General features: G+C 38.5%; 1 protein-coding gene across 3 annotated transcripts; it reads left to right on the plus strand.

The window, feature by feature from the left end:
• Window positions 1-30,103: 30,103 nt before the first annotated feature.
• Window positions 30,104-59,313, plus strand: LOC120527820 (membrane-spanning 4-domains subfamily A member 4D-like). 3 transcript variants are annotated; one of them, XM_039751669.1, is made up of 7 exons: window positions 30,104-30,203; window positions 34,310-34,515; window positions 36,785-36,892; window positions 51,552-51,608; window positions 54,216-54,339; window positions 57,899-58,053; window positions 58,210-59,313. In XM_039751669.1, the coding sequence occupies exons 2-7, from the start codon at window positions 34,333-34,335 to the stop codon at window positions 58,348-58,350; spliced, it is 768 nt and encodes a 255-aa protein (XP_039607603.1). In that variant the 5' UTR covers window positions 30,104-30,203; window positions 34,310-34,332; the 3' UTR covers window positions 58,351-59,313. The 3 variants fall into 3 exon arrangements, with proteins under 3 accessions (XP_039607603.1, XP_039607622.1, XP_039607613.1); XM_039751688.1 differs by having other exon boundaries at window positions 57,941-58,053; XM_039751679.1 differs by lacking the exon at window positions 30,104-30,203 and adding an exon at window positions 30,950-31,034 and having other exon boundaries at window positions 54,216-54,338; window positions 57,898-58,053.
• The last annotated feature ends 12,776 nt before the right edge of the window (window positions 59,314-72,089 follow it).

The following is a 72,089-nucleotide window of genomic DNA, read 5'->3' on the forward strand; positions in this document are numbered from 1 at the left end:
TGCAGCAGGGGGAGGGTATCTGTTGATATTTTAAAATCTACATTAACCATCTTCTCGGATACTTTCAATGTTTCCAGTGAAGCACTTCTAGCAGTGCTGCCACTGGAAGGACTTCATTTCCCAGCAGCCACGAAGGGTATTGCACTCATTGGATGTCTGAAACAGGTGCAAGGGATGCTGGGGACAAGAAGGGCCATCGGTAAACTTGAATGGGGGCTGGTGAATTAGCATGAAGGAGATCTGTGTTTCCGTGTACCCATGTGAATTTATTTATACCATGGATCATTTCTCATAAGGATGGATAGACTGTCTAGTGCCTGCCTGCCATGTGAATAGTGGTGGATTAGTCATCATGCGTCTTCAGATGGAGTGCTCCCACAAATCTCACCCCTCTCTGACTCAGGACTACCAGTCGGACTGTTTAATTAATTTCTTACGAAAACTGTTCCCGGGATCATCATTGTCATCTTTACTCCATATCATTATATTTGATTTTACACTCAATATATTATTCACTCATTTGTTTGAGTCGTGTCTCTTTCTGTTAGTGTGTGCAGATTGTGCCAAAGCTGGGTGTGTTCCTGGAATACCCCTCCCCCTCAAAAAAAATCACCATCCTGTCTACAGTATGAATCTGAGCTGCACTGGACTGCTACACACTGATGACCTCCCCAGCATGACACACATACTGTATATAGACTGGGCATGCAACATGGAATTTATGGGCTTTAATAAACTAAGAATTTTTAAGGAATTTTCAAAATGATGCTTCCACAACTGTACTAGAAGCCCTGCTGTTGATGCAAATATCCATTGCAGCCCCACTGTCTTCAGAAACTTCAGGCAAAATGTACAGGATAACCTCCTGATTCTCACCAAGGCTTTGTGTTACATCACAGTGACTTGTCCACCAGATTTCCAGTAACCTTTTAAGTGAGGGGCTATTATAATTCTGGACTACATAAGAATGAAGTGATCCAGAGAGACCAAAGAAGTTTCTTGCACATAGCTTCCCCTGAACTGCATGAATCACTGCTAAGTACAGTTGATGGTTATAGTAGTGCACATATGGAATGTGCCTACCAAGCTTCTGTTGCAACAATGCCTGCTCTCCACCCTTGTCCCCACTCATGACTGAGGCCCCATTATAACATTGGCTGATTATATTATTGGGACTAACCCTCAGTGGACATGTGCTCGATTATTTCTGTTGTTATATATTAAGAATATATACAGGTGAGTCAAGTCCAGCAAACCAATCAAAATCCGTATCACTATTGATAGATAATCTGTGTCATCTGTCTCAAGTCCCATCACATTTGATACAGAATCCAGGAATGTCTGCCTTTTCAAACTGGTAAGAGTGTCAATGATGTCATTTTGTATGTTTCTTTGATGTATACTGTGTGTTTTGAGGAATGCCTTTTGCTGTTTCAGTAAGTTTGGAATCCTTGGACAGTGTATATTCAAATAAATTAATGAAATGACCGGCAGAGATGTCTACATCATTACTTGTGCCAGACTGGATCGATTCAGTGCTTCCACAAAAAGAAAGCTCATTCACACGGAGAATCTGCACTACTTCGTCTATGCTTTTAACATAGTGTCAATTTTGTTCAACCTGTGTTTCTCCCTTTAAGCACAATACAGTTTCTCCGTTTTTTTCTCTGTATTTAATTTCTGCCCATTTCTTTGCCTATTTTAAATGTATTGACTAAATGTGTGCTTTTGGAATATCCTTTCCTTTCCCCATGGGCATTCCAAATAGTATACCCTGTCTTGGTGAACACCACGGCTCTTGTTCAAAAAGCGGACGCCACTTGGTTGTTTCACAATAATTGAGATTAGGTATATAAGTAGATTTCATGTTTCTATTATCATTTTAGCCCTAAAATAGTGACTTAACATCAGGGACCTATTTTATTGACCTTAAGGTTAGTGTTTGGGCGAGGGGAAGGCCATCTCAAGTGGCGTCTGCTTTCTGAACAAGACCCTTACAGTCATGACCAAAATTATCGGCACCCCTAGAATTTTCCCAGAAAATGCACCATTTCTCCCAGAAAATTGTTGCAATTACAAATGTTTTGGTATACACGTTTATTTCCTTTATGTGCATTGGAACAACACAAAAAACAGAGAAAAAAAGCCAAATTTGACATCATTTCACACAAAACTCAAAAACCAGCCTTGACAAAATTATTGGCACCCTCAACTTAATATTTGGTTGCACGCCCTTTGGAAAAAATAGCTGAAATAAAGCTCTTCCTATAACCATCAACAAGCTTGTTATACCTCTCAACTGGAATTTCCGACCACTCTTCTTTTGCAAACTGCTCAAGGTCTCTCAGATTTGAAGGGCGCCTTCTCCCAACAGCAATTTTGAGATCTCTCCATAAGTTTTCAATCGGATTTAGATACAGACTCATTGCTGGCCACTTCAGAACTCCCCATTGCTTTGTCCTCAACCATTTCTGGGTGCTTTTAGAGGTATGTTTGGGGTCATTGTCCTGCTGGAACACCCATGACCTCTGACGCAGACCCAGCTTTCTGACACTGGGCCCTACATTGCGCCCCAATATCTTTTGGTAGCCTTCAGACTTCATGATGCCTTGCACACAGTCAAGGCATCCAGTGCCAGAGACAGCAAAACATCCTCAAAACATCTTAGAACTGTGGTAATGTGCCTTACTGGCATTACCAATAATTAAGTAAAATTAGTTAAGTGTCCTCTGCATGGTGTTGAAAGAGGCATTTGTTTGAGAAAAAAAGTTTAAAAAGGATAACGAAAGGAAACTTGCCTTTTTCCTTTTTATATAATGCAGACAGATATCTTCACTGACTATATCAGCATATTTTGGGAAGTGTCGTGGTGGGTCTCGTGTAGACTGAAGAGACAGCCTTGCCATTGACCGGCCGGGATGGCATGGTCGGTCCTCCACTCCTGCGTGTACCTCCCGCGACCTCATAACACTTAAGGAGTAAAAGAAAGTGTGAAGCGCATTAATATTACTTGACCGTGGTTTAGAAAAGGGATCCTGTGTTTGTAGTTGTCTGAGCTGTAGCTCAGGGAAGGAGGAATTAATTAAAAAATGTTTACTTTCACTTTTGGGAGAAGCACAGTTAGCGTCTCAAAAGCCGGCATAGTTATGCGCGTGCGCGCTGACTACTTGAACTTATTTTTGCAGGGCAGGAGACACCACTTCTCGTAGACGCGTTCACGTCATTGCGTGCTTGCAGAGGGATGACATAGGACAGTTTAATTGGTCGGTGCGACAGCGCCGAATACAAAAGGGAATTACGGCCTCTAGATTGGGTTCTTCTGACTAGATCTTCTTAGAGAAAGGTACTTGGTAGAACAGCGTTTTGAGATTACCAAGCAATACGGCTTGTGCCTTGCTTATTTGTAAATATTGTTTTTCTTGTATATTTAGGGTTGTGGTTATTGGTGCACTGTTTATTTTTGTACTTTTTCTGTATTTTGAATATTTTTGTTTTGGTTAATCCTGTATACACTGTTTGAAGGAGCAGCTTCCTGACTTGGAGCACTGTGCAGGAAGACAGCTTCATTTTGGTTTGTGTATACAGTAATCCCTCCCTATAACGCGCTTCGACTTTTGCGGCTTCACTCTATCGCGGATTTTAAATGTAAGCATATCTAAATATATATCACGGATTTTTCGCTGGTTCGCGGATTTCTGCGGACAATGGATCTTTTAATTTATGGTACTTGCTTCCTCAGTTTGTTTGCCCAGTTGATTTTATACAAGGGACGCTATTGGCGGATGGCTTAGAAGCTACCCAATCAGAGCATGTATTACATATTAACTAAAAATCCTCAATGCTATAAGATATATTTGCATTCTTTTAATTGTGAGAAAGAACTGTCATCTCTGTCTTGTCATGGAGCACAGTTTAAACTTTTGACTAAAATGTGTTATTTCATGTCTAGAGGGCTCTAATAATGTTAACAGTGTGGGAGAGTTTCTAAGGGCTTAAAATATATAAAAATAACCATACAAACATATGGTTTCTACTTCGCGGATTTTCATCTATCGCGGAGGGTTCTGGAACGCAACCCCCGCGATCGAGGAGGGATTACTGTATATGGTTTTCACTAATTTGGGTGTATTTTACTTTTCCATTTAGGACTTTCAGGCAGCACTGTAAATACTGTATATAGTCATTTTTGGGCTCCATTTGAGTACTGTTTTTGTGTGTCCTTTGCGGTATTGAACTATGTATCTATACTAATAAAAGGCAAAGCCCTCACTCACTCACTAACTGACTCACTCACTGACTCACTGACTCATCACTAATTCTCCAACTTCCCGTGTAGGTAGAAGGCTGAAATTTGGCAGGCTTATTCCTTACAGCTTACTTACAAAAGTTGGGCAGGTTTCATTTCGAAATTCTACGCATAAGGGTCATAACTGGAAGCTATTTTTCCCCATATAATGTAATGGAGTCTTGAGTTGAGATGGCCGTGGGGGGTGGAGTTTCGTGTGACATCATCACGCCTCCTACGTAAGTACGTAGAGAACAAGGAAGAACTCCAAACAGCGATGAGCACAAAACGCCATTTCACAATTGAGAAGGCAGAAAAACGTTATGAAGCAAATGATGCATGCAAGCATATTCATAAGTACAGCTACTGCGGAAACAAAGCACAGCGTGAACCGTAAGTTTATATTAAATTAAGTTCATAGACAGGCTGCCACTAGCGTTTGTAATTTAGTGCCTGCCCATATAAGGCCATCCATCAGCGGCAATCCAATACAAACACTGCCGTAAATGTTCACGGGTGAAGGACTGTGCTTATGCAGAGGAAGATGAGATGGTCAGGGTGGTGTTTGGCACAAACTCATTGAAACTGCGAGAGAAACTTTTAAGTGCCGGGTCTTAGCTGACATTACACGAGATGGCACCAGTACAGCTGGGAACCTTCGATGCAAGAACACCAAGCTGCTCACGTGAACTGACGCAATGCGCAGACAAAAGCAACAGTTCCAAAGAGTGCTGAACAAAAACCGAATTACACAATTGAGAAGGCAGCAAAAAAATATGAAGCGTCTTATACATACAATCATATTCATAAGTGCAGCTACTGTGGAAACAAAGCACACAGTGGAAAAAGTGAATGTCCTGCTAAAGGAAGACAGCGTAAAAAAAAAAAAAAACATGCATGCAGTTTGTCACGTCTCAGATAAAGAGGAAGACGAGCTGTTTATTGATGCAGTAAGAAACTAATTGATGAATGAAACCTCTTATCTTTACAACGATTGACAAACATGGAATGTAACTTGAACACATCCTACAAATACGAGCCTGATTGAAAGAAATAATGATAATCAAATCCTTGATGACAGCAACATTCAATAACACTCACAAAACAATTACTGTATATTGACAATCATGTTACGTTATTTTTAAAATGTTCCCTTTTCTTTTTCATAACTTCTACTTCTCCACTGCGGTACACGGGTATATATATATAAATGTATATATATACCCCGATCTACAATACATACTTTAGCATAGACAAGCCACACGCTGTGGCGCAATTGTAGAGTCTTTGCCTCTAACGCCGACATTCGAGGTTCGATTCCCGAGAGGGGGTGTACTGACTATGTAGCGCTACCTGATTCATTTTACCTTCGCATCTCCTTGGTTTGGGACGTATGAAAAAATATTAGGTTAACGCAGAATCATGTTACGTTATTTTTAAAATTTTCCCTTTCTTAGCACAAGCACAGCTGAGAAGCTTCGATGCATGTACTCCATAACGCTGTTAAAAAATAACGATTTAATCACACTTTCAATTCCAAGCAAACGGAACTTTTGTCAATGCATGATTTCCTGGTACATCCATTACACTGATGCACACATCACAGCTACAAAAATGTTAGAGTCGGAATAAAGCGCGTTCCTACGACTGATCATTTCGACTACCCGAAAGCCTTGATAAAAGCATGGTTTTGTGCACACTGAAAAGCAAGCAAAATTAGATGCATTACAGAAAGCGGACTTTGTGGCTCTTACTGGGGATCATTGGACTTCCGTGACCGTTAGTAATTCTAAATACATCTAATTACAAAATGTTCAATGATCACACTGTTTTAGCCTAATGTACAAAATAATTTTGGCTAATGTTACTCAGAGTTTAAAGAGTAAGCTGGTCAAATTACCTTTTATGTTTCTGACTTATTTTTTTAAGAAGAAAACTGCACTTTATGTTGAAATTTTGGTTATTATTATTTAAAGACAATACTATTCTGAAAATGTACTTAAAGTACTTAAACTACCACTTTATTTTTAAGTCTGCCCAATTTTAACCAGGGATGATATTTTTGTTTCTGTTTTGAATTCAAATGCAGTTTAAAAGCTTTTTTCAGAAATTAAAACAGCTTCAGTTTACAATATTCATGTCCATGTCTATTATTTGATTCTGTCGCCCACTAAAACCGCTTTTAAATTAAAAAAAAACATTTGCATTTGGGGCAAATTTACGTGCGATTACATACGATTAATCAAGATTAATTCTTACACAGCCTCTAATTAATTGGATTAATTTTTTTAATCGAGTCCCACCCCTAATATATATATGTAGATATATATATGTAGATTTGTATATATATGTGTATATACAGTATATATGTAGATATGTATATGTTGTTTATACAGTATGTATATATGTGTGTGTGTATATATATACAGTATGTGTATATATGTATATGTATATATATGTATGTGTGTATATGTATATATGTATAACTGTATATATGTATGTGTATAGATGTGTATATATATATATATATATATATATATATATATATATATATATATATATATATGCCAGCAACACTCATGACAATGACAAAACAATTACATTAACAATCATCTTACGTTATTTTTAAAATGTTTGCTTTTCTTTTTCATAACTTCTTTAACACACTACTTCTCCGCAAGCTGGTATTCTGCTAGTCGATATATAAATTCCGCAGGACATTATTTTTGTTTTTTTTTTAAGTGCACCTGTAAATAAAACCTCATTTTATTTTTCAAAAAACCCAACCCTTTTTGTGTTCGTGTCTCCCTGTCTCACACCATCATCCTGGTCACGCTCGGTCCCACATACTAGACACCTAGAGTGTAGGCTGGTGATCCTAATTCCCACTACACAGGGGGTCACAAGAACCTCCACCATGTTTGACTGTAGGTACTGTGTTCTTTTCTTTGTAGGCCTCATGCTGTTTTCTGTAAACAGTAGAATGATGAGCTTTACCAAAAAGCTCTACCTTGGTCTCATTTGTCCACAAGATGTTCACCCAGAAGGATTTTGGCCTCCTCAAGTACATTTTGGCAAACTCCAGTCTGGCTTTTTTATGTTTCTGTGTCAGCAGTGGGGTCCTCCTGGCTCTCCTGCCATAGCGTTTCATTTCGTCCAGATATCAACGGATAGTTTGAGCTGACACTGTTGCACCCTGACTCTTCAGAACAGCTTGTATATGTTTTGAAGTTGTTTGGGGCTGTTTATCCACCATTTGGACTATCTTTCATTGCAGTCTTTTATCAATTTTTCTCTTCTGTCCATGTATTTAATGGGGGTATTTAAGTATGCCCCAGTTCTGCAGATTGTTCAGGAGTGATTCTTCTTCATTCTTCTTGGCAGGATTTCCAAAGATCCTCTATGTTGGTGTGATGGCACCTCTGACCAGCGATTTTCAAATAGTGCCACAGATTCTCAACAAGTTTAAGATCAGGGCTTTGGCTTGGCCATTCCAAAACATTCACCTTTCTGTTTTTGAGTCATCCCATTGTTACTTTGGCATAATGCTTAGGATCATGTCATGTTAAAGCTTTAGATTCATAGAAGACTGGAAAAAGTTCTCCTGCAATATTGTGCGGTTTTTGTGACCATCCATTTTCCCTTCAACTCTGACAAGATTCTCAGTCCCAGCACATGAAAAACATCCCCAGAGTATGATGCTGCCACCAACATATTTCACCGTAGGTATGGTGTTTCTTGAGGCATGGGCAGTGTTCGTTTTACGCCACACACACCTCTTTGAAGTCTGAAAAGAAAGTTCTATTTTTGGTCTCATCTGACCATAAAACCTTCTCCCACATCTTAACTGTGTCTTTCTCATGGTTTGTGGCAAATGTCACACATGCTTTGATGTAGACCGTCTTAAGGAATGGCTTCTTTTCTGCTACCCTGTTGCAGAGGCCTCTTTTTTGGAGAACACTTGAAATCGTGGACCTTGTACCTTCACTCCAGTCTCAGCCAAAGAGCATTGCAGATGTCTGAGAGCAACGGTTGAATTTCTAGTCACCTCTCTGACCTGTTGACATCTCCCTCTGATGTTTAGTTTTGAGGGATGGCCTGTTATAGTAAGAGTATGGGTGCTGTGATGAACCTTTCACTTTCTGATGATGGATCCAACAGTGCGCAATGGGACATTCAAACTCTTTGTTATTTTTATAGTCATTTCCAGCTAATTTCTGCATTTCAATAACTTTGTTCATCACATCAGAATGCTCCTGTAAAAAAGGTTCATGTGTCTTTAAGGCGCTGAGGCACAGTCACATGAAAGCTGGCAGAGTGTGCAGTGAGCATCTGAGTTTGAGAGACGTACCACGTGAGAGCCAGAACTACTGCAGATGCTAAAGAAAGTTCAAGTTTGTGCATTTGTTGAGCAAATGTAAGATCTTATGTATCTGTTTAGAAGTAAAGTGTTAAATGTTAGAGAGGAAACGGTTCTGAATCAATGTCATGTTAATATTTTACATCACTTAATGTTTATTATTACCATAAATACCTTCAATATCATTCAATAAAATAGAGTATGTTTATACTCATCCTGTAAATTTTTGAGATATTGTTTTAAATCTTTAAGAGATGTTCTGTATTGATATGGATATAAACCTGTTACATTGCCACATTGAGTTTGTAATTGCAAATACCTTACGTTTATATAGTGTTTAGCATTTAGCAGTGACTGTCCTACAAAGACTACGGCTTTTACAAAGGGGACTTTTTATATCCAGAAAAATCCAGAAGCACTCACAAGAGCACCTCATTATGTTTAATTGTGACTGTCAAATGACTGTCACCTTTGTAATTTATTTGTCATTGGTGTAAACCTGGAGCTTCCAAAGTACAGAGATTTAAATACTTATGTCAACACTAAGTTTGGAGTTTTTCTTCTTCAGTTAAATGTCTACAGAAAATGGTTTATTTTGATTTTTTAAATGTTTTGTTACTGCATAAGAAAAAATAATGAATAAATATGCGTATAACTCTTTTATCTTGCAGAAAATTATGATGACTTTCAAAGGGATTGAATATTTTTGCATGCCACTGTATGTTTGTGAAAGGTCTTGGTAGTAATTATTTTTAACATCTGAAATGATCACGGGACGCATTCAGCTGGCTTTTTATTCACTCCTAGCTACATATATACTTGCAATCAGCTACTTATTCACAAACCCAGCCTCTTCTTCTCTGCTAATAGCAAGGCAAAATATTCTACAGTGCGTACACTAGTTGGAAAACTGATTCATTATTTGAAAAAAATAAATATTCCTGATTTTGGACTTGCACGGGTTGAAAGTTAAACTTGACTTTAACAAAGGAATTTGTCCTGGACAAGTTTATCTTTTGCCAATTAATATAAATGTTGCATATGTACAAGCATTGTGGTGTGCTGTTTAAAACTTTGTACTTTTAAACCCTGAGTTCGTGGGTTCAAGACCTGATACTGACACTGTGCTACCATAAGCGATTACATCATCAGTCTGTGTGGGGCAGGGGGCACTGGACAAAAGAAACGTAACCAGTAGTATCTAAATGTTGTATGTTGGATAAAGGTGTCAGTCATAAATGCAGAATATTTTGCCTTTAGAATAAGTAACTAGTTTAAAAAGTTGTGTGTAAAAGTACAGTGGCTGGTTGCAAGCAAACTTGGACCTAGAAGCAAATAAGAAGATGGCCAAATATGAACCCAACTTCAGCCTTATGTTCATTACAAACTCAAGGGTAGATTCTGTTAAATAGTAATAATTACCACCAAGTTCTTTCACAACTGTACTATTGTGCAAAAAAAGACAATACTGCAGTGTTTTAATGCAGATCTGTCCCCTTCTCTTCACGCTCCACCATATACCGGTTCTTGAGTTCCTGTCTTGTTCTTGTTGACTGAACAGAATAAATAAGGGTGCTGCCTTGATCCTTCCATGTCATTTTGCATAGCATGAGTGAGGTGCCTGTTCTTAATATTTCTTAATATTTTTTTTTTTTTTGTTAAAAGTTCTGTTATTGTTGCTGTGGATTGTTTTATTGTTGAGTTGAATAAGAATGTTCACTTTAAGTTTTAAAGTTATTGTTAGCTTTCTAGCTCACAAAGGATACTAATTAACATTTAAGTATTTAAAATAATACATTTACAAAAGTTGCTATTAGTGCTCAGTTTAAAGAAAATAGCCTATGCTGGCTGTCTCTAAAAAAGCCGTAAACACCATGCAGTGATTTTTGTTTCCCAAACCAAAGCTTGTTACCAGCAATTTAGGCACTGCTGCTGTTAGCTCTAATACCCAGGATTTAGGACTGATGCCTTCAGATCAAGCGGGCAGTTCAAGCCCCAAAAGAACGAAGGCTGTTATTGCAGTAAAAAGGGTTCTCAACAAAGTATGAATGTGTTGAGCTTGAATACTTAATACAAACACTCACTTTGGAGTTTTTCTTTAATTAAGTACTTACAGAAAAGGGTTTATTTGGACTTTGGAAATGTATTGCTACAGCACAAGAGTTCAAATTAAAAAGAGTGAATGGATAAATATGTGGACATATCTTTTATGCAGAAAATTAGCATGACTTTTAAAGGGATTGAACACTTTTGCACGTCACTTTATGTTTATGAAAGGGCTTGGTGGTAATAATTTTACCAGTATTTTCCCTTAATTCTGAAATAATAATGGGGCTGAAGTTATGTACACATTTGGCTGGCTTTTTATTCACTCCTAGCTACATGCTTGCAGCCAGCTACTTATTCACACAACATTTGCAAACCAGCTTCTTATTCTGTTATAACAGCAAGGTAAAATATTCTACAGTGTGCACATTAATCAGCATCATTACAAACTAATCATTATTTGAAAAAATAGACATTTGAAATTTTGGTCCTGCACGGGTCAAAAATGTTAAACTCAACTTTAATTTAACAGAGGAATCTGTCTTGGCACAAAACAAAAATGAAGGTGGTACAAAGTGATTTAACCCTTTACAGTGCCCATTAAATATCACAGTAAATCCCTATACCAGATATTGGAGTGGGAATACTTTGTCAGTTTCACCCAGGTACCCTCACTGGGCAGGGCAAAACTCGGCTGCATCTTAAAAAACGTATCTACCTTGTCACAAAACTGTTAAAGCTATGGTGGCCCAATATGATGTAACTAACCCATGCAGGTCCTAAATATGGAATATTTAGCTTTCAAAGAATGGATGTGTTTATATTGTGTCAAATAATATACATGATGTAGATGTGCAAGTATCGATGCATTGTGGTTAAGACTTTACACTTTCAACTCTGCATTTGTGGGTTTAAGTCCTGATACTGACACTGTGTGACCATGAGCAAGAGACCCCACCTGTCAATGCGGGTTAGTGCGGGGTCACTGGGCATAAGAAATGTAATCAATAGTACTTAAATGTTGTATGTTGGATAAAGGCATCAGTTGTAAATGTAAAATATTTTGCCTTTAGAATAAGTAACTTACGAGAGTGAGATGCTGAAATAATAGAATTTTGACGAGTTCATTAGCTTATGGTGACCCTGATGACAAAATTGGTAAATAACATTTGTAAAAGCTTAGTATATTCTTCATAATGTTAGCGCTGTAATGAAATCCAAAGTTACCACTGTTATAAAAAGTGTAATTTTCTGTAAATTTCTTTCAATATTAGGTATACATGGGTAGATTAATCATTTTATACCTTAAATGCCAGACATCTGGACCTTGTGTTAAGAAATCTAAGACAGCAATACATCATATGTTTAACATGGTTTGCTTTAATACTAAGTTGTAGAATTTAAAAGCTAGATATCACATAAAAACATTTCATGTTCATTGTACATATTCTTTAAAATTGTTTTAACATAAAATGGTATAAAGGTTCAAAAGCCAAAATAGACTGATTTACTTGATTTGAAAGAGGCAGATGTAGCAAACATATATCATATGAAAGGATTTCTTCCAGCTTAACAATGCAGCTATTAACATATACAGTACTGCTATTAAAATGTGCTGTTATGATACAGTGGCAATACTGTAATTCAAATAACAAAAGACATTGTACTGCTTATTCACTGAGAAAGTAACAGTCATCACAATGCAATTGTTCTTAATAAAGAGTTACAAATAAAGAGTAAGTCTTATAACAAACACTGAAACAGTTTTGATGGGAACAGTCCATTCAGCCCTACAAGCTTGCCAGTCATTTACACTTGAATTCTCCAAAATAATATTAAGTTGAGTTTGGAAGGCCACAAAATAGCCTGCTCTCTATCCTCTACTTGGTCTCTTATTCTATGTGTTGTTCTTTGTGTGAACATTTGTGCAAAATCTGCACTTACTGGTTTTCCTTCCTTCTTCATTTCTTGAAGAATCCACTATACTAATTCTTTTCACAATTAAATAGAGATCGTCAATCATATGATACTCTCCTTCTGTCTTTCCTCATAGGTCATAGCCTCTACCTGGAATCGGCTAGTCAATCTTCTTTGATGGTCCTATTAGCATTGCTATGTGTTTTTCTTATCTTAGATTCCAAAACTGTACACAGAACTTAAGAAGAGGTACATAGCTTATGTATAACCACTGCCTTCTTTATGACTTTTTCATAATGTCTGGATATAGATAATAGGGAGGTTTGAACATTCAAACTTAATTTATTCTACATCAAACTTAATTCAAACTTTTTTTTATGTCAGATAACTTTTCACTTATAATTTGTCTTAAGATGTTGCTTTTACATTATCAAAAACATTCTTAAAATCAACTTAAATTTTGTTGTATGCATCTCCCTGATCATTTGCTTTTGTTGCTTCCTGATGGAATTCAAGAATATTACGGAAACTCAGCCTTCCCCATCTAATCCCATATTTGCTGTTCACTAAAATTCTTGTTTTTGTCATGTGATGCTCAATCCTTTCCTTAATAAATCCTTCCATTAATTTACTCATGCTGCATATTAGTTTGTTTGTCTCAGTTTCGGTCCCCAATCCTTAATGCTTTCTCATCAAATACAAACAAATTCATTGAGTAGTGGCTCACCATCTACTTGATGACAAGTTCCAGATAGACAAATAGATAGACAGACAGTGTCACTCACTTGCACGTGGGAGGCAGTCTAAGTGCTTGACTGAGAGTAAGATGCAGAGCCAGGGTTGATGAAGTGCACTATCATCTTTTCTCCTTCTCCTACAGACCACCAGAAGGAAAGCCAAGATAAAAGAACACCAGCTCACATGTCTCCTCCATAACCACACCTCCAACTGTCATCTTAGAGTGACTGCTATTGTTAAGGATGGTCTGTACCTTCTTTCCAATACACCTTTCCACCAGCATTCCCAGTGAGTCCACAGTTCTATCTAGCACTGAGCTAGCAATCTTCACCACTCCAGTGTGGCAGATCGCTGGGGTTTTTACCTGGCCGGTATGCCTGGATGGACCGGAAAGGAACTTAAACAGCATCCGGGTCATGAGGGGGCAGCCGCCCTGGACTAGGAGAGGACCGCGGGGGAAGAGTAAAGGGGATTTAACTCATTGGGACCCATGGCCTCCGCTAGTGGGTGCCTCAAGCATCGTCAGACCGGGAGAATTGTCACTTCCACTACACTAGGCAAGATGGCGGATGAACCCGCCAGGGACGCCCAGAGTGCTTCCGGTGCAAAGGGCAGCACTTCTGTCACACCAGGATGGACGTCATCAGCCACCTGGAGCACATCTGGGCAGGAATAAAAGGAGCCGCCTTCCAGCAATCGGGGAGCCAGAGTCGAGAATGTGGGAGTAAGACAAAGCTCCCTGAAGGAGAGAGGCGGCCAAAGACTGAGAGAAAATGACTTTATTGGGGAGATTAATTGCTGTGGGCATTGTGTGGTGTTTGAGACTGTTTATTTATGTTTAATAAACATGTGACTTTGGTAAAGATGTGGTTTCCGACTGGTGGTGTACGGGCAAGTCTCACACCAGCCTGTTCATTTTCTTATCTTTCATACACCCTCTCCAATACATGGCAGCAAAGAAGAGGACACTGGCAAAAACTGTCTTATAGAAAAAAGACAACATTTCACTACATATGCTAAATGATCTGAGGAAAAAGCCTGCTCTGCACCTCCCTGTAGAGGACATATGTGTTCACAGACTAGTCCTGTCTGTCATCAATGGTGACAACTAGATATTTATAAGTCTTCACCACCTCAATGACCTCCCTTCAGATGTTAACAGGTTAAAGGGGGAACTTAGACCTGCAGAAATCCACAATCACCTCCTTGGTCTTTGTTGTGTTCAAACCCAGGCAGTTCTTATTGCTCCAGTCACTGAAAGCTGCAATCAGATCCCTGTATTCCTCTTCCTGTCCATTCCTTATGCATGCTACAATAGCTGTATCACCAGAGTTTTTCTGAATGTGACAAAAGTCCAACTTATATTTAAAGTCTGCTGTGTATAATTTGAACAGGAATGGGGCCAGAACAGTCCCTTGTGGGGCCCCAATGTTGCTCACTACCATCCCTAAGACACGGTTCCCCAGTTTGACAAACTGCAGTCATCTACTCTGGTGGATATGAATCCAGGAGGGGAGGGTGGAATCCACAACCATCCTCTCCTGTTTTTTCTTTAAGATTTCTTTAAGAGTGAATGCACTCAAAAAAAATCCTCACATAACCACCCAGTTCTTTCAAAAAGCAGTGGGTCTGGTGTAGAATGTAGAGGACTGCATCCTCAACATCAATGTGATTCCACCACTGTTCATCCCTTTATGTGAAATTCTAAATCTGGCCTTGTCCTAACCTTCCTGTATCCCAATCCATGACTAACTTACTCATATCTTCCTTCAATATATTGATACACCTTCTGTTCAAATGTAAGCCATCATAGCAGAGAAGGTGCTGTCTTTTCCAGAAAGACTCACAATGTCTCATAAACCTATATCTTTCTATCCTACTTCAAGGTTTGAACCATGTGTTAAATGTTTTAATGTGTTCAGTCTTACCTGGATGGCTGTGCAGCACAGGACAACCTTTGTAGAAGTTTACCTTGTCAGTTCTAAACCTTAGCTTGGCACATCTATATATAAAAAATTCTTTTCGCGTTTGAAACAGAAATTACATATGAGCACGCGAAACGGAATTATGTATGACCAGAGAACATATTATAATACAGGAACTAATCACTTCGTTTGTGGACATTTTTATATCATCTTTACGAATTGTTATTATTTGTGTGAGAGTTATTTTACTCATATAGAAAAGAAGTAAACACAAACAAGCCAATCTATCCCATAGAAGTCCGCCCCGCGTCGCCCTCTCCCAGGCCTTCTCTCTGGACTCCAGCGATGAGCCGTCCGCAGCCACGCACGTTCTGAAAGAGAAGTTTTATTTATTCGTCCACATGACTGTCGTGGAAACTGCCACATTATAAGTTTTTTTTTAATTGGCAGTACTTGATAGTAGAAGAGGTAAGGAAAACAGCTTTGCGTCTTTCTACTTTTTAACTGCGCCGAGCTGTAAACAATGTGAAGAGGACACCGCCTTCAGTGACGAGGGGTTGTGAGAACAAAGTGGATGCTCAGAGGTTCTGAATGTCGGGCTGCTCTGCCGGGTCAAGAGTTTTGCAGTTTCATGCAGCGTCCTCTCTTCTCGGACTGTTTGTGACACTTTGAGTGCCCCGTCGGATCCTGGGAGAGTGGAAATCTTTGCAAATGAGTGTAATTGGCACCATCGAAGCAAGACTCTCTTTGTAAATTCCGCTGCACGACTACTTACTGTCCTTAAGGTGAGTTCAGGTCACTAAAACCCCGTAACATTCAAGGTTGCTTTTGTGATTAATTCTTTTAAGAATATGGAGGGTTTTGTGATGATGCGGGTTTGTTCAATGCTCCCAACCGTCTTCATGTGAGCCTTTGTACCCTACACCGTTGGTAATGTTACCAATGAGCTTAGCAGTGAGACACAACAAAGTAAGGGGATGGTGAAAAAGTGTTAAGTGCTTTTATTTAAAAGCAACAACAAAAATAAAGTGTTCAAAATAAGTGCAGTGCATTCAAAAGTCATTAAATAAATAATCAATTAAAATGAGTGTTATTGTTAAGGTTAAAATTAAATAGAACAAATCTAAAAACAACAAGGTTAAAATAATGCAGGAAGCAATCCTTTAAAACAACAAAGCCCTGTGTCTTCTTTCCTACGGCAACTCCCCTACTCCTCCCATCTGGGCTTCTCAACAGGGGAGTCACCCTATCTGCTGCTGGCCCTCTGTCCACTCTCCTGCTATTTGGTCACCTTACCGATCCCTGACTTTGGTAGGCTCTACGAACAGTGACTTGGGATTCCCAAATGACCAAAGCTCTTACGCTGGGGACACCACGTCCCAAGTCCTGACTCCCGCCGCCTTCCATGGCCTTACGCGGAGATTCATCTGCCTTCCGGTAACTCCTGTCCTTCATAAAACAAACTCTGTGGGAGTGACCACAACTACTATGCCCCGGGTGTCACCCAAACACCCAGGCTGCCTGCACAGCTGCATGCGAGCCTTCACTCACTCGCTCTCCCGCACCGGCTTTCTCAATCTCTCCCTCTCTCTACTGGAAACACTGGACACCCTCGATCTTCGTAGTTCTCCAGTTTAAACAACCTGGGTTACAAAAACTTTGGAACTCTAGGGAGTTCTCTGTCAACCAGGTTGCTCCCCAAGTAATAACACTGCATATTTATAGCCCCAAGAGACTGGTGCAGCATTTATTCTGCTGGCAGCTAAAATAATAATAATTATACAATGTTGTGATAGTGTTAAATATGCCTAATATACATAGTATTAAATATCTAATTCAATGTCAAGGTTGTAAACTGCATGGATGCCAGTTCAGTAATTGGGCAGAAATCTGGCATTGGATAATTTTTGTTCCTCATCTTGTGCAGTTAAATATTGTGAGAATTAACAACAGGCACAGATTCAATCTTTCTAAAATCACTAGTAAAATGCTATTCTCACAAAAGAACCAAAAAAATGTATTCAAAATCTACAACCAAATATTGGTATAAGGATAGAAAATAAAGGGCAAACTCCAAGAAAGGAAAACAAAAGAGAAACAAAAGTAGTACTGCACACTTGCTCCTGAAGAAGATAAAGAAAACATGGACATTCAGTTTGAAGGGCTCATGTAGGTTGTCAGACATTAAAGGCACATAAAAACGATGTATCAGAGTTAACAGGAGTTGGACAGTTGTATTACAATTCAATTTATTTTTGTATAGCCCAAAATCACACAAGAAGTGCCACAATGGGCTTTAACAGGCCCTGCCCCATGACAGTCCCCCAGCCTTGAATCTCTAAGGAGACATGAAAAAAAACCCAAAAAAAACTCTAGTAGGGAAATAAATGAAAGAAACCTTGGAAAAGGCAGTTCAAAGAGAGACCCCTTTCCAGACAGGTTGGGCATACAGTGGATATCAAAGAGAAGGGGTCAATACAATACAATACAATACAATACAATACAATACAATACAATACACAGAACAGAACAGAAGTAATCCTCAATGTACTGTAGTATAACAGTAAAATAAAAATATTACAAATACAGAGCAAAATTTAAAAGTGGATGATATCACATATGATTTGGATTTGTTTAGAGTCCTGGAGACCTCAGCCATCAAGCTGCCTACCCCAACTGGCCATTCCACAGCTGAGAAAGCACTGGGCCAGCCAATCTGATGAAAGGACCCCTCTACCCCGTGATTCCCATGATCTTCCATCAGAGATGATTTCTCCTTAGGCAGGCAAAACCACTTGGTTTTTTTGAGTACTGAGAAGAGAAACAGAATAGGTGAGAGTTAGTAACAAATTATAACTATCTTATTGCTTATGTTTTAGTGATAATGACTTATAACAGAGATGCAGTCTGTACAGTTAATCAGCAGCTCTAGTCAGGATATGCTAAACTGAAGTAGTGAGTATTCAGCCGGGATCTGAAAGCTGAGACCGAAGGGGCATCTCTTATAGTAGCAGGCAGACCATTCCACAGATTAGGGGCCCTGTAAATAAAAGAACAACCCTCCACTAAAATAAAGGGATTGTGTTAAAAAAAATACTTTAGTTTCCTCACATTTTTATGCAATCTTTTTGTTCGACCCACTGAATTAATGCTGAAAGTCTGCACTTCAACTGCATCAGAGATGTTTCATTTAAAATTCATTATGGTAATGTACAGAACCAAAATTAGAAAAAAGTTGTCTCTGTGCAAATATTTATGGACCTAAATGTAGCTATTCCTGCTTCATCTGTTGCTGTGGAACATATTTTCAGTAATGCTGGCAAGATATTTAGGCCTGAGAGATGCAATCTTACTGATCCCAAAGTTTGGGAAACGATGATTATTCAATGCAATAAAAAGTGAATGTACAGTATGTAAATGAAATACACGAATGAACAATTATCATTATTTTGTTATTTGAGACATATCATGTGGTAGCATTTATCACATCGAACTGGTAATCATATACTGGTATTAATAGTATTTTCAAATACTTAGGGCCAGTGTCATTCAACATTTATCAATTGTTAATGTAAAGTTCTCAGTTTTATTTACTTACATTTCATCAACTATTTTTCATATATTACTTGGTATTTGTAAGGTACCAAAAATAAAGGTCACATATATGTCCCTACGTGTAATCCCAAATAAATGCTCAGAAACAGCAATAAATGGAATTCGGCAGAATTTCACTGAATTCAATTCCATTTCCTGATGCTCCAGTTCAGTTTCATGTAGTTGTTGAATTCCAATTCCAGTTCCTTCTCCATGTTTCTATTTTAAAGATAATACATAATGCATATTTAAGATTACTGCCAAATAAAAAATGCACTACATTTCACAGATCCAGTTCTTCAATATTATAACAATCAGTAGCTTTTATTATAACTCTCTCAATTGCAGAATATGTAGAATGCATAAATACAATTTCTGAAAAATACATGCTAAACATTTCAAATGGTTTGGGTTTTGAAAGCAAAGCTATGAAGCTGATAAAAGGGATTGGCTGACTAAAATTTAACTCTGCCTGTCTCAATCAAGAGAAAAACAGTGAATAATAATGGTTAGCAAGTAACTCTTTCTGATGAAACTTATTTAAGACTTAAAATACTTATTATATAATTGATTAATAGAAGCGAAGAACTGTGATATGGTTTGTGTATTTGTAGCTGGAAATCCACAAGGGGAGTCACGTATCTTTATTAAAAAATTATTATTTTTTATTCCTAAGCTATCAGGAGACAACATCAGAGGAATCCGAGTCAGGAATCCAAGTCAATATAGAGTAAATAAGGAGGAGAGCATAGATGGGTGTTTTTCTTGGGGGGATGTGTGTGTTTGGGGAGAGGCTGGGTATTAGCATTAGTCCCATTTAAACATAAGTCTGGTTGAACTTGTATGTGCATAAATCATAGATCGTGGGTCCTTCCTTCTTACAGAGCTACAATCTTCTTGAAAATGATTTGTGCTCTCTGCACTGTATTGACAACCAAAAGTGCAAATCTGATTGAATATCATATATGTATAAGCAGATCCGAAGGGTCCAATTTCTCAAATGTCTATCGTCAGTCAGATTACTCCATTAAGAAGACTCTGCGAGGATCTCCCCAGGTTTCTGAAAATGGGGGACACCCATGAATGTATGCGACAATTGGTATAAGCTCTCACTGGCTCACTGGTTAGTATGATAGAACCTACATCTTATCATCACATGGAAAACTGCTGTTGTATTCTTCACCGTCTGGGTAACGCACAAAAATATTCTTAAACTGAAAGACACACACAGAAGTGAATGAAATGCAAAAGAAATATTTAAAATATATTTACTAACTAAGCAAGGAGGCAATAGTATTGTAATGAGAACCAAGATGAAATGACCAACACACACATCGAGTCAAACCAAATAATGGGTTTGTTTATTTAATGATGCATGATTCATAGAAGGACTTCTAGCAGAATCATCATTTGCTCTCACAGTGTTCCCAATCATTGTCCAGCACTGTACGTAATGTCCCTTTCCATTCTTCCCATTATCATCAGCGAGGCTATATTTATAATGCCCTAGGAGTCTCCATCTTTCAGGGATTCCTGGAAAGCAGAGCTCAGAACAACTGCGAACATCCCCGTGTCAATCACCTGCCCACCCCCAGTCTATCTCCAGGGTAATAGCGCTGGTTAGTACAGTATTTTTAATAGAAAATTGATGCCCTAACCTTCACCAAAAAGATAACAAAAGCGGCAGTGATTCCTGACCCCATTCATTTTACAATATCATGGAAGATAGTATTGAGTAGACCTAATTCCTCAGTAACTACTTAGTTTCCAGTGTCTGCAGAGCACTGATATCTAAAGCATCATAGTGCAGAATCAGGTTGTAAACTGTTGCTTTAAATAATTTATGCAGTAATTGCATATCTGCAAGCTTGGTTGGTGGTGTAAGGTTGCATGTATTTACCATAACCATGGTGGCTTCTGTATTGTGATTAGTTCTTTGATGGATAGAGCAGAAAAGGTGAGATGGAAAATGATTTTTTTTTTACTTTCTGCTGTAATGTGAACATGCAATGGCAAAGATAAAGTGCTGAGGTGAGATGACATTCTCCTCTGTTTCTGTGCCTCTAGCCTGTATCAAACAGATACATCCTTTTATAAAACAAAATAGCATGGCTATTGGTAAAAAAATGTTTATGTGCACAGTGACATAGTGTTAAATAAATACTTTTATGTATTGTACTGTGGTCCATGGCTGGCCATTCATCCCGGCCAATACCCCCAGGCCGCAAGATGGAGCCCTCCCTGCGACATGGAGATGCCCCAAATTCCAGCAGGGTATCATGGACTATGGACTTTTCCTGTACAGCCCTGCTGGATAATGTCAGGACCACCAGGGGAAGCTGCAGGGAGACCCAGGGACTATTATTTGCCCTACACCCGGAAGTACGTCTGAGTCACATGGACAAGGGGAATGACGTGCTTCCGGGGTGAAGAAAAGGACTTTTTATCTGACCCTGAAGTGATAAGGAATCATAGACTGAAGGATTGGAAACATTTCTGGGTCAGGGACTATAAAAGGCTTTAAGGAGCACCAGAGCATCGAGCTGAGCTGGGTGGAGGGTGGCAACGCGTCTGGGAGTGGTGGAGAGTTTATTGATTATTGTATTGGTTTATTTAATGAGTATTGTGGAGAGGGAGGTGTTTTGTACACACTCGTAATGGCCGTCGTTCGGGAGGAGCTACGGAGCAGCTACACAAGTCAGGAGAAGCCTCCAGGAAACAAACGATCGCTCTGAGGTACGTGCCGGGAATTTAATCAACAATCCGTTTAAAATAACTCACTTTGTCCTGTGCATGTACCTCAGAGAAGATCACCTGGAGGCTCTGTGGGAGAAAGATGACATTCCCGAAGACAGTGGCATGCTCTAGTTCGAGCCGATGAGAACTAAAGGGGACTTACGCATGTCGGCTGCCAGCGAAGGAAACGTGACCCCGCTGTCTTCTGGGAAGAAGAAGGTCCGCGTCTTGCTGTTTGCGCCATCGTCTATAAAGAACCAGACTTGGACTTTCCGATCCGCTGACAAATTGACACAGGCGGATCGCAGTCAGCCAAAGATGGAGGCCCAGTCCTCCCAAGAAAACTCAAAATCCCAGAAGGCTCCGCGAAGCCCGTCAGAGCACATGCCGACAGCAGACATGCTCATTGGCTCCCGTCCGGCAGGTAAGGAGAACGAGGAAGTGAACCTGCCTCTAGCCGAATTAATTAACTCTTTTGACGTGCGGGATCTCATAAAGTTAATTGAGCCCGTGCAGAGTATTTTGTAGATACTGGCGGCGATAAAGAAGATCGTCGGGGAATTGGGAGAGACGGCTGAAGCACCCATCCAGAAGGTAGATGAGTACCTGCAGCGTTTAGGCCGGGAGCCTCCCGTATTATATGATTTGGCAGTACAGGTGAGTAATACCGGCAACCGTATATAATGAAATAGGGACGCAGTGTGATCTGGGCCCGCGATTTATTAGTAGCGGGTGCCAAGTCACTGTGAGTCCTACAAGGGAGTCGCAAACCATGACTGAGGGAGCAGGGGAAGCATCGATCAAGCCAGAACAGCTGACTAGTGCTGCCTCCCGGAGCGATGCAGTGCTGAAGACGCCGCCCCAGGTTATTTATAAGTCAAAAGGGGAGCAGACAGTAAAGGGTCTCTCTATCTCATAGAGAGACTCAGACTGTGGGAAAGCCCCAGAGTAAAAACGGAGATCCCAAACGAGACAAAGGGGTCTCCTGATAAGATAAAACAGGGAACTGAAAGCTGAACACTCCTCAGCGGGGAAAAGGGAGGAGCCAGTAGTTCCGAAGTGTTTTCAGTCTCGCCAAGGGATACGAACAGGGGGAATGCGGCTGTGCAACGAATGCCATAGGCCGGGCCACCTATGGCAAAATTGTCCTTGGATGACAGGGGATAGGATGGCTTATTTATTTAATGTTGCCCCTAGGTTCTCCCGGGAATATTCAGAACGTTGCTGAGGCCCGACCAATGAAACCTCCTGGAGGAAGACATCCATCATGGGGCTGGCTGCTTCAAACCATGGTTCTTTGCTGGAGGGGGAGTACTATGGTCCAATGGCCGGCCATTCATCCCAGCCAATACCCTCAGGCCGCAAGAGGAAGTCCTCCCTGCGACATGGAGATGCCCCAAATTCCAGCAGGGCATCATGGACTATGGAGTTTTCCTGTACACCCATGCTGGATAATGTCGGGACCACCAGGGGTTGCCTTAGGGAGACCCAGGGACTATTATGTGCCCTACGCCCCAGAAGTACGTCTGAGTCACATGGACAAGGGGAAGAAAAGGACTTTTTATCTGACCCGAAAGTGATAAGGAATCATGGACTGAAGGATGGGAAACACTTCTGGGTCAGGGACTATAAAAAGCTTTAAGGAACACCAGAGCATCGAGCTGGGCTGGGTGGAAGGGTGGCAGCGTGTCTGGGAGTGGTGGAGAATTTAATGATTATTGTATTGGTTTATTTAATGAGTATTGTGGAGAGGAAGGTGCTTTGTGCACTGTTTGTGAATAATAAAGTCAACATTTGGACTTTTACCTGGTGTCTGATGTATTGTCCGAGGGTTCAAGAGGACGATAACACCCTCTATCTGTCACAATACTTTTACGTATAAATATGGGTCAACTCTTAAGTGGTTACTTTAACTCTATCAGAGTTATAGCACTGTCAATTTTAATATATGCAATTTGTAGGTTTTCAAATACAGATTAATTTGATTGATGAAACTCGATTCTTTGTTTGTAGAAATGATTTGATTCCCTTCGATGGACTGGCGCCCTGTCCTGAGATTATTACTGCATTCTGTCAGATGCTTGCTGGGACAGGCTCTGACTTTTTTGCAACCCTATTTTGGATAAACTGGTTTAGAAAATGGATGGATGTATTTCCTTCCTGAAATGTTCTGATCTTCTGAGACAACTACATTGTCGGTAAGCGGCCAAGTGCTACATAAGCTTTGTCAGAGATTTGCATCATTTAAGTGATGCCCTACTGTATTCTCCGAAATATTGTGATGGCATTGCTGTAGATATTGGATTTAAAATTTCATTATGCCTTGCATACATCCTTCATTTACTTCTGTTTTCACAAAATTTATAATTTTCAGTTTTTTTCAAAGGATTATTGTTTTAAACTGCTGCTTTCACCAAAACTTTACACGACCACACCTCTTTAAGGGACATTTTTTTAAGGCATGGCTTCATTTCACAAGTGATAGATTCTTGCTTCCTTCTTGGTCTTCTCTTAAACTTTCAAGAAAAGGACAAAAGAGTATGAGGAGAGACTAGTGAGAACAGCAAGAGTGACACTCTCACCGTTTGTTATCAAGAAACCGACCCTAAATCTAAATGTCTACATATAAAGTATACATTTGGCTTGATTGCACTGACTGCCCAGTGAGATGCCAGCTTTATAACGTAATAGTTAAAGAGTTCAATATAAAGCAGTCTGGTTTTAGGGTATAACTGTTTCTCCAATTTCTGTAATGTGAAGTGAGGTAATTGCAGTATATCCTAAGAAAATATAGGAAAGTAGGTTGACGTGGTATGGACATGTGATGATGAAAGACCATGAAGGTGTGGACAAAAGAGTGATATAAATAAAAGTACAGAGGAAGAGAAAGCAAAGGAGGCCAAAGTGGAGGTGGGTAGATGAAGGAAAAGGGTCTGACCTGTGAAGAGGTGCAGGACCGAGCTGTATGGAGAATGTTTACCAAGCACATTGATCCAACATAGGCATGGGGAAAGATGAAGAGGAAGAACCTGTAATTTGATACTATACAGTTAATTTTTGAAGTGGTATACTGTACAGTAAGAAACTGTTATTGCCCATCCATCCATCCATCCTTCCTCTTCCGCTTATCCGGGGTCGGGTCTCGGGGGGTAGCAGCTTCAGCAGAGAGGCCCAGACTTCCCTCTCCCCGGCCACTTCTTCCAGCTCTTCCAGGAGAATCCCAAGGCGTTCCCAGGCCAGCTGGGAGACATAGTCTCTCCAGAGTGTCCTGGGTCTTCCCCGGGGCCTCCTCCCGGTTGGACATACCCGGAACACCTCACCAGGGAGGCGTCCAGGAGGCATCCTGATCAGATGCCCGAGCCACCTCATCTGACTCCTCTCGATGCGGAGGAGCAGCGGCTCTACTCTGAGCCCTCCTGGATGACTGAGCTTCTCACCCTATCTTTAAGGGAAAGCCCAGACACCCTGCGGAGAAAACTCATTTCAGCCGCTTGTATTCGCGATCTCGTTCTTTCGGTCACTACCCATAGCTCATGACCATAGGTGAGGGTAGGAGCGTAGATCGACTGGTAAATTGAGAGCTTTGCCTTACGGCTCAGCTCCTTTTCACCACGACAGACCATGCAGAGCCCGCATCACTGCGGATGCCGCACCGATCCGCCTGTCATCTCACGCCCATTCTTCCCTCACTCGTGAACAAGACCCTGAGATACTTGAACTCCTCCACTTGGGGCAGGATCTCAACCCCAACCCTGAGAGGGCACTCCACCCTTTCCGGCTGAGGACCATGGTCTCGGATTTGGAGGTGCTGATTCTCATCCCAGCCGCTTCACACTCAGCTGCGAACCGATCCAGAGAGAGCTGAAGATCACGGCCTGATGAAGCAAACAGGACAACATCATCTGCAAAAGCAGTGACCCAATCCTGAGTCCACCAAACCGACCCCTTCAACACCCTGGCTGCGCCTAGAAATTCTGTCCATAAAAGTTATGAACAGAATCGGTGACAAAGGGCAGCCCTGGCGGAGTCCAACTCTCACTGGAAACGGGCTCGACTTACTGCCGGCAATGCGGACCAAGCTCTGACACCGGTTGTACAGAGACCTAACAGCTCTTATCAGGGGTCCGTACCCCATACTCCCGAGCACCCCCACAGGATTCCCGAGGGACACGGTCAATGCCTTTTCCAAGTCCACAAAACACATGTAGACTGGTGGGCAAACTCCCATGCACCCTCCAGGACTCTGCTAAGGGTGAAGAGCTGGTCCACTGTTCCGACCAGGACTAAAACCACACTGTTCCTCCTGAATCCGAGGTTCGACTATCCGACGGACCCTCCTCTCCAGAACCCCGAATAGACTTTTCCAGGGAGGCTGAGGAGTGTGATCCCTCTATAGTTGGAACACACCCTCCGTCCCCTTTTAAAGAGGGGACCACCACCCCGGTCTGCCAATCCAGAGGCACTGTCCCGATGTCCATGCGATGTTGCAGAGACGTGTCAACCAAGACAGTCCTACAACATCCAGAGCCTTAAGGAACTCGGGCGATCTCATCCACCCCGGGCCCTGCCACCAAGGAGTTTTTGACCACCTCGGTGACTTCAGTCCCAAAGATGGGGGAGCCCACCTCCGAGTCCCCAGGCTCTGCTTCCTCATTGGAAGGCATGTTAGTGGGATTGAGGAGGTCTTCGAAGTACTCCCCCCACCGACCCACAACGTCCCGAATTGAGGTCAGCAGCGCACCATCCCCACCATATACGGTGTTGACACTGCACTGCTTCCCCCTCCTGAGACGCCGGACGGTGGACCAGAATCTCCTCGAAGCCGTCCAAAGTCGCTCTCCATGGCCTCCAAACTCCTCCCATGCCCGAAGTTTTGCCTCAGCAACAACCGAAGCCGCTTCCGCTTGGCCTGCCGGTACCTATCAGCTGCCTCCAGAGACCCACAGGACAAAAAGGTCCTATAGGACTCCTTCTTCAGCTTGACGGCATCCCTCACCGCCGTGTCCACCAACGGGTTCGGGATTGCCGCCACGACAGGCACCGACCACCTTGCGGCCACAGCTCCGTCAGCCGCCTCAACAATAGAGGCACGGAACATGGCCCATTCGACTCAATGTCCCCACCTCCCTCGGACGGGTTGAAGTTCTGCGGAGGTGGGAGTTGAAGCTACTTCTGACAGGGGACTCTGCCAGCCGTTCCCAGCAGACCCTCACAACACGCTTGGGCCTACCAGGTCTGACCGCATCTTCCCCACCATCAAAGCCAACTCACCACCAGGTGGTGATCAGTTGACAGCTCCGCCCCTCTCTTCACCCGAGTGTCCAAGACATATGGCCGCAAGTCGCACGACACGACCACAAAGTCGATCATCGAACTGAGGCCTAGGGTGTCCTGGTGCCAAGTGCACATATGAACACCATTATGCTTGAACATGGTGTTTGTTATGGACAATCCGTGACGAGCACAGAAGTCCAATAACAAAACACGCTCGGGTTCAGATCGGGGCCATTCCTCCCAATCACGCCCTTCCAGGTCTCACTTTCATTTCCAACGTGAGCATTGAAGTCTCCCAGCAAAACGAGGGAATCCCCAGAAGGTATGCCCTCTAGCACCCCTCCAGAGACTCCAAAAAGGGTGGATACTCCAAACTGCTGTTCGGCGCATACGCACAAACAACAGTCAGGACCTTTCCCCCCACCCGAAGGCGCAGAGAGGCCACCCTCTCATCCACCGGGGTAAACCCCAATGCACAGGCTCCAAGTCAGGGGGCAATAAGTATGCCCACAACTGCTCGGAGCCTCTCACCGGGGGCAACTACAGAGTGGTAGAGAGTCCAGCCCCTCTCAAGGAAATTGGTTCCAGAGTCCAAGCTGTGCATCGAGGTGAGTCCGACTATATCTAGCCGGAACCTCTCGACCTCGCACACTAGCTCAGTCTCCTTCTCCTTCAGAGAGGTGACATGTTATTGTATTACAGTGTTTCACAATTGTGTTAGACATTTGGTTCATTTTGGGTATTTGATTTGAATATTACGCATGGCAAAAAATATTTGGGGCTATGCATGTAAGTCAGTAACACTATTATGTTGCTTTGGTATATTTGCCATTTTCTGGAAATGCTTTATTGTCTATACATGGTCACATTTTTAAAGTATTTATGATCACATTATTTATGCACTCAAATGTGTACAGCTGGTACAGGTGGTTAGAACATCAGAACACTCTAGACGACAACAGGCCATTCCGCCCAACAAAGCTCGCCAGTCTTATCCACTCATTTCTTCCAATAAAACATCAAGTTGAGTTTTGAAAGAAATAAGTGGATAAGACTGGTGAGCTTTGTTGGGCGGAATGGCCTGTTCTCGTCTAGAGTGATCTAATGTTCTAAATAACCACCTCAATAAACATTCTACAGTTCATCTTTAGGTCTCACAAGCTATTTCATCACAACTTACTTTTACAAATGTATATACAGTATAATCTTAGTGTTCTGCCCAAAGAGTTCAATTTTTGTCTTTTCAGAACAGAGAATTTTTTTCCTCATAGCCTCATAGTCCTTTAAATGCTGTTATACACCTTTAACGTTAAAGTCTAGTCCTCAGCCATAAACCCAAAACTGATAGAGTGCTGCTGAGATTTTCATCCTAATGGAAGGTTTTTCCATCTCAGAAAAGGACTTCTGAAGATATGTTAATCTGACCATTGGGTTCTTGGTCTTATAGAAATTCTACAGAGAGACCTGAAAAGGGCATTTTACAAACACTTTTTATCCAATCTAACTGAGCTTGAGAGGATCTGCCAGTATGCATGGAATAAACTGCCCAAAGCCAAGTCTGCAAAGCTGACAGAGATTTACCCAAGAAGGTTTGAAGTTTAAACTGTTGCGAAAGGGGTTACTACACAGTACTGAATTGAGGGTCAAAATACTTACATAATGAGTAATTTATTTTTTTGACATTTAATAAACTTACAAATCTTTGTGAGGAAGTTCTCACATTTGTCATTTTGGTTGTTGAGTGTAAGTAGATAGACAAGTCTTATCCATTTAAAATGAAATCTAAGGCACAGTAAAGGTTTGCAGAAAATTAAGAGTATAATTGGTCTCCTTTAAAGAAGGTTAAAAATTGTATTATGTTTTGCTTTTTTTTTTCTTTTCTAAAACAACATGTATACAACTGTTTTGCAATATGTGGGCAATTTTACGGGGTTCAGCACTTCTTATTTCTCACCACGGTACTGTGTTGAGTAATTTCAGTTTATTCAGTACTGTTTCAGTCTCCCCTTCGCATGCACTTTCACAAAGCCCGTGTCATACATTCCAGCGTTTCACAGTAACAGTATGAGAGAAGAAGTAATGGATATTTGTGGATTAATTGTTAAAAAAAATACAATCCAAAATCAGGATCGCGTATGAAATGGCTCTAAACGTTGTTTTGTAAATGTTTGACATTTGTTAAAATATGCCTATTCGTGTATTAAATTATTTACCTTAACAATGGTAAATTTGGAGGGAAGCCCCAATTCGCTGTTAAGATTTCTCCATTAAAAAGGTGATTATTTTCTGGATCGCACTATGCGACGAAATGCATCTGTCTGTGCAAGACGTGTAAATCTATAAGTCACTTGTGCCTTGCAAACAGGCATGGCGAAATCGACTGTCGTAAACTTAAATATCTCATAAATCACATTTTCAAACCCTTTGAAGAGATTGTATAATATTTTTACGCTGTTCGTAAAGAAATGCTCTGGCCCCTGTTATGGCCCCTGTGCTGAAGAGATAAAATTTTAATTAACTACTTATGGTGATATGCGCGGTCACGGAAACCGGAACTAACATGAGTTTCTCCACATTAAAATTAGTAAAAACCTACCTCCAGTCCACCATTAATGATGAGCGTCTTAGCAATCTATGCGCGCTAAGCATTGAATCCAGAAGAGCCAAGGCTTTGAACCTTGATGTATTTGTGGACCGTTTTGCATGAAATCACAAACGCAGAATACTGTTATTATAATGTTACAGGCTACTGTGTTGCCAGTGCTAGGGGATGAGAGATTACTGAGCAGAAAATGTGAGTGTACATTTCATGCTGTAAAAAAGTCACTTAATAACAAAATAAATACATACCTGCATAAAAAAAAAAATATCTTGCATACAAAAATGAGAAATGTTACTGTACAAAAAGTAAAATTTGTTTAAAGGTTTATTGTGCATAGTACAGTATGTGAAATCTTTTGTTTGAAATTCATTTGTATGTTTTATTGTTAAATGTTTAGATTCAACGGGTTGGAAAATGGATGGATGGATGTTCAATTCATTTTGTTTGTGCTCCAAATAAATTCACTAAATATATTAAATAATTAAATGTTGCCCTTTTTTTTTTGTTCTGTGCCCCCATGAAAAAACACTGGCCCCACCCTAACCCCATGTAAATTTGGTCTGGAACCTCCACTGGATAAGAGCCACACTTACCGTCACCGGCACCACTTCCCTGAATTGAAATAGTTTGTGATCCTTACTGCGCTTATTTGTCTGCTCACAGTACGTCACATAAATTTAGTTTGAGTCGGACAGGACAGTATCAGTTCCACGACTGTCGGAGAAGGTAACGGAAAACTTAATATACTATATTTATAAAGTGCACTGAAACGTTTTTCTTTGTGTATTATTTAATTTGTTTAACTTGTTTACTGAAGAATTGAGAGCGGAACGGTGTGTTATTTCGTTTTATACATTGACTTTAAAGTAAAGTTATACATTGAAAAAATAAAAAAAAACTGGAGAGCGTTGTTTTTCACTGTGCTTTCTGGGAAAGGTTACTGCTGCAGAGGAGAGAACAAACAAGCGTCAATAACATAATCCAGACATCATATTGAGTAATACCAATAACACACGGCTGGCACATACAATTAAACAAACATAACGATGTCGTACCGTGTTCTAAACATTAATAACCATGTCGGTGGAATTTTCCCACTTCAGAATAAACGATCGATAGATAGACAGATTTCAAAACATTATTCTTTTTGATGGTTACAGATTTCTTTCCAACGCACAGAACTGTCAGATAATGGTAATTCAGGTCAAGCAACTTAAGTTTCCGGCACAAATCGCGGCAACATCACTGCGACCAGATATTGTCATTCTGTCAAAGATCTCAGGTCAACTTGCCTTGATAGAATTGACTGCCCTAGGAAGATCGTATAGAGGAGGTGTTTGAGAGGAAGCCGGCTAAGTAGCAGGTACTTCAGGAGGATTACCGGGCACAGGGGTGGCGAATACACTGCCATCCAGTGGAAACAGGCTGCAGAGGCTTCGTAAGTCACTGTCTCTACAGATTCAACAGCCTGTTGGGCATGAGTGCTCCGCTCAGAAGGACATCCATCAGGACTGAAACGGACAGAAAGAGCTTCCCGGTGGCTATGGATTGCGAGGGGTGAGCCGTGGCTTAAGGCTGCTGGGGCGCAAGTCAGGACATGATTGACCCGAACTGGGTCACCTGGGCGAGGTTGTATGATGTTGTGAGACCCGAAGCGCTCTTTGAATTCGTAGGAGGAATCTTCCACTTTAAAGCATTATTCTATTTGATGGTTACAGATTTTTGAAAAAGTTAAAAAGAAGTATATAATACATAGACTATGCATCACCTAAAAACAAAAATGGATACAACTCAGTAAAATTAAACCTTATTTAATAATTACAATATGAAGAGTATAATAATATATTTTATTTATATAGTGCCTTTACTTAAAGATTACAAAAGACTAATACGCCTTATGGTTATATTAAAATTTCCCAGGCTTTTTCCCACAAGCATGCTTTTTAGTTTTTCTGGCTTTATGCTAAGGCTGAATTAGGCTTCATCTTAAAAGTTATAAACAATTAAGGAACCTAAAAGTTTTATGACGCTGGAAATTACAGTATCTTACATGCTGTTCTCAATCTAAAAGAAGAAAATACAGATTACTTAAATTACCAACTAAAGGCTGCCAAGTGAAAACAATAGTCACAATGACTGAAAGAAGAGAAAACAAATTAAGCAAGAATATAAACATGAAGAATATAGAAATTTAAGTCTGTTATGCAAATGTTTTAACTGAAATGTTCTCTTAATGTAACTAACTTCATGTGATAGTATAAAAGGAGGCAATATAAGTAATAAAAACATCACTAAGGGATTGCATGTGTTTTAGTTCTGGCACCAGATCATTCATTTAAGAGGATTTAAACATGCAGGGAGGAATGTGGAAATTACACAAGTTTGTCTTTATACAGATTCATATGTATTTAAAAGTGCTGTTCAGTGATGGTCAGTTTAATGCACTTATGTTATGTTTACTTGTAAAAATCAATACTTTCTTAAACAAAGAGCTTCTGTACATAACCCAATGAAATGGCGGATCTTGTATGCACAAATTGGGCTTTGAGCTCTGAGTAGTGGATAACAAAGACTCGAGACACTAAAGTTGAGTCTCTTGTTGTTCAGCCACAGTGGAGAGTCACTATGGAGTGCTGCATCCAGTATGTATTTTTGGCACCCATAGCATACTTTATGTCTTTAGGCAAATTAGGTGGAGGTTAAGAGTACAAAGCTTCACTGAACTAGAGCGAGGCAGTGTCCTAATCCAGAAGTTGATATAAATAGCTGCATATTGCCAATTCAAACATGGAGAGGGGCGCAGAAACATAGATACTGTTATGACAGCTATGCTCTTAAACACAAAGGTGCCAGAGCGATTCTTCCGAGTGATGCCCGAAGGAAAACCAATTTCTTGGTTCCCAAAAAACCCATCCACTTGAAGGTTTCAGAATGAACATTTTGTTTATTTGGATGTGTAACAGACCGCATACACTAAATAACAATGAATAATGGTAATAGATTTGTGAAATAGCAATGGGTCATGATTTTAAAAGGATTCTTGCTTGCACACAAGTCCAGGCTTTCTGAATCTACTAGTGTCCTGCTAGGTAGCCTATCATACATTAAATGTTACAGTTCTTTTTTTTTCTTACTCAACAGGAAGTTTTTAAAGAGTAAAGAACCAGCAACATATGCAAAAAACACTTTCCAGAATGAAATGGTGCTTTATCAAGTATAATTCTATGAGTGAAAACACAACCCAGTAAAGAACCATAAAATGTCATTAATGAACAATTATTTTTAAAAATGTATGTTACTCCTAGAGATAAGGCAAGGTGATTTAATGAAATATTCAGATTGCACAGTGGTTTAATCGTATGTTTTTTGCTGTCATTTCATTTATTTTTTTATTGTCAAGTAGTATCTTATATTAGGTGAGCCTAAAGTACAGGTACATGCTGCTATCAAATTTGAGAGATTTGGACCAATAGCAGAGAGAACATGCTTACAAAACATTTTTTCATTCTAGGAAGTGGAAGGGATGATCCATTCACAAGGCTAAGGCAGTTGTAGTTATTGTCCTTTACCTGCATATCCTGCTACAGACAGTGCAACAAATGCATAGCAAGACTCACCTGATTAATTCACAGCGAGACATGAGGGGCTATCGTGTCCTCTGGAGTTAGTGTAGGGCTGTATCAGTGTGCATCTGAAAAGGAACAAAGGTTGAAGGCTATTTCTATACTGAAACGGAAATTACAGCCTTGGTTAGGTGTGTAATCTGATTTACACAGCAGACTGAAACCAAGTATACTGAAAAGGATGATAAGCATACTGAGTAACCAACATATTGTGTGGACTACACAGTGGACACAAACCCAAACAAGTTTAAAGGAAGTGGTGTGCGCTGTAATTTGAAAACTCCCAGGGGTGCGCCTGCCACAGACTCCTCCGTATTCTGTTTATTAAACTAGGAATTTTTTTGGTCAAAAGACCAGAAGGGAACGTCACAGCAGCATTCAAATACATTTACATCATCATCAGCAAACATGAAAACATTCATAAAGCAACTGTCTTCATCTGGGCAGAGGATTTCAACAATGTAATTGAAAGCATTTTAACATATTTCTATTTTACCCATGAAAACATACCTGAAATTAATGTTATTGCACAAGTAAATGTATGCATGTTTTTTGGTAATTCTGTCCACACTGTTCTTCCAGTTTTGGATTATAAAACAAAAGTGAACAGAGACACTGCTTTTTAACCTGTGCCATTCCAGGCCACCAATACACTCTCATTCAGTGTGTATTCCCTGCTAATATTTCACCTCTTTGACTATTTAATGCCATACATTTTAATAGTATTTTGCCTATTGCTGTGCACCTATGAATTTGGTGATTTTTGTATTCTATGCTTTATGAAGTTCATGGCAAAGTGCCGAGCCTTTGTTAATGACTAGAGTTCATGCTGTTTCTTATCAAGTTAACAAACAATAAACAGGAGAAATACATTGTGCTTTATATTTCAATAATATAACTTCCCCATGCAACAATTATGGAACTATTCAGAGACCAGCTTTTCCATAAAAATTCAATACAGCATTTCCATGGAAAGTTTATGTTTTAAATTGTGAAGTGATCTTCAGCCAAAGGTGTAATGGATTGTCTGACAATCGTAAAGAATGAAGACAAAAATGGTGTGTATTTTTTTTTTTATTAACAATGAAATAATTTATGTGTATATGTTGAACTCCTTGATATCCACTCCAGTTCACAACATAAAATAAATGAGCATCTGTGACTTTGGAAATGATTTTTTATATTTGCCTTTTTTGTGTTTCATTATAGCTAACCAGCAATAGCTGAGAAAGATGAGTACATCATACTCAACTGGTAATGGGAAGCTTGTCATCACCCAGGTCGTCCCTCAGAATAATGTGCAGGGTCCAAATGCCACAACTACGGTACCTGTGCAAGTTGCCACAGGAACTAACTTTTGTTCAATGCCACAGAAATGGCAAAGGTTTCTCAAAGGTGAACCAAAGGCTTTAGGGGTAAGAATATTTAAAACCACACCTTTTACTTTGGTAAAAAAAATACTGTTAAAAAGCAATGTCTTATCTGACAAGAATGCTTTTTTTCATGATCATGTTTTGTAAAGCATTTTTACTTAATAGAACGTTTTGTAGCAATGTTAAATATTTGAGCATGTTATGGTCCAGTGATAGTTCTACCTGCCGAGATCCTTATTTCATCAAATGTATTGGGCTGCCTATTGGGTAAATCATCTTTATTTTGTATATTTATCAATTAAATTTATTTTATGTTCAGTTGTTGTTCCTCTTTTGATGACCTTATATTGCAATTCACATAAACTTTTGCAATGAAGCACAGTTTCGTATGACAGCATTTCACTGTGCATACATTAGTTAAGAGCATATTAGAAGCGGACGATTCAGGAGTTTAGACTCTGTCTATATCACTGTTTAAAAAAAAAACCTGAAAAAGTCTCTTTCCAAAAATACTTTTAAAGAAAGATTTTTGTTGAGAATTTTAGCTTTCCAACATAACACTCCATGTTTTGATTTCTGGTTGATCCTTTAACAGAAAGTTTACTTTATTGCTTGACTATCAGTTGTCCCATACTACTGTATATTTGTTTAGAATTTTGAAAATCTCAGTCATTTGAGAAACCTTTTAATTGCAATTTGCTGTTCTGGTGAGGAATGATGCTGTCTCTGATCAGATTGCCCCTTACAGGACATATTTCTTTACATTGTTTATATTTGTAAAAATTCCATCACACAGATGTGTTTCTTTGGTATTTCATGATGCTCTTGTATGTTCAATTAAAGCCATAAAAGAAGAGTAAAGTATAGCTTGCTTCAAATCTGTAATTTTACTTAGCTGAATATCCATTGCTTTTCATATCTGAACTTTGTTAATTATGTCTTGGTACATTAAAATCACAGAATGTAAAAAAAGGTGTATCGAGGTCTTTACATGACTGCATCAATCTATCTATAATAATGATACATTTATATTTTCACTAATTATTTTTATAATTATGTAGTCTTTACAGTTATGATTACTTTCATTACAAGAATAGGTTCAAATTTATTAAACTATTAAACTGCTTAATTTTTTTCATATTTATATTAAGTTAACAGGAAGGTTTACTTACATTAATGACAGGTTGGACTGATCTCAAAACACAGAGGAGCTATATAAGAAAGGGCAGAGCAGACTCGTTTTCCTTACGAAACTGCTTTCCTTTAATGTGGGAAGTGACTTCCTCCACATCTTCTATAACTCTGTGATGACCACTGTAATTTTCTACGCTGTGGTGTGATGTGCTGGTAACATCACTTCAAGAGCGGCTCACTGAATCAACAAGCTAATTTAACGGCAAGTTATACAATGCACTCTGCACCTCATGGAGGTCCTAGCAAAGGAGAGAATTAAAACAAAACTGAGTGCCATTATGAACAATGCTGCACATCCTCTCTATGACACACTAATATTGAGGAATTTGAGCCAACACATTATTCAGCAGAGATGTGTCAAGAAACACTACTGGGGCCCCTTTATACCAACACCAATACGACTGCATAAGGCCTCACTGTGACAGCCAAGTCAGAATTTATCTTTCCTTTGAATTTTTTTGCTTTACAGTCATTCTGGTGTATGTTCAGACCAAAGTGTATGTATGTATTTATTTATTTACTCACAAATATACCTGCTTATGTATTTATTTTTTTGAAGAGCTTCTGTAAAATGGCCAATTTCCCTATGGAATCAATCTATCTATCTATCTATCTATCTATCTATCTATCTATCTATCTATCTATCTATCTATCTATCTATCTATCTATCTATCTATCTATCCTAGCAAAGCATATACCTTGTGTGGCTGAGGCTTAAAGAAATAAAATAAAATCCATTTTAAACTCAGTGAAGATTAAGTTATTTAAATTCAAGAAATTCGGAAGAGGTTTCATTAAATATTGTAACCAAAAATATTGGCCATTTTTCAGTAAGTAATGGCTCTTAAATGACAGAATAATAACTGACCAACAATTCATATAACATTGAATGTTTTATCATTATTGTTCTTGATGTGACCTACGTCTTATTAGTGTAAAAGCTAGACCTATATTTCTATGAGTATTTAATCTCAATACAGACAACATCTAATGGTCAGGTCTGTAATGTCGGTTGAGAGAGATTTGGTGTCCCCATCTGAAATATGAAGATGAAGAAAAGAACAATCAAATGTTTCCACAGATGTCAATCCATATTTTTGGTCATTTTTTATTACAGGTTGTTCAGATCATGATTGGATTGATTAACATTTGCTTTGGGATAGTCCTGGCATTTCCTGGATCACTCGCTGTGTTTTGCGCAATTCCATTTTGGACAAGTGTAATGGTAAGATGCTGTTTCAATGCCTCCTACCTTATTCTTATCAAAGTTGTTAATTCAGCATCATTTGCTTTAGGAAAGACATGTCCTTAACACCTTCAAAACATGTACATATCAGTAATACAGGCCAAAAAAAAAACAAAAAAAACACCAGATTTATTGATTTGCAGTTTTTAAAGATTTTAGCTGCTTCAGATAGATATTGTAAGCTAATTTAATATGTCATGAGAGGAGTTCATTTACATTCAAAGCGAGAGTACAGCTGTGCTCTAAAACACTCTTGAAAACTTTTAAAATCCTTCTTGCTCCATGCCTCATATCTTGGTAATTCCCTTCAAAACCAATTATACATTCACAGTATAAAAAAGAGAAGTAGAACACCATTAGCCAATTAAATAGAAACACCAGAATAGACATGCAGGGTCCATAGGTAACACAAACTAGGCATTGACCCTGAACTACAATGCAATTGAAGCAGTTTGCAGAATGAATAATGCATGCCAATTGCACTATGAAAATGTATTACAGTGTAGGTGCCATAATGAGTCTGCACTGCTATCCTCACATCTCCAGGAGACTGCAATCTAAGTACTGCTTTGTCACAGTCTGTGAGGAATGTTCTCTTGTCTGCATGAATTTTGTGCAGGAACCTGATCTTAAGACATGCAAGTTAGTTTAGCTGGTGACATTACATTAGTCTTGTGTGACCAAGTGTGTTTGTGTGTGTCATGATATCAGGGCACATCACCTGGCTCCAATGGTGTAGACTTTGAACCCAGCCACTCTAAACTGCAATAGGAAAATTTTTAAAATAACAAAAAAGAACAAGCATACTCTGCATTATTAAATTTATATATATAATTTTTGAACAGCTTACTTCACCTCAGGGTATTAAGATATGTAAAATATTGTTGCAAACAATTTATTTTCATTTCTATATTATTTAATGTTATTTAATGAGGGGCACAACTCAACTTGTTTACACTGATGAAAAGGAAAAGTCAAGATGATCAATGCTGCCAGTTAATGACTGAAGTGTACTGTAACATCTTTCCTTCCATTCTGATCGAAATATCAAACAAGAGTTGAAGCAGAAAGCAAAGGCCATTTTGTGCTCTACAGTCATGGACAGCAGCTGCACCTTCAACTAAGCTCAGCCTGCATATAAAACAAGGGCATTACAAATCATCAGTACATTGTATAGATGCATATACCAGTGCAATAATTCAGTGAATATAATTATGGAATTAGTTATTTAGTATTACTTGTAAAATCCATATTTATTTAGAAAAACAGTTCCCTGTTGTTTACTTATCTTTATAATAAATGGACATATGAGATCTCATGAACATTGGAAATCTGTAAGAGTATTTGCCAATTATATAAAAAAATCTTTTAACATGTATTTTTTTATCAATTAGAAAACTCTCTTTTAGCCGGTGGTATAACAAACCCTAACAACTGGAATCACAGAACCATTAAGACAGATAGTGTAAAAGTTTAATTAGAATGGGAGTAGAGAACAACAATATAAAAGTGTCATTTATAATTTAGCATCACAATGGTGACAGTGTGGTACATCAAGTTCTGTCTCTATATTTTATTTTAACTTAACTTTTGGGACACTATTGATTCTTAGCTGATACAACCATTGGTATTCATTGCCTGTGACTCTATACTTGCATTATGTAAAGGTCCTGAGGATAGCCTGTAGCATTTTATTAAATAAACCTTTTAAACGTGTTTAATAAGAAAAAAACACTCAGGCAATTGGTGCTAAGCAACTCTGTTAAAGGTACTTCAGGGAAAAGAATAGTTAGCAAATTTAGAAAACAACAATGCCTGTTAGTGTAATTGGGAATGCCATCCATAAGTGTTTGTAAAATAAATGAAAGGACATTTGTCTGCTTACAAATGTGTTTTGCACATACTATCTACATTACCTCTTTTAAGGGAAAAGGTGAGAACCACTTATTGACCCCACTTTGCTCAGACTCTTGTTCACTTCTATGCATTCCACTTAATAAATTACAGTAAATATGAGGTATATATGGGGTTACAGTAGTCAGGTCATACTGTGTTTGACAAATATAAAATTAATTTTATTAGGAGGCAACAAATGCGTTTGAGTATAGTGCTGCATGTGACTTTGTTCACCATGCATTTGTTAGGGAAGCCAGTGACATATTACCATAAAGGTTGCATGGAATATTGTTGGAAGATTGTTGTGTAAATATTTTGGGCATAAAAACACACAAGGTTAGGTGTTGACAACATTTTCTGCATTCGGTTAAGTTACATCTGAAGTTCCCCAGAGTTCGCAGCAGGAAATAGGAACCTGTTATTCTTCTATTTATTGGCATTGGCTGATTTGAATGTTGATGCGTCCTACAATGGACTGATTTGTATATTGTATCTGATGGGCACAGGTTCCAAAAACCCTGAATTTGTTTAGACAGGTCTGTTAATGGATGGATGGTTGGTCAAAACATGCAATAAATAAGGTGGATACATTTGCAGATCATATAAAACAAAGTGGATAATCAAACACTATAAAGACAGTGATATCTACATAGTTGAACATGAAAATAATTCAGATTTGGACAAAAATACTGTATAACAAACAAAGTTTATTATAAATGTCTTACACAGAAAAATACAAATTATTCAAAATAGGTCTACAGTGGGGAAGTGGTTGCATAGAAGAAAATCATACCTTAAAAGAAAGACTTCAGAGATGTACGTGTAATATGCAATAAAATATCACAATCCTTAACGAGGAACTTAATAGAAAAATATTGGAAGGTTCATTGTGTGTTTGCTTAAGCAAGGATACACTCAAACAGGTCCTGTCTGGAATACTGGGTATAGTTTTGATCTCTGCATTATGAAAAAATCCTTACAGCTTCACAGATCGTCAGAGGGAAAAAAAGATACAAGATTTTTATTCTAGTCATTGCAGGGTTTGTAGGTTTTATAGGTTTATAGGGTCATTGTTGACATTGTACAGAGTACAGTAAAACTCTTAGTTGTACAGTGGGATGCAAAAGTTTGGGCAACCTTGTTAAAAGTCATTTTCTTGTATAAATCGTTGGTTGTTACGATAAACAATGTCAGTTAAATATATCATATAGGAGACACATACAGTGATATTTGAGAAGTGAAATGAAGTTTATTGGATTTACAGAAAGTGTGCAATAATTGTTCAAACAAAATTAGGCAGATGCATTAATTTGGGCACTGTTGTAATTTTATTGATTCCAAAACTTTTAGAACTTATTATTGGAACTCAAATTGGCTTGGTAAGCTCAGTGACCCCTGACCTACATACACAGGTGAATCCTATAATGAGAAAGAGTATTTAGGGGGTCAATTGTAAGTTTCCCTCCTCCTTTAATTTTCTCTGAAGAGTAGCAACACAGGGGTCACAAAACAAGTCTCAAATGACCTGAAGACAAAGATTGTTCACCATCATGGTTTAGGGGAAGGATACAGAAAGCTGTCCCAGAGATTTAAGCTGTCTGTTTCCACAGTTAGGAACATATTGAGGAAATGGAAGACCACAGGCTCAGTTCAAGTTAAGGCTCGAAGTGGCAGACCAAGAAACATTTCGGATAGACAGAAGCGACGAATGGTGAGAACTGTCAGAGTCAACCCACAGACCAGCACCAAAGACCTACAACATCATCTTGCAGCAGATGGAGTCACTGTGCATCGTTCAACCATTCGGCGCACTTTACACAAGGAGATGCTGTATGCGAGAGTGATGCAGAGGAAGCCTTTTCTCCGCCCACAGCACAAACAGAGCCGCTTGAGGTATGCTCAAGCACATTTGGACAAGCCAGCTTCATTTTGGAATAAGGTGCTGTGGACTGATGAAACTAAAATTGAGTTATTTGGGCATAACAAGGGGCGTTATGCATGGAGGAAAAGAACACAGCATTCCAAGAAAAACACCTGCTACCTACAGTAAAATATGGTGGTGGTTCCATCATGCTGTGGGGCTGTGTGGCCAGTGCAGGGACTGGGAATCTTGTCAAAGTTGAGGGATGCATGGATTCCACTCAGTATCAGCAGATTCTGGAGACCAATGTCCAGGAATCAGTGACAAAGCTGAAGCTGCATCGGGGCTGGATCTTTCAACAAGACAACGACCCAAAACACTGCTCAAAATCCACTAAGGCATTCATGCAGAGGAACAAGTACAACGTTCTGGAATGGCCATCTCAGTCCCCAGACCTGAATATAACTGAAAATCTGTGGTGTGAGTTAAAGAGAGCTGTCCATGCTCGGAAGCCATCAAACCTGAATGAACTAGAGATGTTTTGTAAAGAGGAATGGTCCAAAATACCTTCAACCACAATCCAGACTCGCATTGGAACCTACAGGAAGTGTTTAGAGGCTGTAATATCTACTAAATATTGATTTCATTTCTTTTTTGTGGTGCCCAAATTTATGCACCTGATTTTGTTTGAACAATTATTGCACACTTTCTGTAAATCCAATAAACTTTATTTCACTTCTCAAATATCACTGTGTGTGTCTCCTATATGATATATTTAACTGACATTTTTTATCATAACAACCAACGATTTACACAGGAAAATAATGACTATTAACAAGGTTGCCCAAACTTTTGCATCCCACTGTATGTGCTCATCAATGTTTTGAGTCATGATTAGTGAGTAGAACTAAATTATCACAAAATCTCTGTCTTCCTTAACTGAAAAATCTCAGAGTAATGTTAAAAATCCTGAAGGAGCTGAATATTTCTCTCTTAAGCAAATGGAGTTAAAGAGGTGACTTTAAACAGTGTTTAAAATTTTGGAAGAGCAGGACTGTAACTGAAGTTATCTGGAACACTTACCATTTGGTATAATTGAGCAACTTTCAAATCTCAACTCGCTGATGTTTTGGAAATAATAGCTGAATGTCATGATCTCTTCTCAGATTAATACTTCATTGATTAGAGTCAGTTAATCTCACTGTGCTTGGCAGATGTCTATGTAATATCTTACTGTATTTGTTGGTTATGGAGTCATCTTATACAAGAAAATGAAAATCTGAGGTACTTTTTAGTTGCTTACTGGATGACATTCATTTTTGTATTTTTGGCACAAGCTTGCAACACAAACAGGAAAGAATTATTTTGTATTGACTGGAAATTTCGTGTATACTGACAAGCCTTAGGGCTATGCAAATACATTTCACTGGTTTCTAAAATGGTCTCCCTAACAAGGAAGTACACTTGAAAATTAAGGTGTAGTCTACAAGAATTTACAATGAATCTAATCAACAAATCCTTATTACAATAAACAAACAACCTTCAAACGAAGTTAATTTGCAAAAACAGTGCACTAATTATGAAAAGGGTTAGAAGGAAAACCTGCAGCCAATGAAGCCCTCCAGGACCGGAGTTTGGGACCCCTGTTGTAGAGTTTGGATTCAAAAAACAATATAGTGCAAATCTGGATGCAAGCCCCAAAATATGTATAACGTGCAAAGAATGTGCACATTACTTTACTTTGCATGATGGCAGAATTCGTCAGTGTATTCACCTCCTAGCCTGCCTATGTGTGGCTATGCACATACCCACTGTGATGGTTTTTGTTAGATGCTACAGTCTCCTTCCACATCTCAAAAAATAAATTGCCATGATTAAAAGCACAGTATCTGGTATAACTGACTGTGGATACACTTTTGTACACTGTCTTGTGCACACTTTCCATTTACAGTGACCACAAATATGTTATTTGAATAGAATAACATTGCCAGAGGCCCTCCTTTCTTTTAATTGCATTATAATTTAAATAAGCTCATTTCACATCACAGTAACATATATAAGATTTTTAAATTCCTACTTGTTTCCTTTTGTTAATGTTTGGTTTGTAATTGTTAGAAGCCAGATGGTACTTTCTAACTATTAAATTAAATAATGTTGGCTCTAGATACTTTATCTAGGAAGTAACTGATGCAATTCCAATTAATTCGGAAGTAACCTGGCAGCAGGCCTGGATTCTGTTTACTTTGACAGACCACTAGTATCCTGTGTTTGGTAGTTGCTGTGAAAGGTCAGTTCATGCATCTCCTTATTATTGCTCCCTCTTTATGTTTTGGTTCGTAGGGTGGCTGGAATGAAAGTCGTTTAGTTTAACACCATTGTGTTTAATTAATTAACACAACCCAGCCACAGGGCTTGCACAAACCAGTGTCTTTCTTCATGCCAGTCCCAAGCACAGATACATGGGGTAGGTTACATCAGGAAGGGCATCCGGTGTCAAATTTTGCCAGATCAATATGTGAACAAAAATACAAATTTCCTTACCGGATCGGTCGAGCCTCGGGTTAACAACGACCGCCACCAGTACTGTTAGCCAATAGGGTGCTAGTGGAAATTGGGCTACTGTTGGCCAAAGAAGAAGAAGGAGAAGAAGAGAGGGGAGATGTGTCCGGAGGCAGGAGGAGAGGAGGAAGTTAAAGAGAGTGGAACTGAGGGTAGGAACTTTGAATGTTGACAGTATGACTGGTTAGGGGAGAAAGTTAGCAGATATGATGGAGAGAAGAAAGGTTGATATATTGTGTGTGCAAGAGACTAAATAGAAGTGGAGTAAGGCCAGGTGGATCGGAGGTGCATTCAAATTGTTCTATCATGGTGCGGATAGGAAGAAGAATGGAGTAGAGGTTATTCTGAAGGAACAGTATGTTAAGTGTGTTTGGGAGGTTAAATGAGTGTCAGACCGAGTAGTGATTATGAAGCTGGAAATTGTAGGTGTGATGATGACTGTTGTTTGCACATATACCCCTCAAGTTGGATGTGCAATGGATGAAAAAGAAGATTTTTGGAGTGAGTTGGATGAAGTGATGAATAGTGTACCCAAGGGACAGAAAGTGGTGATTGGAGCAGATTTCAATAGACATGTTGGTGAAGGGAACAGAGGAGATAAGGAGGTGAGATATGGTGTCAAGGAGAGGAATGAAGAAGGTCAGAGGATAGTGGATTTTGCCAAAGGGATGGACATGGCTGTGGTGAATACAAATTTTAAGAAGAAGGAGGAACATAGGGTTACGTTCAAGAATGGAGGAAGATGCACACATGTAGATTAGAGCCTATGCAGAAGAGTCAATCTGAAGGAAATTGAAGACTGCAAAGCAGTGGCAGGGGAAAGGTGTAGAATAATGGGGGTGTGCAGGACTGTAGTAACTACAGGGGGATAAAACTGATGAGCTACATCATGAAGTTACTGGAAAGGGTAGTGGAAGCTAGGTTAAGAAGTGAGATGATGATTAGTGAGAAGCAGTATAGTTCCATGCCAAGAAAGAGCACCACAAATGCTATGTTTGCTCTGAGGGTGTTGATGGAGAAGGAGTTACATTGTGTCTTTGTGGACCTGGAGAAAGCATTTGACAGGGTGTCTCGAGAGGAGTTGTGGTATTGTATGAGGAAATCGGGAGTGGCAGAGAAGTATGTAAGAGTTGTATGGGATATGTACGAGGGAAGTGTGACCGTGGTTAGGTCTGCAGTAGGAGTGACGGAGTTACATCAGGTATCAGCTCTGAGCCCTTTCTTATTTGCAATGGTGATGGACAAGTTGACAGACAAGATTAGACAGGAGTTCCTGTGGACTATGATGTTTGCTGATAATATTGTGATCTGTAGCGAGAGGTGGAGATATGCTCTAGAGAGGAGAGGAAATGAAGGTCAGTAGGAACAAGACAGAATACATGTGTGCAAATGAGTGGGAGATAAGTGGAATGGTGAGGATGCAAGGAGTAGAGTTGATGAAGGTGCATGAGTTTAAATGCTTGGGATTAACAGAACAGAGTAATGGGGATTGTGGAAGAGAGGTGAAAAAGAGAGTACAGGCAGGGTGGAATGGGTGGAGAAGAGTGTCAGGAGTGGTTTGTGACAAATGGATATCAGCAACAGTGAAAGGGAAGGTCTACAGGATGGTAGTTAGACCAGGTATGTTATATGGGTTTGAGACAGTGGCACTGACAAGAAAGCAGGGTACAGAGATAAAGGTAGCAGAGTTAAAGATGCTAAGATTTGCACTGGGAGTGATGAGGATGGATAGGATTAGAAATGAGTACATTAGAGAGTCACCTCAAGTTCGATGGTTGGGAGACAAAATCAGAGAGCCAAGATTGTGTTGGTTTGGACATGTGCAGAGGAGAGATGCTGAGTATATTGGGAGAAGGTTGCTAAGAATAGACCTTCCAGGGAAAAGGAAAAGAGGAAGGCCTAAGCAAAGGTTTATGGATGTGAGAGAGAACATGCAGTTGGTGTGTTTAACAGAACAAGATGTAGAGGACAGAAATATATGGGAAAATATGATCCTCTGTTGTGACCCCTAAAGGGAGCAGCCGAAAAAAGAAGAAGAAGAAGTTTAACTAATTAATACAAATAATAATTTGGAAACTTCTGGGCTATCTCTTGTGGATGTTAGTTTCTAGTAAGGCAGAAACGTTTGTATATTCTCATGTGCCACAGCCATTAAATATGTTCACCTTTAATCAACCATTTTTCCATATCTGTGCAGCCTGGAACCTCCGCCCTGGAGCTCTAGGTAGGTGGGGCTGACTCCAATGGGCTTCAGTAGAGTCTAGTTACAGACCTCCAGAGCTCTGCCCGGTTACACTATGGTTAAGATTAAGATTGTGGTATGGGTGAGCTGACTCAAATAATGAAGTATGTCCATTAGGTCAGCTCTATGTACTTGGAGGTCCAGGATGGAGATTCTTGACTACAATGATACCTTTGTCCATTTTTTTCAAAATCAAAGATACTAACAGCACTTCTAAACTATACACAGTTGGCATACAAATCCAATCTGTGGGTAAAGGGAAAAGTGAAGGAACCTGTCAAGGTATGCCACCACATAGTAAATCAAAATGTTATTTTTTTCTTGTAGAAAAATGTGCCATACAGTATATCTTTCTGCCCTTCAAGGCTTGGTTGTGTTTCACAATTAGAAAAATAGTCTTTTCGATGCATACTAAAATTCAAAACTTATTTTCTATTGAGGGCTGGACATTTTAGTAATATTAATACAATTACTTTAACTTTATAACTCTATTCTTCACTTTTGAACATATATATTAAAAATAATCAACAAAACAAATGCTTAAAAACTTAAAGCACCATACTCCTAAGCTAAAATTGTCAGCTGGCTGTAGCACAACCATCATACTCAAACTACTTGCACCCTAAACATTTCACCATTGCAACTGGTGATCAGTTATAGCACTAGGCAGCAGTACCCCTCTCTCAAACATTATTCAGGCCTATAGCTCAAATGGAGACAGCCCCTCTATTACAAATGTTTTCCATTCCTGACAATATTCATAAACACATTTTGTTTGTAAATTGTAACTTGCACTGAAAATGTCCATTTAATAGAAATATTGGCAAACATGCAAAATGCTTTATTAGTTGTTTAACAGAAAAACATTTCAAACTTAATAATTTGATAGTGTAGCAATATCGCTGTACTTTAAATCACAAAACAGGAATAATGTAAACTAAAATAATCCATGGGAATGTACAGTATGCTGATTTTATGTTTAAGTTTGGTAATTTTCAACTCAAAGTTATTTCTTCAAAATCATAGTATTTATTTATTTTCCATATAAAATTTTTTTTCTGAAATGGAGTTTTGTTTATACATTTTAAAAACACCTTGTTTGTTTGTGCTACTTATAATGGGACCAATGAATACATGGGTCCATCGGTAACTAAAAAAGCCTTAAAACGTAGCAAATACATCCACTTTGAAGCAGCAAAGGTTTTAATTTAGAGAATATGTCTCTTCCATGTATAAGGTATCCTTCTGATTACGAGGGAAACTACAGATAATCATTCTACCACAGATTGTTGGAACTATTTTTTTTAAGAATACATTTTCTTTTCACTTGTCTACTAACAGCCTTCATTGTGGATGAAGTTATAACTACCCAATAAGCACCAAGCGATACTCATCTTATAATTCTTCCTTTGCATCTGCAATTTTGTTTTTTCTATAGTTATGTTCAGCACTTGCTGAGTCTGTAATTCATCACCTTGTTTGCAGGCTCTATTAGCCATACCTCACTTGACAGATTACTAGTGTGTGTGTGTTTAGTAGAAAAATAAAGACTAAGACTGTGCTCTTCATGAGTAGCCACCAATGGTGAGCTAGGGGACAGAGTGACATACGGATTGCCTCTGACCCTGCGTTAGTGTAAGGAGGCAGCTGTGTGTGTTGCCACATGGTAGAAGTAGCTGCTGAAGTAATGAAATAAGCTTCCATATAGTGAAAGAATCTAAGCAATCCGAAGTGTGACTTCAGTTATTACTGTCTAGATGTCTACAGAACAGAAAGAACAATTCATGTCAGAGCTTCCATATTCACTATCAATAACAACGCTTGGTGATGACTTTCTGAGGTGAATCCTTGCCCCTGGCCCTGAAAGATGCTTTTAAAATGCTGAATGTCACAACAGTGTTTTGCTTCACACTTTTTTCCTTTATAAAATGCAATTTGCAATATGTGTGCAATCTTAAGAACTACATCAATAGTCAAAAAATTCTTACCTGGAAAAATGGATATATTCTGTAAGTTCAAGACTGTTTCCATTCATCTATGGACCCCTGTATCCATTAAAGCCATTGCAATCTGCAAGATTAGAGAAGGAATTTTTAAAATTTATAAAAATAAAATGCCTCACTTTACAACACAATTTTATGTGACAAATTAATATATACAATGATTGTAAAGGAATAACTTCAACTTGCAAAATACCAAACTTATCCTTTAAGCATCCTACAGTCTTTGATAAAGAGACAGTACCTCAAAGAGATGAGAAGGCTTAACTGATGATTTGACAACTAATCCTTCTGTTGTCTTTGCTGAGACACTGCGGGTGTCACTTCATCTTCACAGCACCAGATATTCACTGGAATGGCACGGCTGGGATGTGTACTTAGGATGATGGGAGGTACAAGTAACAGGTTCTGTCTATCATCATCTAAACAGATAGCTGTATCAGAACATACAAGTATTTCACAAATACGCCTGCTACAAGTTACATTCAGTGACAAGTGCAGTGTAAAAAATGCCAGCATTTCACAAGAATTAACTTTAAATAAAGTACTGTTGATATTGAGGGATATTTTCAATTTGTGCATTTTCATAGTATTTCACTTATGTAAAGATGGCAGTTAAAAGTGAAATACTGGCTACAGTGACTCTGACAGAAACTTGTCTGATATTGTACCAGAGGGGAATGGGTAGTTTAATGGTCTGGAATCCCTACAGATTTTATTTTTTTTCTCCAGCTTTCTGGAGTTTTTTTTTTGTTGTTGTTGTTTTTTCTGTCCACCCTGGCCTTCGGACCTTACTCTTATTCTATGTTAATTAATGTTGACTTATTTTATTTTCTTATTGTGTCTTTTATTTTTCTATTCTTCTTTATGTAAAGCACTTTGAGCTACTTTTTGTATGAAAATGTGGTATATAAATAAATGTTGTTGTTGTTGTTACAAACATTAGCACATTTTCATTCAAACATAAGAATATATTTTAGAGTGCAGTTACAGGAAACTTTCACATGTACATACTGTATATCGACTGTCAACAATACTCACTGCCCAACATGCTGTTTTGATGTGACGTACACAGTAACACTCTTTAAAAATGAATATTGGCTAAATTATAAAAGAATACATTCAAACCCATGTCTTTGGATCTGTGAAGCAGCAGCATTAACCACTGCACTACCTTGAAGTAATGCTTAGCTTGCTATCCACAGCTACTTCTTAGCTCACAGACAGCTTCTTATTCGCACAACATATGAGAGTTGTACATGTACCACATTTTGACTGCATGTGAGTTTTGCCCAGTCCAGTGTGGGTAAATCAACCAATGGATTGTGGTATTCACATAACTAAGGAGTCATTTCTCATTAGGCCACTGAAATTGTCATTGTTTCATGACAAGTGACATGCCTTTGTTAAAATGAAATGAATTTTACCTGGTCAAACCTGAATATCCCAGTCACATACACTGGCAAACCTGTACAGACAGAACTGCAATAGAAAAAACACAGCAGAGAGTTGAATCATTTTCTCACTGCTTTTATTGTCAGAATATATTTTTAATTACACATGGGGTATCTAATAATGAGCATTAAGAGTAGGATTTTTTTTTTTGGTCATGTCCTTCCAGGGGCTTTATCACATCTCTTTTAATAGTTGCATGGTTCATAATCCTTATTGGAAAACTTGGTTAGCTTCTAAGTCCCAGATGGTTTCATTTTCATTAGTGCCTCTTCTGATGGCAACAAGAACTTTGAACATTTATTACAGTCATCATGCAGTCCTCCTGTATCTTATGTAAACTCACCTTTCAGCCACTACAGTTTCATACCTCAGAGCCAATGATCCTCTCAATCAGCAATTGTCAAATGTTATCCTGTTCATGCAGAAGAGCCTAATGAAACTGTTTTCCATTGACATGCAAAGGGTCAGGTCTGAAGAATTTGCAATTCATGGCATCCCAAAGGTTCACTCTGGAGACAGAGACAGGAGAGAATTTAGGCAGCACTTGAGCACTAATGTTAATTCCCCAGGACCCTAAAAAGGGTCACAAATGGATATATGAATAATTATAATAAACTGACAAAATATCAGAATTGTGAATTTCACATCTCTATGGACATGGGCATTTTTGAAGGTCTGGCCACAATGCTTGTATGTAGTTTGCATGTTTCTCAAACATCATAGAGACATTTAAGTTTAGTTTATTAGTATCTCTAAACTGGCCAAATATGAGAGAATTTTGTTGTGTGCATAAGTGTGCCCTGAAAGTGGGCTGGTGTCTCTACCAGAGATGGTGCCTTTCCTGTGCCCATTACAACTAAGACAAGTTCTGGTTCAATCTTGGTCACATAATGGACACAGGTGCTTAGGAAAATTAGTGATGGATGGATAACTATGCATGCAAAATGCAGATGAGCTACAAATAATAACTTTGGACAGACATATGTCAGAATAATATTGCTTTACTTGGTTGTGCTATCAGAAAGAAGTGAGCTGAAAATAACAGTAACATCATGAAACTGATGTAGCAGCGTTAACCACTATGTGACCATACCTCCAATCAATCATTTAAACTTTATTTTGTGTAGAAATTTTTTGAGTGTATACCATTAGTTTTTTAAAGATTTGTATTATGTCACAAAACACACCTGGTCAGTGGTGCACTGGATTACCAATACATTTTCAATGTACTATCATATGGGACCAATTAGTGCCTTCGTATCCGTTGGCAGAAGGCAATTATCAATCTATCACAAAGCATACTCTTGCATACATATTTTACACTTAAATGGTGTTAACTTAGAGACACCAAGTCCTGCCACCTCACACTTACAGAAAATAGATTAAACACCCAGGATGGGCACTGTTTGAGTGATAGTTGCATGTACTTACCATGTTTGTGTGGGTTTTTCTCTTGGTACTCCAGATTCCTCTCTCTATCCAAAGATGAGCATGTGCTGGAATGTGTTCACCAAAACCTGTTGTAGGACTACTATGTTTTTGCACTATTGTACCATTTTCTTTGTTTTTGATTAAAAGGGTATATTGGTATAAAGAGCTGAACAGTCAAAAATGAGACAGGAGTTTAATGCAGTGATGACAGATCAGGTTTAATATGGTCTCTTTTTCAGCCATTTGTACATAGCCTGCCTTCAGGATTTGTATTTATTCTGTACTTTGTATTTCAGCAGTCTACATGAAGTCAGTTCCATTTTCTTCAGGTGAGAGAAGAAAAACCCTGAATCAGCTTGCAAACTGAATCAGAGTAAATAATGTAATGTCTCTAAAATGAAAGAAACTAGCCTTAGTGAAACTGTCAGTGTCTGACATGTCTAATTGTACACAGTCTAATACACAGTGTATCTGTGTATTAATACCATCAGAATTATTTGGCTATTTGTAGCACATATAAAGGCAGTTAAAGCAAAGTATAGATTTCTGAAGATCAACAAATAACATATTAATTATTTCAAACACAGTCATCATACATTAACTGAATACTCTCTACCAGTTCAGGGTAGTTCCATAAAGGACCATCCAGTCATAAAGTCTGTTCAGAAACATACTGTGGCCTATGTTTAAATTTCACAAATACAAGTGCTGGGGTATATTTCTCATCGCTGTTATTGTCACAGATCATTTATAACCCACTCTCTCATTCCTTTGATTTTATGATTTAGCTGTACTTCATTCCTATAACCTTCTTTTACACAGTATCAGCATGAAATTGAAAGTAAGACAAAGATTTGTTTGCTTTAATTGTTCAGATGTTCTTGTAACCACTGCCTTTTCTACCATTGCATGACTGGTATAGCAAACATGGTGCTCTTTCATTACTGGAAATTGTTTTGTTTATCCTAGTTGTAAATTTATCCTTCATCCAGTCCAGAAACTGATATATTCTGACAGTAGGAAAGTATAAACTCCACATATGCAGTGACCCACAATGCTGAAGTTGTGAGCCAGCAGAATAAAATACTGTGCCAACATGATCCCTAATATTAAGTTAACAATGTATTAGAATCTTTGTTTCAATTCAATTTCCTTTATTGATATTTTCAAGTTTCTCTTTTGCTCTTTCTACAGTACATTATTTCTGGAAGTCTGTCTATTTGTGCTGCAGATAAGATGCAACCATGTCAAGTAAGTATAAAGATCTGTCTAGTTCTTTGTTCCTATCTGTTCATTTAAGTCTGAATAGAAACTATGAGATTCTTCTTCTTTTGCTTTGTTTCACTATTAATAGTACAATGCACAGAATGTATGTTAAGAGACACGATTCAGCTCTTTAGAGATTTTTACTTGTGTTTTAACCCATAATTAAACCTTTGTTGCAGCTTTTGAAATAACAATTTGTTTTTAAATCTTCAAATATAGAAGCAGGAGACTTTGTTCACTAATTTTTCAGCATTTGTAAGATAAATCAACATGGCCCTTAGATAGTTTACACATGTAACGTACAATCTGTCTGGCACATTTGGCCTTAGGTTCTAATCAGCCACAATCATGTCATTGTGATTGTATCAGGTTTCATATTTCACACAAGCATTGTACTTCATGTCATTCATTTTCACATTATTTGGCTTTCGATTTAATATTGTGTCAAGATGGAAATTATGTGACTGGAGTGTTATCTCGTGATCAATGTGTTCTGAACAGTATGAAGGTCAAAGTGGTAAAAAGACTAAGAAATGAAAATGTGGTTTAAAGGGAGATCCAAAAGATTAATAAAAAGATAGAGCATAAAGTCCAAATCAGGAAGTACAACATCAAAATTTGAGACATGAATCATGGTTGAATCACAAAGCAAAAGTTGTGGCTATGCAAAGAGCCCTTTCCTATTAACTAAATGTGAAACAAAGACTTGTAGAATAAGAGTTTGTATCTTGTAGATGCCGCATCCCAACTAGGATCGAGATGTTTCCCTTTGCTGGCTGGGATGCCATAATGGAAGGATGGATTAAGTGCAGGTAATATCCGGCCAGGATGCCATAAATCCTGTCCTGAGTGGGATGCCTGATGACTACGGAAATCAGTAAAAGATGACAGCAAGGTGCAGTTCAACACCACTGTAATAGATGGCAGTGTCCCTAAATAGAGTCCCTGGATGGCAACACACAATTCAAGAATGGCAACAACAGCCCAAAGTGGGTCGTGGCACACTGGTGTAGACTGAGACTGATATAAAACTTTAATGCAAAATACAAAAAATAATGAATAAAAATTTGACAAAACAAAGTAGAGTACAGACAATAAAGCCAATATAAAAAAAACAAGCCCTGTCTTTGTGGCCAGCCTCACAAAAATAAGCCCGCAGTAGCTTTTCCAATATTTGTATCATTTTTGTATTTAACTAATAAACAAGGTATTACATTTTAAAACTCCTTCTTCTTCATCTTTTACCACTTCTATGTGGGGTCAATGTGTTTGATCATCATTCTCCATACAGCTCCATCCTACACCTCTCCCTTAGTCAGACCCTTTACCTTCAGATCTTTTTACTTTAACACTCCACCTTTGCTTTGGCTTCCCTTGCTTTCTCCTCCCCTGTACTTCATTTCCCATCACTCTTTTGCTACATATTCATTGTCCAGGCTACCCAAAACCACTTTCCCTATTTTCTTTGATATCTCTCCCACTTTTGTTGAACCTCTGCCTTTGCCCTCTTTGCCTACTTTTTTGTTTATCTACAGTATATATTTCCCTATTTTCTCCTCTCCTTGATTAGTACCATGTCTTCATTGCCTCCATCTTAGCTTTTATCACAACTCACCTCTCTGTTCTACCACCATGTCTCTTTGTACCCAGGTGAGCTCCTTCATGTCATCCTCCCCAACACTGATTTCACTTACTCTTAATACAATTTTAGTATTCTTCTCCCACCATTCTTCCACATTCTCAAATGACTGCACTTCATTTAAAAATATCTACCTAAACCTATTCTTTAGCCTTTCTTCTTTTAATCTCCACCACTTTATCCTTGGTGCCTCCTGCTCTAGTTATATTCTCCTGTGTTTCTAATAACTTACTTCATCACCAACAGTTCTTTTTTATCAGCACTGGTGTTGCTTTCAATACATTACAGTTTCATTTGTATAGACTGGTGCCAATGTTGCTCAAGCCCACTGCACAGGTTGACCAGGGTGATGTAATCCCTTGGTAGCTCATCCTAGGACAACCAGATAATTACTCTTTTTTCTTTCAAGTTAACATTAGCATGTGAAGATTTTTACAACACCTTTTGTTAACTTTTCATTTAATTCCTTGGAGCCTCAGTAGCATGTTTTAAGTGTGAAAATATTTTTATGAGTGTGCTGGTTATGACAGCTTAATTGTCACATGTTGTTCTGTTTCTGTATAAAAAGTCTTTTCTTCATAATATGACTGTCTACTATGTAGTACAGTACCTGGCTTTCTCCTTCATGTTTATATTTGCTTAAACAAGGTGACTTTGAACTGAGGGAAGAAATGCATATGAGCGATTTCTGATGTGATTTTCTTTTCTTGTTTTCAAAAGCTTGTGCTACAATGGTTTGCAAAATCAAAGAAATCAATTTCCATTCCTCCTGTAATACATACATTTGGTCTATAAAACAATAACCCTCTCTGCTTTACTTTCCAAAATATTGGGCAGAAAAATAAAAAAACTTTATAAAAGGAATTGATAAAGTATTTATTAAATAGTATTTCACACAAGAACATATTGCTTAATTTAAATAAGTTAATTGGGTTGAATATCTTTTGTTTTAGATTAAAGGAGCCTTGGCTACGAATATCATCAGCACAATTTTCAGCTGCATTGGAATCATCGTATATTCAATAGATTTAGGAATTAATCCCCGCTTTCGTCAAATATATTCCAATTATTCATTTCGAGGTAATTTTCTTTATGTTTTGTTTTTTCTGGATCAATTCATAATAGAAACTGATAGAATCAAAACAAAATCAAAACTAGGATGGGTGGTAGATTTCAGAATAAAAATAATTAACATTAAATACTGTATATAAGGATCTCTAAAATTTTCATTGAGACAGCATATTGTTAAATCCAATACTCAGGATAGTAGAGAATGTCAAAAAAGTGCTCTCTACCCAAAGTACAGGAGTACTAAAAGTGAATATTTAATTATGTAACTTTGAGTGTCACTGAAGAAGGTTAATAAAATCAGAAGTGTTTTACAGTGAATCATTTCCCAAATAAAAGCATTTCAAGGTTCTTTAATAATAGAGCATAAAACTACTGACATATTTGTACAGTTTTAGCACAGATCAGGTATGTTTAAGGTGTTCCTTTTGTATTTTTAAGTATATTTGATGTAAAGTTGAAATTGATTGTTATGTGTTTATTTGACATTGACAATTAACAGAACTTAGTAAGCCTTCTAAGTTTTGTTCCGGATACAGAATCAGGTGGATGCTACATTTTTATACCCACCATTGTTCTACATGGATTATGATCATCTGTTGACACACACCTTTAAATATATTGTTTCTTATAATTGTATACTATTATTTACATTAAAAATTTACAAATAGCTATTGTGATATTGTTCTTAACAATAAACATAACTAGGTTTGGATAAAGCCACAGTTCTTAAAGAATCAGGTCAAGTCTAGTAAAGGAACATTTATTTGTGGCTTTGTGGCTCAGTGCAGTTGTATTTTTGCAGGTACAGGTTGGGTGCAGGTCTTTAAAAAAAAGACACTCTATGACACATTGCATGCCATGAGATTAGAAATGCCAAAGCAACTGTCAGTTTTAAGATCATGACTATCTCATGATTGAGAGGCTTATTTATTGCAGTGATCCTTAGACATGATGTAGGTTTTTGGACTCTTATGCTCCTGGTAAGATTACATTCAGCAAATCTGCCCAGAAGGGGGTATAGAGTAAATTATAAAACATATTGTCAGTGCAATATAAATTTTCAAAGTTCAACCTTTGACCCAGCAAGAATAACATGAATTCTGAGCCATCCACAATGTAGATGAATTTGAGCAGTTAAGCCTTTGACAGTCCTGCTCACATGCTTTGTGAATTTGGAAAATGCATAACACTGTGTAGCCTGTGGTATCTTGTGGAAGATGTTGCATTGGATTCTAAGGCCATTGCTGTCTGCCATATAGACCTTTGAATCTGTGAAGGGCAAGTTTTATTTGTGCAATTAACATTTCAAAGAATCTGTTTAAAAGTTGATATAGGAGAGTGCAACACATGCTTCTGACATTCTTCCAGACATATTGGTAGTGCATCAGCAAGCTATTAACATGAATGGCTGTCTCCAACTTTAGCCAGTGTGGTGACTTTCCCAAACTGCTAGTCAGGGGTTTCAAGACACCAGTCCATGAAAAGTCTTCTACAGGTCCACAAAAAGATGGAAAGATCTGTTATTTTATTATATTCTTTATTTTGTCAATTTTTTTTTGTTTTGTTTTTATAGTGACATCACAAAGGCACAATCATTATGACTGGCTTATTTAACTTTGTAGCACCAGGCCACAACGGTGCTCGACCAACGGCAAGTCCCAATGGACTATTGATCTTCTTACATTGCTTTTTTAGGTAGCTTACTTAACATTTCCATATTAGTTGGAATTTTAATGCGACTTATTCTGGTTTGCCATTTTTATTATCTACTCTACAGCTGGCAATAAATTGAAATGACAGTTCAAACAATGGGCGACTCATCCTTCAGCAATGTAAAGAAACAAAACATTTTCCTTCTTTTTGCATTTGAAGGTTAATTTTTAATCTTGCACACAGCACAATATTGACATAAGCCAACTCTGAGATGTGGATTTAATAACAAATGCTGGTCAGTGAAATGTGCAGTTTTTCATGCAAAAGAGGAAAAAGTAATACACTGTTTGTGAGGCATTATATTTTAAAATAGCTAACTACTGTATGTAATGGATTTAGTTTATTTTTTGTGAGTAACAAATAATATAACTAAGTCCTTTTTAAAAGTCACACTCCACAATGCTGATAAGCATTGATGTCAAAAGCTTGTTTATGGCCTGATTTGTGCAGGGTGGTGTGCATTTATTAAATACACAAATATCAACAAATTTTATTTTTAAAAGCACTTAAAAGTCAAGTAAAATACTCAACTTAATTTTTATAGCAGTATAACACATTCTGAAGATGATTACAGAAAGATCTGTAAAATAATACTCTTGTATCAATGTCCAGTGATGTAAAGTCACGAAGTACATTCACTTTTGTTATGGTTCTTGAGTAGATTATATATGAAATTGTATTTTTTTAAAGTATTTTTAAAATCATGCATAAATACATTTCCTCTTTAATTATTTTTAGTAATGATTCTGCTTTGTTACTTTTTTCAAGATGTATCATTACAAAATACAATTGATTGCCTGTGCTCAAAGTTCACAGTTTAAAATAAAACTGCACAAAAAATTGTCGGGATGTAGGTCACGATCTTATAGTCCAAATTGTTTAAGTAAATAATGTCATGGCTGTGTAGTTCACCTCAGTTATATACGGTAGGTGGTTGTAGCTCACTTTATCAGAACCTATTGTATTATCCAGGAGCTCAGATTTATGAAGAGACATGGAAGAATGTTGTTTTTTTTAAACTAGCAGGGTATTTAATATAATACAGCATAAATGCTAAAAATCATAGCTGATTGCACAGTAAAATACTGGTAGCCACATTTTATTACCAAAAAGATTCAATTTTTCCAAAAGGATAAGCCATAATAACAGACAGCATTATAAAGAAAAAAGATGTTTCCCTTCAGTTTTACAATACATAAGTCAGCTGTACACAACACATACATCATTTCCTAAATCTGTACACATTTTCTTAATGTACATTGGTAAGTTCAGCATATTCAGCAGACATTTTCTGTATATGAATATGGGCACTCATCTATTGAGCAATGCATTTGTTTCCCAGACCATAGTAAAATAGTTCCAAAAGAGAACAGTAATGGTGAGGGCAACTCCCAAGGACACGGAGAGCTGTTGGCAATAGCTGCATCCCACATCCTCTTTCAAGCAATTTTATATGTTGATAACACAGTGCTGTATATCTAGGCACAAATTTCAAGTAAGAACTGAAAAAAATGTACGGGATTTGTACACTCTAACTACTTCAGATCAATAATAATCATTAACCATTTTTGTCTAAAACACTTCCTGATCCAAATGGGTACAGATTTTTTTTTTCATTTTCAGTACTTGCATGCATTTGAGAAAGTGTGGCACAACCTCCAGATTTTGAGTTTCTGAAATTTGCTTCTATAAGCTGTGCTATTCTGATTGTACTTGCCTAATATTTATTCATTTCATTTTTGATTTTCTAATATAACTAAATAGTATTATTATTATTACTATTATTACTTATATGTGAGTGATTTCCACATTTTAAACCTTTACTTTTACTGAATAATACTTTTACTTGAGCAGAATTCTTCAGTGGCCTTTACAACTCTGTCAGTTCTCTATGAGGCTATACAAGGAATTAAGGGTATCCTGTTGATTTTCACTATTCTCGAGTTCTGGGTGAGCTTGTTCACATCAATCTATGGCTGCAAAGCAACCTGTGGAAACCCAGACCAGGTAATAATTCTACATAATATTCTTTTACATTCAGTTTTATATTAAGTATGTGAAAGTATTTGTCACCCTGCACTAAACACCTTATCAATTTCCAGTCCAAAGTGCTAAGCTTTCTTGTTTATATTTTATTTTTATTTTATTTTTATTTTCTTACAGCCTGTAATTATCATCCAGCAGAATGTTGACCCATCAGGAATTCCTGTACAGATCCCACAATATAATATTCCACAGCAGACTACTCCTATCACACAGCCATATGATTGGCCTTCAAATATGTATTCTTTCCTTCGTCCATAGGCTAAATAAAAGTGCGGTTGAGCTCTACAGCACATGACATTGACGAAAGTGACTGTGGAAAGGGGTTTGCCATCAAAATGAAAGCCTCAGATATTTATTTTTATTAATCAACATTTAACTCCAATATCTTTTAATTTATGTTGCTTTGCTTAAGTACTGATTTACTTTATTTAGATTGACACCAAGAGTCCTGAAGAATCTTTAAGGAAGTGAACCTTTGTGTTTTCTGCTAAGAGATATATGAAGTGCAGTTAACATGTACATTTATTTTTTTACTGATATGGCGATTTCCTAGATACCTAGGAGAATGACATTCACTATGCTGATATAATTTGAGGTTTTAGCAAATCTTTCAGTATCAGAAGGGAGTATACTTTTGCCTGGAATTGATTTCATTAAACGTTTTCTCAGTTTCCTGTATTTGATTAATCTGAGGTAGAGTTATTATAAATATAAATCATGATAGCATCACTACCATATCAACTCAAAAAAAATTTTATTTCATCTTCCTCAACCAACCAGATTACTTGAAGAACCAAGGATTTTCATTTTATTTTTTCTTGTAACCTCAAGGTCCAATTACTTATATATTACTATATATAGTATATAGGTGTGGGTGGAGCCATCTGCAGCACTGGATGTATTCTCATTTGTTAATCACATCTGGCCCTATGAGACTTCAAAACTCCCGTCACAAAGTTTGGGCTCTGGAGAAAAATACATATTTTACTATTAATTTCTTAGTTTGAATTTAGGGTTGCGTTAAATACTTAGATTGACATGGCTTTTATAAATAGGTAGATTACTTCCTATGCAGAAGAGTCAATATGAAGGCGATTTAAGACTGCAAAATGATGACGGGGGAGAGGATAGTTATGGCAGCATAGGACAGTGGTCTGTAGGATGACGTTGGGCAGCGGTTCTCAAACTGTGGGGTGCGCCCCTCTAGAGGGGGTGCTGAAGCTGTACAAGGGGGGCGTCAAATAAATTAATAAGACATCAAAATTAATTTTTTACATTTTTATATTAAATTAAAATTTGCAAGCGTATAATCACAACGAATGCATTATAACTAAAATTAAAATAAAACATTTCTAAGGCATAGATCTAAAGACTAATATGTGATTGCTTTAAAGTACACAGGCTGTCCAGGTTTGGTTTGATATTCGAGATAGAAAATTTTGAGCACCCTTTTCTATTGGAAGTTTGTTTCTATGACGCGTGGCGCAACTTCTGCTGTTTTTATTGTCGCGAACATTCAGGTAACAGTAGATCACGTAAAAATGCGGCTCAACTATTGCCAAATTGAGTTAAATAATTTACTGCATATTGGGATTTTCTCATGATACAACTAACAGCGGTATAATATTTGTCGGATGAAAACACGCTCATCTTGCGCAGATTAACTTTATCGGTACCCTCGTTTACGAGATGTTTAAAAATGACAACATATTTAATTGTTTCTTTAAATAAAAAAATAATTAAATAAGAATAAATAATTTAGTCTTTGTTTTTGGGATTAGAATTACTACCAAAAACCACACAAGGCATTTTAACAGTTATTAAAGAAAAAAAAACAAAAAAATTGCAAATATTTCATCGAAGTTAGCCAAACACATGCAAATCTAATAGAAGCAAAAATGATAGGATACCGCGACCCTGCACAAGTATCATACCGCTGTTAGTTGCATCATGGGTTATTCTCATCTATTTTATATTATGCAGGGGGCGTATAATTATTCCAGGTAGAAAAGAGGGGGGTTTTGCGGAATACAAAAGTTTGAGAACCGCTGACGTTGGAGATTAAGAAGAGGTAGAGAGTGAGGGCAGAGCCAATGATCAAATAGTGAAAGCTGAAAAAGGAAGATTGCAAGGTTGAGTTTAGGGAGTAGGTAAGAGAGCCACTGGGTGGCAATGAAAAGTTACCAGACAGCTGGGAAACTACAGCAGAAGTAGTAAGAATAACAGCAAAAAGGGTGCTTGGCATGACAACTAGAGACAGGAAAAGGAAACCTGGTGGTGGAATGGGGAAGTACAGGAGAGTATACAGAGGTAGAGGATCGTGAAGAAAAGAGGGATAGTCAGAGAAATGCTGAAAGTAGACAAGAGTACAAGGAGATAAAGCACAAGGTGAAGACGGAAGTGACGAAGGCTAAACAAAAGCCATATGATGAGTTGTATGAGAGATTAGACACTAAGGAGGGAGAAAAGGACCTGTACCGACTGGCTAGACAGAGGGATCAAGCTGGGGAAGATGTGCAACAGGTTAGGGTCATAAAGGATAAAGATGGAAACATACTCACAAGCGAGGAGGGTGTGTTGAGAAGATGGAAAGAGTACTTTGAAAGGCTGATGAAGAGAATGAGAGAGAATCAGGAAGTGCAACATATTAGCAAGGAGGAAGTAATAACAACTATGAAGAGGATGAAGAATGGAAATGCCATTGGACCAGATGACATACCTGTGGAAGCATGGAGGTGTTTAAAAGAGATGGCAGTGGAGTTTTTAACCAGATTGTTTAATGGTATCTTGGAAAGTGAAAGGATGCCTGAGGAGTGGAGAAGTAGTATAATGGTAACTATTATTAAGAAAAAGGGGGCTGTGCAGAGCTGTACTAACTACAGGAGGATAAAGTTGATGAGCCACAGCATGAAGTTATGGGAAAGAGTAGAGGAAGCTAGGTTAAGAAGTGGGATGATGGTTAGTGAGCAGCAATATGGTTTCATGCCAGGTATGTGCACAACAGATGCAATGTTTGCTCTGATGGGGGGTTGATGGAGAAGTATAGATAACGCCAAAAGGAGTTACATTGCGTCTTTGTGAACCTGGAGAAAGCATTTGACAGGGTGCCTCAAGAGGAGCTGTGGTATTTATGAAGAAGTCGGGAGTGGTTTGTAAGAGCTGTACAGGATATGTATGAGGGAAGTATGACTGTGGTGAGGTTTGCGGTAGGAGTGACGGATTCATTTGGAGGTGGAGGTGGGATTACATAAGGGATCGGCTCTGAGCCCTTTTTTATTTGTAATGGTGATGGATAGGTTGACAGATGAGATTAGACAGGAGTCTCCTTGGACTATGATGTTTGCTGATGACATTCTGATCTTTAGCGAAAGTAAGGAGTAGGCTGAGGAGACCCAGGAGAGGTGGAAATATGCTTTTGAGAGGAGAGGAATGAAGGTCAGTAGGAACAAGACAGAATACATTCGTGTGAATGAGAGGAAGGTCAGTGGAATGGTGAGGATGCAAGGAGTAGAGTTGGCGAAGGTGGATGAGTTTAAATACTTGGGATCAACAGTACAGAGTAGCGGGAGTGTGGAAGAGAGGTGAAAAACAGAGTGCATGCAAGGTGGAATGGGTGAAAAAGCATGTCAGGACTAATTTGTGATAGATGGTTATCAGCAAGAGTGAAAGGGAAGATCTGCAGGATGGTAGTGAGACCAGCTATGTTATATGGGTTGGAGACTGTGGCACTGACCAGAAAGCAGGAGACAGTGTGTGACGAGGATGGACAAGATTAGAAATGAGTATATTAGAGGATCAGATCAGGTTGGATGGTTCTGAGACAAAGTCAGAGAGGCAAGATTATGTTAGATTAGTTATGTGCAGAGGACAGATGCTGGGTATATTGGGAAAAAGATGTTAAAGACAGAGGTGGCAGGCAAGAAGAAAAGAGGAAGGCCTAAGGAAAGGTTTATGGATGTGGTGAGAGAGGACATGCAGGTGATGGATGTGACAGAGCAAGATGCAGAAGACAGGAAGATATGGAAAAAGATGATCCGCTATGGAAACCACTGACAGGAGCAGCCGAAAGAAGAAGATATAAACAAAAAAGCAACATATAAATAAAAATCTGAAAATAATTTAGATATTCATGTTGATATATCTTTGGGCATTATGAAGAGGAAAATTAAAATATATTTTAAAGTCTGTAAAATATAAATCAAACAATGTCCTGTCTTAGATATGCCATTCACATTTAGTATATTGTGTGTAGTTCTTCTCACTGTCCATAATACATGACACAACTGCAACTTCACAGAACAGCAACCAGGCACATCCATGGAATACAAGTAATGTCCTACTATGGTAGATTTACAGAACACATCATTCTTGAGCAGAAGCAATTTTGGGAAGTGATCATTTAGCTCTCATATTCAATAACAACATGAATCAACAGTATATAAAGCATGCATCACGTGCAGTACAGGTAGCGAACAGAGGACGAGTGAACATTCTGCCTGCCAAGGCTTGCTCAGCTATTAAATAAGCAAATGCTTGAGTATAGCACAGCTGACTGTTTATAATATACAGACATAACAGCTATTACAAGACACTAAAATATAGCTTTTTTTTTTAAAATTGAAGCACTCTGATCTTTCAGGTAGGAAACAATTTCACAAAATGATATATCCGACATAATTGGACCATCGGCTGACTTTGTTAACTAGCAAGTTTAAGGTTAACAGTTCAAAATCCTGGATGTAAATAACCAGCTAATGAGAAAAGGGAATAAAAAATGCAAAATCAATCAATTTAAGAACTCATGAAGCTTTCAAAGCTACACAATGAGATCATTTTGCAAGTGACAACTTTTTAGCAAGCCATGGTTTTTCTCTCACAATTAAAGCAAGTTCAGGATTAATAAAGAGTTTTTTACTCAAAGCATTTCTGCAACAAAGTTCATTGCAGTTCTCTTGTAACATACTGGAATACCAGGAAGAGATGAATTACATCATCTTCACAAGAGGAACATGGCATAACATGTAGTGATGTGTTGGAAAGAAAGATGTTTGCCGTTACATTTCAGATGACTCAGGAAGACTGGTGTAGTCTCTGGTCTTTGTATTATTAAGGGAGAGAGGATTTCATTTAACAGTAGAAAAAATGGCTGCGGAACTTTTACATTGACCCTTTATAAGCTTTAGTTAGGGATGCTTTATTTCATTAAACAGGCAAGTGTTTAATGAAATTAGTATTGTTCTTATACAGTATCTTTAGTGTGTTTTTTTATTATTTATAATTTTTTATCATAATTATCATTGCTATTATTATTAATGATTTCTCTAAGTTGGCTTAGCCAGCTAGCTAGTAGATAGATAGATAGATAGATAGATAGATAGATAGATAGATAGATAGATAGATAGATAGATAGATCGCCCACGTTAGAGCTAAAATCACCAAATTCTTTTTCCTGTCGTGTAGCATGGTGCGACAAAAAGGGGTCAAGACACGTGACATTGAAGAGAGTTAACTTACATGCAGCTGAGGATACACCCATCACCAATGCTCTTACAAACACTGCATGAACTTTAGGAAATGCTTCCCTATAGACCTTTATATAGTGGCACACAATTGAAACGCTTACATAATTGTCAGAGCATGATTTCTTTAGCAGCATAGCTTTTGCTATTGGAATTTCGTGTTGCAGACTATTGGTTAAAGAACAGAAGCTGTTCCCATGATCGTCATTGTCATCTTTACTCAATATCGTTATATTTGATTTTACACTCAATATATTATTTACTCTATTGTTTGAGTCGTGTCTCTGTCTGTTAGTGTGTGCAGGTTGTGCCCAAGCTGGGTGTGTTCCTGGAAACCCCTCCCCCAAAAAAGTAAATACTGTAAATCACTGTCCTATCGACGGTATGAATCTGAGCTGCACTGGACTGCTACACACTGATGACCTCCCCAGCATGACACACATATATAGACTGGGCTTGCAACATGAAATTTACAGGCTTTAATACACTAAGAATTTTTAAGGAATTTTCCAACAGTTTTTAACAAAATGATGCTTCCTAAACTGCACTAGAAGCTCTGCTGCTGATGCAAATATCCATCGTAGCCCCACTGTCTTCAGAAAACACAGGCAAAATGTACAGGATAGCCTCCTGATTCTCACCAAGGTTTAGTGTTACATCATAGTGACTTGTCTTCCAGATTTTCAGTAACCTTTTAAGTGAGGGGCCATTATAATTCTGGACTGCATAAGCATGGAAGTGACCCAGAGAGATCAAAGAGGTTTTTTGCACATGGCTTCCCCTGAACTGCATGAATCACTGCTAAGTACAGTTGATGGTTATAGCAGTGCACATATGGAATGTGCCTACCAAGCTTCTGTTGCAACAATGCCTGTACCTCACCCTTGTCCCCACTCATGATTGATGCCCCCTCATAACATTGGCTGATTATATTATCAGGACTGTAACCTTCAGTGGACATGTGCTCGATTACTTAGTTATATATTAAGCATATAGCTGTGTCAAGTCCAGCAAACCAATCAAAAACCATGTCAAGTCCCATCATATTTGAAACAGAATCCAGGAATGTCTGCCTTTTCATATTTCTTTTTCATCTTTTTCACTTCATGCAAAACTAAACTGGTAAGAGTGTCAATAATCTCATTTTGTATGTTTTGTTATGTATATTTTATGTTTTGAGGAATATTTTTTGCTATTTCATCAAGTTTGGAATCCTTGGACAGTGTTTATTCAAATAAATTAATGAAAAGACCCGGCTATATGTCTACATCATTACTTGTGCCAGACTGGATGGATTCAGTGCGTCCACGAAAAGAAAGCTCATTCACACAGAGAATCTGCACTACTTCCCCTGTGCTTTTAATTTAGTATCGATTTTGATCGACCTGTGTTTCTCCCAATAAGCATGATGTAATTTTACCAGTCACAATTAAACATAATGAGGTGCAACTTGTGAGTCATTTGTATGTCTCTGAATATAAAATCCCCCTTTGTAAAGGTTGTAGTCTTTGTTGGACAAAAAAAAAAGAAGACATAGGAGCTATTGTAAAGGTAGCTTTAAAAAACAGGAAAAGGCAGACTTTCGGTTCTTTGCAGTTGCTAGGGTGTGTCGGTTAAAACACAGGAACTAATCCAACCATTGCAGGAATATTGCTTTAATATTGAAATGCCAGAAATACACATGAGGTAGAACAACTGTACAGGTAGGTTCAGGTAGTTGAGTGTGTGGTTCTAACAAGGCAAACAACAAAATAAAACATTTAGCACATTTATAAATGTTGTGTCATTATGCAATATAGAAAACGTCCAATAAATGGCACTATAGCTACCCACTATCATTAATTTGTAATTACAAACCCAATGTGCAACATAACAGGTTTATATGCAAATTAATACACAACATCTGTTAAAAATGTAATGCAATATCCCAATAATTTACAGGTTGGGCCTATATTAAACAGTGTAGAGTATAAACATCCTCTATTTAACTGAATGGTGTTGAAGATATTTACGGTAATCATAAATACTAAGTTATGTAAAATATTAACATATTAATGTGATTATTAATTCAGAACAGTTTCCTCTCTAACGTTGAACACTTTACTTCTAAACATGTACATAAGAACTTACATTTGCTCAGCAAACAAACAAACTTAAACTTTCTTTAGCGTCTCCAGTAGTTCTGGCTTTCACGTGGTACATATGTCAAACTCACATGCTCACGGCACACTCTGCTGGCTTTTATATGACTGTGCCTCAGTGTCTTAAAGATATACAAGCCTATGTCAAATTTGACTTTTTATATCATTCTGAAGGTCTGTCACTGGAAAGTTCATCATTAGTTATTTTTGGAAATTCTAAAAGTTGGACTACAGGTCGAGTGTACACTGTTCCATTAATCCTATACTTCAGCTGTTCGAACTCGTCCATCAGCTCCAGGTTTAACACGCAACACTCTACCTACAGAACATGAAGCTCTGGGTAACTGTGAATCAAGAAGTAATACTACTTTTCCATCTGCTAGATTGGCTGGCTCTTTCTGCCACTTCTGATGTGTGTGAAGATTTGGTAGGTAATACTTAAGAAAGGATGACCAGAAATGATCCACCAGCAGCTGGATGTGTCTCCATCTCTTTCAAGTTAAGAAATCTGATTCAGGACAGACGACCTGAGGAAGGGATGAATCAGGCTGCCCTATAAGCAGAAATCTGGGGGTCACTGTGTCCACATCAGCTAAGTTTGAAGAAACATACCCTAAAGGTTTTGCATTTAAGATTCCTTCTACTTCCACTAAAACTGTTCTCAACACCTCTTCAGTAACTGTCTAGGACTCCAGGGTTATGTTAAATGCAGTCTTTATCAAACAAATCTCTCTCTCCCAAGCACCACCAAAATGTGTTGCACCTGGTGGATAGAATTGGAACCTAATTTTTGTTTGGCCAGAAGCAACTTAAGATCACTTGTTAAATTTGCAAAGGCCTCACACAACTCTTGATCACCTCCACAAAAATTTGTGCCTTGATCACAAAGCAGTTCATACGGTTTTCCCCTGCATGGAATAAAGAGTTGAAGGGCCATTAAGAAAGAGTCTACTGTCAAATATGTCCAAATAGACACGCCGAGTTGTTATACACTTGAATACCACTCTCCATCTCTTTTCATTACGGTGGTCAGCTTTCATAATAAAGGGGCCAAATCAACCTACTACAGTGCTAAAAAATGCTGGCTTAAACAGGTGGAGTCGGGCTGGGGGAAAATCGGCCATCTTAGGAACTTGAGGTTTAGCTCACCATATTTGACAGTCTCTGCAAAGATGCTAATGTTTCCTAATTACCTCCTCCTCTCAGGATCAAGTATTTACGCCTAATTTCGGCAAATAAATTTTCTGGTCCAGGGTGATTAATTGAATCTGCAATTTTATCACAGGGTGAGAAGGATCCATTTTAGTTGGATGCATTGTATCACACTCCAACTGCTCACCTTTACAGCCTACCACCAATTAAAATAATGCCACTGGAATGGTCAAATCCTGGAGAGAGGGATACCAGTCTGCTACTAGAAGAAACAGGTTTGCCTTCTTGTAGTTTATAGAGTTCGTCAGGAAAGCAACCTATTTGAGCTGTTTCTACAAGTAGCAATTCAGCTTTTAGGTAATCAGAGGCACAAGATTGATGATATTGCCCACCTTATTCAACTAATCTCACGGTGGCTTCTCACCGAAGGTGCGAAACTGACTAGTATCTGGAACAGCTTGTACCAAAAGAAGAAGTACTACACAGTCTAGGGGTCTTTAATTTGGCTATATCTTCAGTAATATTGATGCCATTTATTTCAGGCAAGTCTCTTTGGTGCTGTAAGAGAAAGGGTGGTCCAAATCACCAGTGACTTGGTTTTGCTAACTCTGCTATTGTCTTCCCTTTAGTAATGTCAGCTGCGGGGTTATTAGCCGAGTCTATGTAGCGCCAGGTATCAGGTTCTGTTAGCTATTGAATCTGAAAAATACCTTAAATAGGCATGAACTAGACTGAAGCCAATTAAGTACAGGTATTGAGTTTGTCCACAAAGTGACACTGCTGCTCAGCATAAATATTTATGTTTTGAGTAGCTTGGAAACTTGACCCCCATCAAAGCGTCACAAAGTTCTAACCTTGGGATTGAAAGCTGATGCTTTGGGGCTACTCTGGATCTAGCCATTACAAAGAAAACCTGCCGGTTATCTTTACAGTCTTCCATTCTGATATAGGCCACTGAGCCATAGGCTCATTCTGAGGCATCACAGCATATGTGCAGCTTCTGTCTGGATTCTGGGACATCCATATCAGTTGTTTGGTAGCACATGGGAAATGTAACATTTGATCGGTGAATAACCCCTGCCTTCCATGAGCACCAGGCCTGAAGTAGGTCTTCAGGGAAGATGGGGTCATCTCAATGTCGCTTCATTTGCCGTAGCTGCTGAACTAACACCTTTGCTTGAGTAGTGAATGGAATGGAACCCAAGTGTGTCATACTGGCTTGCTAAAACTATAAATATTCTGTAGTGTGGGCCTGTCATATTTAATTACCTGTAGCCTAGAGTGTCAGAAGAGCAATACCAGCATAAACCAAATGTAGGCCTTGGAGGATGTATTCAGTCCTGAACCAGCCATAGTTCACTTGTTTCAGACAGTACTTTGTTCTTAGGTGGTCTATTACAACAGGAGTGTTACTGTCTCACTGACGTAGCCAGAAACCTCCGGAGGCAAGAAGATTTATTAACTTATCCACAACGTTTTTTTGCTTCTGCATATGTGGAGAAACCCTGTTAAAAATTGTCGACATAGAATGCCTCTTAGCTGCTAATCTTTTGTCCTCACAAGGCTCAGTATGAGTACGAACGTGAATCTGCAGAGCAAATATAGCACAGCACGGCTAGAAGATGTGCCAAATAGCAAAACTTGCCACTCATAGAGATTAGAATTCATCTTTTGTCTAATATCATGTCAAATGAATCAAAGGAGGGCCTTATTCTTTGATAACAGGCATACTTGGTGGAACATAGTGTCTCCACTAAGAGCAACAGTATATTCTCTAAACCAGATTAGCACTCCTAGTAGTGATGGGCCTAAAGTGGGTGCAGGCAACACATACTCTTTAGGGTTGACCCTATCAACTGAAATGAGTAGTTGAAAACTAGCCTATTCTAACCATATGATGAGGGATGAACCATGATTCTTGACAATTCACTGCTTCCTTTGGTATTTTAGTGATATAGCCTGCTTGCTCCAGTTTCTCTTCTTCTGCAGTGTAGATCACTACAAGTTGCAGATTCTTAACTAGTATTTTCTCTGTATATCTGAGACTTGGTATCACTGCTTTTAATGAAGAGATCAGGCAAGGCATGTCACTTCTTTGTAACAAGAGGGTTGTGTATCGTTGAATTCCATCCACTTCTATCTGAGTAGTTTGACTTTGAAGAAAGAAGTATGGCTTCTTTATCCTACTTGGATTGAGTGATTGACTCAACATTTCTATAAGGGAAAGAGTCTAACATGTCCTCATGAGAAGGGGGGCCAACCAACAGGTGCTGCCTGACCAGGGGTAGAGGCAGGCCCTTCAGGTCCCGGACATGTCGCTTGGGACGGATGGAACATGTCTGAACATGTCCTCGGGAGATAGGGCCAGGAAGTGGGTGGCCACCCCACAAAACAGGTGTTGACAGACAGGTGGCCAAGCAGGTGGATGGGGGGGTGGGACCGACATCCATCAAACGGCTCTTGACAGAAGGAGAACCAATATGTCTGGGTAGGGATGGGTTGTCCTTCAATAATCCACTGCCAGGGGGCAGGGTGCTTCCTTAAAATAACCCAATCAGGTGGAGGGGCGGAGTCAACATTAAAATCCACCAATCTGAGAAAGGGGGTGGGGTTTAAGGTCATCAATTAAGTTTGATTGACAGTTTGACAGAAAGTCCCTGGGTTATACTACTCCTGATGTTTAATGGGATATGTTCATCTAGAATATTTATGTATGGATGGATGGATAGATGGAGGGCGGCATGGTGGTGCAGTGGTAGCGCTGCTGCCTCGCAGTTAGAAGACCAGGGTTCGCCTCCCAGGTCCTCCCCGTATGGAGCTTGCATGCTCTCTTCATGTCTGCAAGGGTTTGTTTCCTGCCTTGTGCCCTGTGTTGGCTGAAATTGGCTCCAGTAGACCCCCATGACCCTGTAGTTAGGATATAGCGGGTTGGATGGATGTATATTTTATTGTGTATACATCCCACTGCTGTATGTAGAGAAGGACTGTTCCAAACATCTGTATTCTCCCAGACCATCCATTATTTTTCCACCCTGACACACACATATACACACACATAGTCATGCAGAATGTTTAAAACACCAACAAAGTTGTATGAACATTTTTTCTATACTTTTCACACATTACTGACATTAATGCTAATAGACTAAAATATTAGTATTATTTCATCAAGTTGCCTGGAAACACTGGACACCCTCGATCCTCGCATTGTTCCAGTTTAAACAATCTGGACTACAAAATCTTTGGAACTCTAGAGAGTTCGTTGTCAACCACGTTGCTCCCCATGTAATAACACTGCATATTTATAGCTCCATGAGACTGGAGCGTTATTTATTCTGCTGGCAGCTAAAATAATAATAATTATAAAATGTTGTGATAGTGTTAAATATGCCTAATATACATAGTATTAAATATGTAATTCAATAAATGCCAAGGTTGTAAACTGCATGGAGGCCAGTTCAGTAATTGGGTAGAAATCTGGCATTAGATAATTTTTGTTCCTCATCTTGTGCAGTTAAATACTGTGAGAATTAATAACAGCCATAGATTCAATCTTTCTAAAATCACTAGTAAAATGTTATGCTCACAAAAGAACCAAAAAAATTTATTCAAAATCTGCAACCAAATATCGATATAAGGAATGGAAAATAAAGGGCAAACTCCAAAAAAAGAAAAAAAAAGAGAAACAAGACTTGTACTGCACACTTGCTCCTGAAGAAGATAAAGGAAACATGGACATTCGGTTTGAAGGGCTCATGTAGGTTGTCAGACATTAAAGGCACATAAAAACGATGTATCAGAGTTAACAGGATTTGGAAAGTTGTATTACAATTCAATTTAGTTTTGTACTGCCCAAAATCACACAAGAAGTGCCTCAATGGGCTTTAACAAGCCTTGCCCGTTGACAGTCCCCCAGCTTTGACTCTCTAAGAAGACAAGAACAAACTCCCAAAAAAACCATAGTAGGGAAACAATGATAGAAACCTTGGGAAACGCAGTTCAAAGAGAGACTCCTTTCCAGACAGGTTGGGCATGCAGTGGATATCAAAGAGAAGGGGGTCAATACAATACAATACAATACAATACACAGAACAATAATCCTCAATATAGAATAACATTAAAATAAAAATATTACAAGAACAGAATATCACAAGTAATCCTCAATATAGGCCATTCCATAACAGTAAAATACCACACGATTCCTAAATATTACAAGTTGTGGTCTATGACCGAGAAGAGAAAGAGAGTATCAAACACTTTTTCTTTTCTAGTGTCATTTCTTGTGACTGAAGACAGAGAGATATAATTAAAGTTAGTAAAAATATTTTATTAATACACACCAGGCAAAGGTAAGAATGACCACAGTCCTAGGAGATGGAGCTCCTAAATCTTTTATAATGCAGCATGGAGTTGCACAAGAATTTCAAGACATTACATCTTTACAATAATTTTGTTTGGATCAGTAGTTACACAATTTTAAAGGTCGGGGCACTTGTACCACAGAGAAGAAGGTGGAGGTAAGGGATGGGGAAGGAGGAGGAGAGGGGAAAGGGATGAGGAAACTGATGGAGCATATGTTCCTCGTGTAGCATATAGGCCTTGGCTATAGAAGCAGTGAAATATTTGGATATTATATAGCGAATAAGAGGAACAATGCAACATCCGATAAGTAAAAGGACAATGAATACTACTGCCAAAGAAATAAATACTGATTTTAGCCTTTGGCCCCATATGGATTTTCCATTGGAAAGAGATGTTAGGCTGGCTAGTGCTCGAGTAATGGACCCATCAGGTGCAGTATTATTAGGGATATATGTACAACAAGCATCACCAAACATAGCACATACTCCACCTTTCTCAGCAAGTAAACGATTTTGCCAAGTCATAAGACATAAGTTCCTGAATCATGCAAAGAAGGATTCTTTAGAGTAATGATTAATGGGTTACACTGATTCTTAGCACACTCATGAGAGGCATGTCCCTTTAAAATAGAGAATCGAGTCTTTAGGCCATACTGAGTAACCTGCCAGGGTTCATAACCCCAGTCATTTGGTCCTGTGTTTGCAAACACATCACTCCAGCCAACAAGAGTATGTATATTATGGGTGCCATCTTTTGCAGGAATCCAGGCGGCAATCCAACCTTTACAGCGTGTGGTGTGGACAAAAGAACTTGGAACGGTCCT

The sequence above is a fragment of the Polypterus senegalus genome, chromosome 1 (genome assembly GCF_016835505.1).
Source record: "Polypterus senegalus isolate Bchr_013 chromosome 1, ASM1683550v1, whole genome shotgun sequence".
NCBI classification, from domain to species: domain Eukaryota; kingdom Metazoa; phylum Chordata; class Cladistia; order Polypteriformes; family Polypteridae; genus Polypterus; species Polypterus senegalus.

Bases quoted from the DNA above. Each gene is read 5' to 3' on its own strand.
- LOC120527820 (XM_039751669.1), top strand. From the start codon at position 34,333: ATGAGTACATCATACTCAACTGGTAATGGGAAGCTTGTCATCACCCAG. The intron at 34,516-36,784 runs GTAAGAATATTT...TTTTTATTACAG, and splicing joins GTGAACCAAAGGCTTTAGGG to GTTGTTCAGATCATGATTGG. The intron at 58,054-58,209 runs GTAATAATTCTA...ATTTTCTTACAG, and splicing joins CCTGTGGAAACCCAGACCAG to CCTGTAATTATCATCCAGCA.